This window comes from Somniosus microcephalus, chromosome 12, assembly GCF_052327205.1.
Source record: "Somniosus microcephalus isolate GS21.2 chromosome 12, FLI_Smic_1.0, whole genome shotgun sequence".
In the NCBI taxonomy this organism is placed as follows: Eukaryota; Metazoa; Chordata; class Chondrichthyes; order Squaliformes; family Somniosidae; genus Somniosus; species Somniosus microcephalus.
The window spans coordinates 95,306,654-95,378,742 of NC_140998.1; positions in this window are offsets into that span (position 1 = coordinate 95,306,654).

Here is a 72,089-nt window from a genome sequence, read left to right on the forward strand (position 1 = left end):
GCAGCACGAGTGTGCATGTAGCTTTGCCAGGATAGCGGGCTTCCCCATGGTGCAGGGTGCCATTGACTGCACCCATGTCACTTTGCGGGCACCGCATCACAATCCAGAGGTATTCCCTAACTGCAGAGGCTACCACTCACTTAATGTGCAGTTGGTGTGTGACCACACGCAGTGAATCCTCACCGACAATGCCCACTAGCCTGGCAGCGGCCACGATGCCTTCATCCTGCGCCAGACTGGTGTGCCAGCTCTGTTCTAGCCACCTGTTCAAGCTCACGGCTGGCTGCTAGGAGAGAAGGGCTATCCACTCGCCACCTGGCTCATGGTTCCCCTCCACAACCCCAACACTCATGCCCAGCACCCAGCACTCATACAGTGAGAGCCATGCTGCCAGGAGGAACATCATTGAGCAGACTATCGGAGTGCTCAAGCAACGGTTCCACTGCCTTGACCGCTCGGGAGGAGCCCTCCAGTACTTGGCTGAGTATGTGTCCCTTTTCGTCATTGTCTGCTGCATGCTGCACAACTTGGCCATTATGAGGGTGCAGCCATTGCCACCAGGCATAGCCGCACCACCTCAGGAGGAGCTGAAGGGAGACGAGGAGGACGAGCAGGAGGAGGATGGAGGAGGAGGAGGAACAGGAACATGAGCAGCAGCGATGGAGAATGCCGCCAGTCAATCGGCCTTGTGGAAGAGCAGTCCGTGTCTGCCTCATCAGACTTCGGTTCCAATGAATTCGAGGCCACTTCCAGGTTGCTCAGCTTATCCCCATCATTCCATCAATTTTTCATTCCATACCCCACCCCAAAGCTGAAATGAGACACAGCTCCAAATCTGCAACATTCAAATAATTTTTTTTTCAAATTCAGCAACCACATATATACAACAACAATACTGTATTAACTAATTACCCTTGTGCAAACCCTTACTTCCCTTCTTTACAATGCTTTTCCCGAATCTACTGCTCCTACATAATGTCTCCCCAGTGGCTGCACCTTAGCATCCCTACCAGTCTGCTGGAGCACTGATTGCTGGCCTGCTGCGACACCGTGAGATCCCTGGTGAACCATGTACACTACTGGCTGAGACCTCCTGAGCCACTTCCTTCCACATTGCCCTGAAGACCTGGGGCAATGGCCTTTTTCCAGTGTCCGGGAACAGCACTGCCCTCCTTCGCTGCACTCCCGCGACCAATGCCTCCAATGCCTCGTTCATGAAACGACGAGCTCGCTCCCTGGGAGTGGGATCAGCCATCACGAACAGTTGTTAGCAGGTCGCCTTCACAGCCAGCAATGCTGATAATGAGGATCTGCACAATGATGCAACCTCCCCTTTAAGAGCTGGAAGGGGCCAGTGTGAAGGAACATTTCTGATTGCACAGCACCTGAAATTCATTCTTGCTCTGCTGGTGGTGCCCCTGTAGCACCCTACTTAGGTCATTAGCTCTTGATTTAGTGCTCCAGTTCTTTCCAGGAGTGCTAACAGGCAATTTTAGGGAAACTCAGAATCATTGGCGCCTGGCGCTAATTTTTCATGATTTCAAAAATTAGCGCCCCAAATGGGGCAATACTGAATTTCTCCCACTATGGCCCAGAAATTTGGGAGCGCTCATTTTTGGGACCTGGAAAGCCATCTCTTTGATTGGCTTTCTGACACTGTCCTTGTGCACCCAGATATCACTCCTGTGATGATAAGGAAGCTGATGAAATGGAATTTTCCAGCTTGATATTTTCTATGATGAGAACAGCATATCACCCGAGAGGTAAAATTCCAGATCCTGGCTTGTTTTCAGCTTCCACGATTAATATCCATCACGGGCTGGGAGAACCCAATTGGGTTAAAGTTCAACTTCTGCTGGGGTGCTAAATGGCTAAAATCAATGGTGCCAATGGAAAAGAAAATTGGGCGTGGTGTATAACAGGCAGCCAATCCACTACCGCCTGTTTTGCAGCCACGCTGAAGTTGAACTTCACCCCCAATTTTACAATACACACTCACAAAGCACGTCAGAAACAGATGCACTGGATATTTTTTTACCCCTGGTTCCTAAAAAGCTAGCTTGCACTGACACATTGTTGACGTCTTTAGTTACTGTCCCTATTCCTTCTCTTCACAGAATGCATGAATAAGAAAAAAATGTGAAGAGTGAGGCAGTGACTTGTCACCAAACTTCAAAGCAGTGGTGAAAATCTTAAGCTGCTACCTGGCTACTCGTATCTCATCCTCTGACAGGTCTGCCGTAGATAGAATTAGAACAGGAACAATATGAAGTGCACAGCATGTGAAAAAGATATGGCAGCTCTTCAAACTATCATACTTAGTCTGCCAGCCAAGAAACTAGTTCATCTGAAATGGATTTTGATCATTCCAAAGGTTGATTCATTAATTACCGTTGTCGCTCAAAACCCCATCAGTACTTTTCTCCTCTCCAGGAATTGTGAATTCTGAATTTTGGAGGTGGGGAGAAGATATCAGCCAGGACATGAGCCCATAACATGCTGTTGCTAAAAGCAAGTGGAAAATACCTTTAGCTGTGCCAGAAATATTGCCCACAGTGAGGGTAATTTAAATACTGCCACTGACAACAAATATCCTGCACCTTTGGACAGGAATGAATTGGAATTTGGTACAGATTTGATCTTGCCAGTTTTACATATAAATATTGTTTGCAAAAAACAGTCTAAAAAGTAAAATGGGTAATTAATCTTAATGGGCAAATGCTTAATGCATTTGTATGACATTCCTTTATCCACTAATTTATTAGCGTCATTATTCCATTCAAAGTAAACAGGTTAATGCCTGCATTAATGTAATAGAACGTTAGAGGAATGTCATGCAAGTACATCAAGTGTTCATCCACTAATATTGCCAACAGTAATTTTGGGACATCCATCTCTTCTACATATATTTTGCTTTAATCTCATGTAATATATCTTCAGATGTAACACAGAGGAGATGATCTTCAACTTCCACCTGAAATAGGCATGAAGTTGGTGATGCTGCCATGCTGCCCGCTCGTTGGTGCCGGTGTGAGGCCCAAGCCATTTTGAAGCCTGGGCATCATTAACATGCCGCCATTGTGCTGCAGGCGCTAAGCGGACACCCTGCTCTAGCTTGTTAGTTACGGAAGAGCTGGCCGGCAGGTCGGATTTGGGGATTGGAAGTGATCCTGGGGCACGAGGCTGGAGGGGCGGGCATTGAGTGGCCTCCCACGGTCCTTTAAGGGCCATTGGTTAGGCTGTACAATACCTGGTACAAATGGGCAGAATCTGCATAACACATGCTCCACCCATTTGTAGCCGAAAATTGCAGTGGGGGTCCTATAATCGGCATAGTTAAGCAGCTTCCTACTTGTCTCGGGGGAGGCTTGGAAGTCAATGGGCCAGTCGAGGTGCCCCTCCCGATTTTCAATTGTTGGTCGCCCGTTTTTCAGGTGAGAAACGGGCAGCCGGTAGCTGAAAATCACCCACAAGCTCTCCTTGAATTAAATAAATCCTCAGAAATGTCACTACTTTAGAAATGTATTCAGAAATCAGTATCAGAGTCTCTCAGCAACATATATATAGGCCTGGATTTTTCGGTAAAAATAAAGATGAGGCTATCAGTGCTCACTGTTATTAAATAGTAAATTGGACAGCAATATCCAGAGACCACACATCTGCAGCTAAACGTTGAAATCAGGAAGTTGCAGTCCAAGTTGCCCTGCTCCTCCAGAAGCTTCTATTTACTGGTATCTCACCGAGAGATTTGGCATTCAAACACTTGGAAGGGTATGGTAGATACCCACTAAACATGCCAGAAAAAGTTAGGGCTTGTCTATTCCAGCATAAGTACATTTTCAACGGAGTGATCAGTCTTAATTATTGCAAAACAACCTCTCAAATATTGAAAATTCACTTTTGCAAGTGTGGAATCTCATTCATTCAGATTTTACTTAATTTTTTTTAAATGAAAATTTTAAAAACGTTTTCTCTGTCACTCTTAATCTCTCACTCTTAATCCCATCTTTCTTTCCCTCTCTTTCAGTTAACTGAATAAATCTGGAATAAAAAGCTAGTATCAGTAATGGTCACCATGAAACTATCGGATTGCCATAAAACCCATCTGGTTCACTAATGTTCTTTGAGGAAGGACATCTGCTGTCCTTACCCGATCTAGCTGTATGTGACTCCAGAACCACAACACTGTGGTTGACTCTCAGCTGCCCTATGAAGTGGCCTAGCAAGCCACTCAGTTGTAACAAACCACTACGAGAAACAATAATACACGGCATCGACTTCAGCACCAACTTCGGACACGGCAAAAGTACACCCAGCCCAGTCGACCCTGCAAAGTCCTCCTCACTAACATCTGAGGAATTGTGTCAAAATTGGGAGAGTTGTCCCACAGACTAGTCAAGCAATAGCCTGACATAGTCACAGAATCATACCTTTCAGCCAATGTCCCAGACTCCTCCATCAACATCCCTGGGTTAGGACAGGCCCACCTGAGGTAGCAGTACAGTGGTATACAGTCAGGAAGGAGTGGCCTTGGGAGTCCTCAACATTGACTCCAGACCCCATGAAATCTCATGGCTTCAGGTCAAGCATGGGCAAGGAAACCTTCTGCTGATTACCACCTACCACCCTCCCTCAGCTGATGTTGAACACCAATTGGAAGAAGCACTGAGAGTAGCAAGGACGCAGAATGTACTCTGGGTGGGGGACTTCAATGTCCATCAACAAGAGTGGCTCAGTAGTGTAGTGTATGTAACTATTCTACCTTTAAGAGAACTACTGTATGTAACCGTCCACCTTTAAGAGAACTATTTTATGTGTGGCACTACTTTGCCTTGGCTGCTGTATACTGTAATACCAACGGTGACCACACCAGTGTATAAGTGCGGTGTCAGGATTTATTGGGCAGATTCGCCCTGACCTTCGAATAGTAAAGTCCTGTTAAAGTTACTCTTTTAGTCTGTGTATTACTTCGCTATACAACCCACAGACTTTACAGTGGCGATGAGTTCGATCTTACCCTGCATGCAGCAATACGTCCGAAGCAGTTAACGAGGCGTCGAGAAGAGGCAACCGCCCTCGTCGTTCTGCTGAGAGAAAACTCGAGTCTGCACAGCAAGAAAGAAGGAAGACTTCAGACACGCAGCCTTCCATCAGCAACAGGCACGGATTGTCCCTTCTGCCACGGTGGTGCTTGAGCCGAGCAGCACGAGAAGCAAGTCGGCCATGGTGACTGTGAGTAAAGGGAAAATAAATAAAATCAACGAAGGAGAAGGGCGGTGAACTCAACCACGGTCGGGGGGGAAAGGAGCCGGACAGAAGTCGGGCCCAGAGGCGCTGAGACAGGGGCAGCGTGGAGCACGGAAGCCGCGGTACAAGTGGGCTGGGAGATGCAACGGCGTCGTGAGACAGCTAGACCGCGACCGGCGAAAAAGGCCAGCAGCGACCGGAGCCACGAAAAGCGGCGACCGGGATCGTAGGGCGCGGGAAGAGATAAAATAAATAAACCGCGGAGAACTCAGCCGCAGCTGGGGAGGGAAGCACCGGACTGCGAGAGGGCTGGGAGGCGCGATTGGGAGCCCGAGCGAGCGGGAGAGACAGAGCCCGAGCAAGGAAGGCCGAGCGAGAACCAGCCCAGCGGCTGAAACTGTTCGCCGCCAACGGGTTGTATCCAGCGCCGGTTGCCCTGCCGAGAGAAGGGAACGCGCTGAAGCCGACGCACAGGCTGCGAACCGCGAAAGCCAGCGGCCGTCGCCCGAGGGAAAGCTTACCCCTCCCGCCAGGGGAAGAAACGCGGGAAGCCGCCAGTAGGCGGGGAAGAAGACAGAAGCGGGAACCGCCATTTTGAAATTGGGCAGGGAAAGAAGATAAGCGCGGGAAACCGCCATCTTGGAAAAATAACAGAGAAAAAGTTAAAGAATATTGTTGTTGTTTCTCAGGAAGAGGTGAAGATGCCTAAGCGTAGTAACATCAACGGGTTTGATGCCGAGGTGGAAGATTGGCCCACGTATGTAGAACGCATCGAGATATATTGTACGGCCAATAAGTTGGCAAATTATGAAAAAGCTCTAACCTTACTAAACTTAATGGGTGCGAGAACATACGGGTTATTGAAGCATCTTCTATCACCAGCTAAACCGGCAGATCAGTCTTTCAATAATATTGTTGCTGTCCTGAAGGATCATTTTAACCCCGCACCGCTGATGTTAGCGGAACGATCTAAATTTTACGTGAGAATGCAACGAAAAGAGGAAAGCAACGCGGAGTACCTGGTTGAACTGCGGAGGCTAGCAAGATACTGCCAGTTTGGGGTAAATCTGCCAGAGGCACTGAGAGACAAGTTCGTGTGCGGAATGTCGAAGGAAGGAACACAAAAATGACTGCTCGAAGAGAACGATCTTACACTTGATAAGGCTGTCCTTATTGCAGCATCGCACGAAGCCGCAGCGAGAGGCACGGCGGAAATGCAGCGGAAGACAGCGGTACTCAGAGTGGATCAAATGACTTCGAGTACAATGAAATGTTATCGTTGTGGGAAGACAACACACGACCAGAACCAATGCTGGGTTAAAAACCAGGAATGTAGGAAATGTGGCAAGCTTGGCCACATAGCTAAGGTATGCCGGGCAGGAAAGATGACCAGCAATAATAAGTCACCGCAGAAGAAGTACAGAAAGGTACATGAGGTGACTGGGAAGAGTCCAGATAAACAGAATTCAGACGCAGACTCCAACAACAAGGAACTGGGTAGTCTGAGGATTCACAATGTGAGTAAAGAAGCTGACCGACAAACTATCTGGATCACACTACAGATTGCAAAAGTCCAAGTGAAGATGGAAGTGGACACCGGATCGGCGCTGACGGTCATGAATAAGCACGATTACAAAAAGTTATTCAAACATATTCCCCTACGGGATACGGAGATGGTATTGCAGACATACACGGGGCACGAAGTATAACCCATCGGAAAGATAGAAGTCAAGGTGAGATACAAGGACAAAGATCACCAAAGGATGGACATGTATGTGCTGCCTGAGGGAGGTCCACCGCTTCTGGGACGGGAATGGATCAGGAAAATAAAGATAGACTGGCATTCGCTAAACACAATGACGGTAGATTCCGGAAAGGAAGAGGTCAAACCTGAACGGTTGTCCAGAATATTGGACGAAGCTAAAGAGGTATTCCAGCAAGGACTGGGAACACTGAGAGGAATTAAAGCAAAAATCAAGATTGCAGAACATGCAAGCCCAAAATTTTTCAAAGCCAGATTGGTACCTTACGCGATACGACCTGCTGTGGAGGCAGAACTGGAAGAGCTTGAACATTCAGGGGTACTGTCTAAGGTGGACTGGAGTGAGTGGGCCACGCCCATTGTTCCCGTCATGAAGTCTTCATCAAGTAACAAGCCAGGGGGACTGGGAAAGGTCCGCATCTGCGGAGACTTCAAGATCACAGTTAATCCGGTGCTTCACACGGTACAATGCCCGCTTCCGTGGATTGAGGATATCTTTGCTTCATTGTCTGGCAGGCAACACTTCACCAAGATAGACCTGGCACAAACACACTTACAAATGGAAGTCGAGGAAGAGTCGCGCCAGTATCTCACAATCAACACGCACAGAGGCTTGTATCGTTATAATAGACTGGTTTTTGGAGTAGCTTCGGCTCCAGCAATTTGGCAGAGGGCAATGGAGCAGGTCTTACAAGGTATTCCAAGCATGCTGTGTTACTTGGACGATATCCTGATTACGGGAGAAGACGAAGAGGAACACCTCACAAATTTGAAATGGGTGCTCACCAGGTTGAAGGAATATGGCCTTCGAATTAATCGCCAGAAATGTGAGATCTTCCAGAAACGGATCTCGTACTGTGGTCATGTCATTGACCAAGAGGGGCTACACAAGTCACCTGACAAAATAGAAGCTGTCGTGAAGGCCCCCGCTCCGGAAAACGTATCACAGTTGAGATCGTTTCTGGGGTTGATTAATTATTATCACAAGTTTCTGCCAAATTTATCCACGGTGTTGCATCCGCTGAATACTCTGTTGCGGAAAGAAGTGCCATGGAAGTGGAGCGAGGACTGTAAAAAGGCCTTTCGCAGAAGCAAGGCGTTGATTACCTCTGAGGAAGTGTTGGCTCATTTCAACCCAACGTTACCTCTTCGGCTAGCTTGTGATGCTTCCCCTTATGGAATTGGAGCAGTACTTTCACACAGGTTCCCAAATGGCTCGGAAAGGCCAGTCGCATTTGCGTCCCGATCATTGACCTCCGCTGAGCGAAATTACGCCCAGATAGATAGGGAGGCCCTCAGCCTTGTGTGGGGAGTAAAGAAATTCAATCATTACCTGCAGGGCAAGAAGTTCACATTACTGACAGACCACCAGCTGTTGGTGTCCATATTCAACCCTAACAAGGCCATTTCCACTATGACAGCGCAAAGGTTACAGAGGTGGTCCGTGTTACTTGGGGCACACCAATATGACATTGAATACAAAAGCTCCAAACAGCATGGAAATGCTGATGGGTTATCGCGCCTACCGTTGCCGGTAGTTGAAGAGGCGGCTGCAGTGGACCCGGTAGAGATGTTCCACTCGTCCATAGTAGAATGTCTACCAGTGACAAATTCGATGATCGAGAATGAAACAAGGAATGACCCGACTCTCTCACGAGTCTACAATTTAACAGTGGAGGGATGGCCAGCACATGGTGAACCAACGCTGCCAGCATTTTCGCAAAGAAAAGAACAGCTGTCAGTGTGCCGAGGAACCTTGATGTGTGGATCGAGAGTGGTGATTCCACCCAAACTTCAGCATAAGGTGCTAAAGGAGCTTCACGAGGGGCATCTGGGTGGAGTGAAAATGAAGAACCTAGCAAGAGCGTTTGTGTGGTGGCCAAGTATTGATGGAGACATCGAAGAAATAACCAAGAGCTGTCTAGGATGCCAGAAGGTCCAAAACGCGCCACCACAAGCTCCTCTGCGTCCATGGGAGTGGCCCTCATCTCCTTGGCAAAGGGTACACATCGACTTTGCTGGTCCATTTATGGACTCAATGTTTCTAATAGCGGTGGATGCACACTCCAAGTGGCCGGAGGTAATAAAGATGTCCTCCACCACCACGGAAAAAACCATCACAGTATTAAGGACCATGTTTGCCAGGAATGGGCTGCCAGAACAGGTCTGTTCTGATAATGGACCGCAATTTGTGTCCGAAGAATTCAGGAAATTCTTAAAAAGCAATGGGGTCAAGCACTACCATCCCGCCACCAATGGATTAGCTGAGAGGTTTGTCCAGACCTTCAAGAAGGCCATAAAGGCCATGGGTAATGAAAACATGAACTTACAACATAAAGTAGATAACTTCTTGTTGGCGTACAGGAATGCAACACATGCGGTCACAAATCAAACTCCCGCCATGATGTTTTTCAATAGAAGACTGAGATGCCGGCTGGATTTGATTAAGCCAAATGTCAGAAGGGACGTAGACAACCGGCAATTCCAGGGCATGAATGAAAGGCCAACTAGATCTTTTCAGATAGGTCAACAAGTTTTGGCCCGGGACTACCGTACCGAGAAATGGCAGCCTGGAACTATTGTAAAAAGGCTAGGGCCGCTGCTGTATACCGTGGACATTGGTGACAGCATAATAAGGCGCCATGTTGACCAGATCATAGGGTCATCCACAAAGAGCCAACCTACTCCACAACCTTACACTGCTAATGTTGAAGCAGAGATACCCAGAATGCCTACCTCCGATCTGGTGATACTGGAATCAGATGAACCTGACACTGTCCTTCAAGCCGACTCGACCTTACCAGAAGAACCTACTACCCCGCCGAAAACTATTACACCACTGAGGCGTTATCCGGATAGAGTCAGGAAACCTCCAGAGAGACTGAATCTGTGAACTGTTTTGCATAAAGTTGTATATATGTTATGATGTTATGTTAATGGGGAATAAGTATGTTGTAAGCTAAAAAGGGAGGATTGTAGTGTATGTAACTATTCTACCTTTAAGAGAACTACTGTATGTAACCGTCCACCTTTAAGAGAACTATTTTATGTGTGGCACTACTTTGCCTTGGCTGCTGTATACTGTAATACCAACGGTGACCACACCGGTATATAAGTGCGGTGTCAGGATTTATTGGGCAGATTCGCCCTGACCTTCGAATAGTAAAGTCCTGTTAAAGTTACTCTTGTAGTCTGTGTATTACTTCGCTATACAACCCACAGACTTTACAAGTAGCATCACTACTGACCGAGCTGGCCGAGTCCTGAAGGAAAAGCTGCCAGTCTGGGCCTGCGACAGGTGGTGAGAGAACCAACACGAGGGAAAAACTTACATGACCTCTTGTTCACCAATCTACTTGTCACAGATGCATCTGTCCATGGCATTGGTAGCAGTGACCACCGCACAGTCCTTGTGGAGACGAAGATCCGTCTTCACACTGAGGACACCCTCCATCATGTTCTTTGGCACTACCACCGTGCTAAATGGGATAGATTCAGAACAGATCTAGCAGCTCAAAACTGGGCATCCATGAGGCACTGAGGGCCATCAGTAGCAGCAGAATTGTACGCCACTACAATCTGTAACCTCATGGCCCAGCATATCCCTCACTCTACCATTACCATCAAGCCAAGGGACCAACCCTGGTTCAATGAGGAGTGCAGAAAAGTATGCCAGGAGCAGCACCAGGTGTACCTAAAAATGTGGTGCCAACCTGGAGAAGCTGCAACACAGAAGTACATGCATGCTAGAGAGCGATAGCAACATGTTATAGACAGAACTAAGCGATCCCACAATCAATGGATTAGATCAAATCTCTGCAGTCCTGCCATATACAGTCGGGAATGATGGTGGGCAATTAAACAATTAATGGGAGGAGGAGGCTCCATGAATATCCGCATCCTCAATGATGGAGAAGCCCAGCATGCAAATGCAAAAGACAAGGCTAAAGCGTTTGCAACCATCTTCAGCCAGAAGTGCCAAGTTGATTCATATCAGCCTCCTCCTGACATCCCCACCATCAGCAGTTTTCAGCCAATTCGATTCACTCCACATGATATCAAGAAATGGCTGAGCGCACTGGATACTGCAAAGAATATAGGCCCCGACAACATCCCAGCTGTCGTGCTGCAGACTTGTGCTCCAGAACTAGCTGCGGCTCTAACCAAGCTGTTCCAGTACAGCTACTCCCCAGATAATGAGGCAGTCCATGCCCGCATGCACCAAGACCTGGACAACACTCAGGCTTGGGCTGATAACTGGCAAGTAACATTCGTGCTACACAAGTGCCAGGCAATGACTATCTCCAACAAGTGAGAGTCTAACCACCGCCCCTTGACAGTCAACGGCATTACCATCGCCGAATACCCCAACAACAACATCCTGGAGGTCACCATTGACCAGAAACTTAACTGGACCAGCCACATAAATACTGTGGCAACAAGAACAGGTCAGAGGCTGGCTATTCTATGGCGAGTGTCTCACCTCCTTACTCCCCAAAGCCTTTCCACCATCTACAAGGTACAAATAAGGAGAGTGATGGAATACTCTCCACTTGCCTGGATGAGTGCAGCTCCAACAACACTCAAAAGGCTCGACACCATCCAGGACAAAACAGCCCGCTTGATCGGCACCCCATCCACCACCTTAAACATTCACTCCCTCCACCACTGGCGCACCGTGGCTGCAGTGTGTACCATCTACAAGATGCACTGCAGCAACTCGCCAAGGCTTCTTTAACAGCACCTTCCAAACCCGCGACATGTACCACCTAAAAGGACAAGGGCAGCAGGCGCATGGGATCATCATCACCTGCAAGTTCCCTTCCAAGTTTTGCATCATCCTGACTTGGAAATATATCGCCGTTCCTTCATCATCGCTGGATCAAATTCCTGGAACTCCCTTCCTAACAGCACTGTGGGAGCACCTTCACCACACGGACTGCAGTGGTTCAAGAAGGTGGCTCACCACCACCTTTCCAAGGGCAATTAGGGATGGGCAATAAATGCTGGCCTTGCCAGCGATGCCCACGTCCCAGTAATTAATCTAAAGGAAAATGTTGCTTTCTGTACATGATTTGACATTGAATTAACTATTCTAACTTTCACTTCCTGGTTCAGACTCTGTGTGGCCCTTTAAAAATTCTTCAATCTGATTGGTTAAGGAGATGCACAGTTGCTTGCTCTGTTCACACAGATCCAAGATCGCCTGGATTTCTAATCGCCACAAGTTCCATAGAAAGTCTGTGGAAAATAAGTATAATAAATGGGATGGCGCTGTTCGTTCACTGCTGAGAGCAAAAGCCAGTTTAATGTGACTCTTTTTGTTTTAATGTCTTTTTACTGTAGCTCCAAGAGATTGACTCAATACATTTATTATATACGTGATGTCATTTCCTCTTGTCTACAACAACATTCCTCTGTGCCAGAAATATATGCAAATAAACTAATTAACTATTGATTTAGTGCTGCAAAATGTTAATTTGCACATTAAAAAAAATTTCTCCCCACCTTACTGCTGAAATATGTAAGATTCGCAACATTTCTACATTTCCCCAAAGGTTATTAATAAGAAAAGGGACCCTGCATGAACATTTTAATGAAAAAGGGTACCCAAAATGGCATCCGCGCCTCGTGGCAGAAAGCGTGTGAGATTTTAAAACTTAGACTCTGTGACGCAGGCAGCTTGTGGAGAAATCGAAACCAAAGCTGCAGTTTCTGTGAAGAGAGACTTTGGGCTGGATTTTGCTACGGGGGCGGGTTGGAGGTGGGAAACCCACATTCGGGCTTGTTGTCCCGCCTCCATGGAGATGTGGCCAACCCACTGGATTTTCCTCTGATTGACCTTGTTGAGCCCGCCCTGTGGGCTCAGCAGGCCAATTAAGGGCCACCCGGCAACAGGTGACGTCAGAGATTGACATTTCATCTGTCAAAAGCTTTTGGCAGATGAAATATCAGTGTTTAACAGCTGTTTGAAGCTGTCAAGCACTGAGAAACTGCTAATTCAGCCTCAGTCCTTTCTCAGGATAACTTTAAAATCATTTTGCTGCAGAAACCAAGAAGCTGATTTTTTTTTTTAAATCGGTGCTTCTGTGGTTCTTGCAGCCGACTCCTGACATCGGAATGCAGGACTCCTGTAAAGGTAAGTAAAAGTAAGTTAAACTTATTTAAACACTTTAAACACTTGCAAAACACTTACCTTTGCACTTCTGCACCCCTCACTCACCTGAACACTGGGCATCTCGACCCCTCCAAGACCTCAGACCCACATCCCGCCTCGAAAACTTTTTGTGGTTTGGAGCTGTCGGGAAGCCCACAAACCAGCAATAAAAATCGCGAATAGGCAAAAAACTACCTGTTAACTACCTGTTAACAGGCAGTTTAATTGCCTTTAATCCCTTCCCGCCTCTGGGAGTCGGGTTCCAGCACTTGTCGGCAACCCGACTCCTATGAAATTGACATGGAGGCGGGTTGGAGGCGGGATGGGGTCGGGACCCCCGGATCTCCGATTTTTATCGCCCGCACGCCTCCAACCCGACTCCAGGGGCTTAGGAAAATCCAGCCTTTTGTATTTGGAAAGCAGACAGGACTTTGAATTATGTATTAGGTCAAATTGGAGACAAATCTAAACCCAGTTAGGCCTATAGTTAAGGCCATCAAGCAGTCTTCATATATAATCGGCAACAGATTAAGGAAGCCATCGAGGCCGGACAGGCCCATCAAGTTGCATTCATGACAAAACAAGTCAATTATCGGGCCGGTAGATGCGATTACTGGCCATCTAAAAACAATTAGAGTAGATTGCCACCATTATTTAAAATAGCCCGCCAAAATTAAGACAAAGAACTAACCTGATTTGGTGCGCAGATATGGGCCATCCAAAGAAGTATAATTGTAGGTTCACCGGCAACCTTCTCGTGCTCTGCTCTCAGCCTTGCTCCAGCTACGGCCCCTCACCCTTGTGGCTGCTGCTCTTTCCCCATCCCACGCTTACCCCCTGGCCTTTGCCCGTGCCTTTTCCCCACTCCATCCGGACTCGCCCAGGCACTGCATTAGGCGGACACGGACAATTCAAGCCAGGCGAGGCGGGACGCGATGAGGCGAGGCGAGGGGGAGATGAAGTGAAGAAGATGATGGAGAAGACGAACTGAGGAAGACGACTGAAGACAGGCTTCGAATCATCGGGCCTTCAGCCTCAGCTGACCTGCGACTATCTTCATGCAAACTCAAACTGTCAGCCAAGGAAGAAAAATCGCCATCCCTGCAAGGTAAAGCACCCAAGCAGAGTCTTTAACTTTGGGGTACTTGTACCTGGACAACGCCCTTGCAGCACTCGGAGACCACGTGACGATGGCAGGCTCCAGAGAGCACCAGTAGCGAACCCCGAACCCCACTGCTGTTTCAAGTTCAGCCGACCCCTTTTGATTGGTGAGCATGAAGTTCTGACCCCTCATAGCTTAAACTAGTTAGGTATAGGGGGTGGGATAAGGATAAGGGGATTGTTAAGATAGTTGTTTTCCCTCGATGTGCCGTGTGTTCCCCATTCCCTGTATAAGTATAGTTATTATTTTGTATTTTGCCTGTAGAAGTGTACACTAGTAACTTTTCCATAAGATTGTATTAATTTCCTCTGCAATAAAAATCTTGGTTTTGTTTACATCCAAACCACCTGTCTACTCGAGTCTTTTCTGTACCGCCGCCTTGTACCTAAGTCCGATGTCTAGAACCCAGGGGTGTGGGAGCAATTCAAACCGCTCATAAACAGTCAGAGGCATAACTGACTGGGCGTATGCGCCACCCCACAGCCACCCCCTACATAATGGCGACCACAGCAGGACACCGGCAATAAGGTTGCAATGCAGTGGACAGTGGTTCGGATGAGCGAACCATGATAGAGGAAAGGATTTCTGATTACGTGTTTAGCAAGGTGAATATCACTAAGACGTGGATCACCACTCTGTTAATGGCTGGGCATCTGATAGATGCAGCAGCTAAGTGGACAGAGGGAAAGGAACACAAGAAGTCATTAGAGAAGGCAGTTTGGCTGATGTGCTTTAAAAAGCAGGTCCAGCTCTTGGACGGCTCGTTGCAGCACAGGCAGTCGAGTTAAGCGAGTCAGCCCTGGAGATCCAGGATAAGGCTCTTTCAGGGGAAAAGTTATTAGTAGCTTTGCAGGCTTTGAATCAGGAGAGAGTGCATTTAGTGGGAGAACACAAGGCCCAGTTGGAATACCTATGGTGGCAAGTCACCGAGGCCAAGGGAAGTGAGTTAAGGTTGCGGGAGAAAAACACCCGCTTCGCAAGGCAGATCAGGTAACAGGAAGAGAAAGTACAGGAGGTAAAGGCAGCGTATAAGCTAGCGAGAGAACAGGGGTTTGAGGAGGCAGACCACGGTGGCATAGTGGTTAGCACTGTTGCCTCACAGCGTCAGGGACCCGGGTTCAAATCCGGCCTCGGGTGACTGTCTGTGTGGAGTTTGCACATTCTCCCCGTGTTTGCGTGGGTTTTCTCCGGGTGCTCTGGTTTCCTCCCACAGTCCAAAGATGTGCGGGTTAGGTTGATTTGCCATGATAAAAATTGACCCTTAGTGTTAGTGGGGATTAAATACGTGGGGTTACGGGGTTACAGGGATAGGGCTTGGGTGGGATGGCTGTCGGTGTAGGGACTGGGTGCTAGGGTTTGGATGATCAGCCATGATCTCGTTGAATGGCGGAGCAGGCTCGAAGGGCCGAATGGCCTACTCCTGCTCCTATCTTCTATGTTTCTATGTAAAGAGAGGATAGAAAATCTGAGCCAGGCCCTCTGGACGGCAAAAGGCATGGTATGACTCATAAGCCCAAAGGCAGGTCAGGCGGATTTTATGGGGAACGAGGGGAGGACAGTTCCACCGTCACCGGTAGTAGCTAGGGATGACCCGGTTGAGAAAGAAGAGACCTCACGGCCGCCACTCGTAGCGCCAAGCTTCAGCGAGGTTTGGCAGCAAGGGGTGGTGGAACCCGGGGTGGATCCCGGAGGGGAGCCAGGGGTGGAGGCGGAGGTAGAGCAACCCCCGCCAGAGAGATTGGAGCCGGGACCGATGTGCCCAGCATGGCATCGGAGGTTCGGCCCACCTGCCAATGGCGACATTGAGGGACCCCTCCAAAACCAGTTCGTATTACCCTTTAACACCCAACAGCTTAGGGCGATGGTCAGCCATCTCCCGAGGCTCTCCGAAAAGGGAGACCCCCGAACAACTTCAGGGAAGTAGAGCAAACCACTGTAGGATTCGCAAAATTGAACTTTATATTATAATGGGTCGAATGGCAGAAGAGGCCATGATTTTAAAGACTATTTTAAAAGAAGCTTAGGAAAAAGGGGCATTCAAAATGGCCACCAGACCCCGTGACCAACTTATTGGGACACTTTAAAATGGTTCCTGCAGTCCTCAGACAGCTTTGTGGATTCAGCCCACAATAAGTTCTGGAAGCCGTTTCTGAGAGAACGAAACCAAACACCCACATATACATATAGATTGGATGCAGATCCAGTCAAGATCGGCCTGCAGATAAAGGCCATCTAAATGTTTACCCAGACAAAAGGGAACAGTTTCATGTTCATGAGAAGAGCATCAAGGACCCTTAAGGACATCACCAGGACATTAAAAACAATGAAGGTCATTCCAGACCAGAGATGGCCCTTTACCGGCCATCCCAAAGTATATTAAAATATAATAACTACCCCGCTGTGCGGTAAGCCCGCCAAAAGTTAAACAAAGACTAACCTGATTTGGGCGGGAGAAAAAGGCTTCTCCTGAGAAGTATATCTGGAGAACCCGGGGGTAGCTAAAAACGCAGTCATCGTGGTGCTACCATCGTATCGGTGGCGTCATCGCTAGAAGAAGGAGAAGAAGATGGTTTGAGCTGGCGTCCCGCCCCGGGGTAAAACATCGGGAGATCATCGACCAACCCCGGGCCGTTGACGAAACGGGAGGCCATCGACCCACCCCGGCTCGGGAGAAGCGACAACGAAAAACTGAAGGAACTTTGGGGGCCAGCCCGAGGCTCCTCTGACCGGGGTCGAGCAGACGATCCCCGCCCCCGCCGACATCCAGGCCAGCCAGTGTCCAGCCGTCCCCGACCCCCACCTCAGGAGAGAGGTGTGGCGCAGCTCGCTGGGGCTCCACTAACCATGTGGAGACAGGACGCCTGAAAGGATCAAACGCAGACCTGTTTCAAAACCTTACACTTCCTAGTTGGATTGGTGAGCATGTTTCTGGCCCTTCATAATCAGATCTAGATAGGTTTATGGGGGTGGACATTTAAGGGTATAATTAACATGAGTTGCTGTCCCTCGATGTTCCGTGTGTTTTCCCCATTTCATGATGATCTTTGTAGAGTATAATATGCCTGTATTAGCCTTAGTTAGTATTGTGTCGGTATGATTTGTTTGTGTTTTTCCCTCCCATGTACCCTCTTATTTGCTTGCATTTGATTTGTTTTACATTATGCAATAAAATTCCATTTCTTTTCATCAAACTTGACCTGTAAGAGTTTTCTCTACATTGTAGTTCCTGCCCCAAAGACCAGAGTACAGAATCTAAGGGGTGAGTGGGTCGAACCACTCACGGTTTTACTGTGCAAGAGAGAGAGGCCTCTAGAGAGAGAAACCTCTGCGATCTAACACCCCTTACAGAAAATGGCGACCGCGGCAGGACTCAGGCAGCAGGATTGCAATGTACTAGATCCAAGTTTGAATGGACGAAATGGTATGGTGAGAAGATAGCGGATTATGTCTTTGTCAAGGTAAATCTCACTAAGCAGTGGATTTCCGATCTCTTACTAGATGGACGCAGCTATCAGGTGGACAGAGAGCACAGAGCATAAGAAGTCAGTGGAGAAGGCAGAGTGGCTGATGGGTTACAAGAAGCAAGTCCAGATCTTGGACCGGGTCGTTGCAGCACAGGCAGCCAGGATCACAACACAGGCAGCAGAGATAGAGGAAAAGGCCATGGGTGGGGAAAAACTCATCACAGCGCTTCACGCACTGAATCAGGAACGCAAAGTGGTAGCTAGTCAACATCAGGCTAGGATAGAGTACCTGGAGTGCCAGGTTACTGAGGCAAAGATCCATGAAACGAAGACCCGGGAGAAAAACGCCCGCCTCGCACAACAGCTAAGAGCGCAGGAGGAGAGAGTAGTGGAGGTTAATGCAGCTTACAAGCTAGCCCTCGAGCACGGGTTTGAGAGCGCAGACCATGGCCCCTGCCAAAAGACCATAGAGGACCTAAGAACGGCCCTGGTTAAGGCAAAAAGCATGGTGTGTCTCGTCAGCCCCAAAGCCAGTCACATGGACTTTTTAAAGGAAGCGAAACAGCCGATTCCAGCCAAAGTAGTTGTGGCACCAGCCACCGAGCCCTCAGCACTGCCGAGCTACAGTGTGGCTTGGCCGGAAAAACAGTGGGTGGTAAAAGAGAAGGTAGCCGAGGTGGAATGTGAGGAAGAACAGCCAGTGGTAGCAAAGCCGGGACCGGCACCAATGTGTCCCGCTCGGCACCAGAGGTTTGGTCCCAACGCCGCAAATGGCGATGACGGACCCCACCTGAACCAACTCGTGGTGCCCTACAGTGCCTAACAAATAAGATCCATGGTGACCCACCTCCCAAGACTCACAGTAAAGGGAGATCCCTCAGTTCATTTCAGGGAGATAGAGGAGACAGCCGCCATTAATGATTGTGATGATCAGGAACAGGCAAAAATGTTGTTCTTCTCCCTGGATTGCACAATCCTTCAGTGCCTCTCAGATGAGAGTAAGAGGGGACGGAAAGGGTATGTGGATCTCAGGGAGGAAGTTTTAGAAGTAATGGGAGTGGACGACGGTAGTCCGTTCGACCATGTGGAAGGGACCATGCAGCTATCTGGAGAACCCCCACGGGTTTTCGCAGAAAGGCTGTGGCCAGTGTATCGACGCAGATGTCCGGGGGTGCCTAAACGGGTTGCAATGAGCACCGAACGGGTTCATTGGCTCCGTTGCTTGGTTACCAACAGCTTGCCACAGATACAGGCCCTAGCCAGATCTTGGTTTGATCCCCAAGGTCCCGGTGTCACGGAGGAGATGGTGCTCCGCCAGCTCAACGTTGCGTATAAGAATTGTAGAGGTCAGGAAACACCTCCCCAGAAGGGAAAGGTGCATGAGGCAAAACCCGCAGCGCCAAGCAAGAAGGAGTGGCGTCAGGGGGGGAATCGCCCTGCCCAAGCCAAGCTCAATTGCTACGGGTGTGGGAAGGATGGACATTGGCGCAAGGACTGTAGAAATCCGTGGAAGGATAATAAGGGAAAATTTCCCGCAGCCCAAGCCCAAGCCCAGACCGCCGCCCCAGCTCCAGCCCAAACCCAAGCCGTAGCTCCTGCCCCAGCACAAGGAGTTGGTGCAGCTATGGATCCCGCTGCGATAGAATCAATCATAGAGACAATGCGGTCTCTGATGATCGTGCAGGGGAAGATAGCCGTCGCTGCTGGTCTTGTCATTCCCGAGACCCCGACTGCTGTGCCCAAATGACTAGAGCCAGTGCAGCCTGTCTACCTGTGCGCGCTGTGATATGACATCTGGAGGCGACCCCTCGTGGAATTGGAGTTGGGGGAGGTAAAGGGGCTCTATCTGTTGGATACGGGGGCATCGTGCACCGTGATCCATACAGATGAACCTTTCACCTCACCTCTGTCCACCGGGGTTCCCTATCTTCTATTGGGCTTCACAGGCGAAGAACAGGCTGGCGCATATTCCATTCCCCTCTCCATTCTTTTAGGACCACTTCGCACCATGTGGAAGTGTACGCTAATGAAGTGGGAGGTGGGAGGTGGAACAGGGGTCCTTGGGGCAGATTTCTTGGTAGCACATGGGATTCTCGTGGATCTGAGTAATCAATGTCTCTGGGGAGCGGGTACGGGGGAACAAGGAGTAGGGGAAGTCAAGGCGAACCCATCGAAAGCACGGGTCAGCCAGCGAGAAGTAAAATTCTTGGGTCTGACCATCCGCGCTGGAGAGGGAGCTATAGACCAGGGTGGACAGGAATCAGCGCAAGGCTCACTGGTCCCCGCCACTCGCACAGTAAAAACACCCCAGCGCACTAAATGGTTTCACATCAATCAGTGCAATCTGTTTAGGCCGGGTGCAAAAGAGCCAGCAACTGAAGCAAGGTCTGAGGGTGAAAATCCTCAGCCTGAGGCATGCAAAAAGTCACAGACCCCACAGGCTGGAACTGCAGCCTGCTTGGAGGGAGAAACTGTCCCGCCCACCTGGGAGGTTTCCCCAATGGCCTGGGACTCGGACGAGGAGGAGCCCGAAGATCAAGGCCCTCTCCCTGATCCGAACGCTATCGGAGCCGAGGAACCCGAACAGCTGGGCCACACCCTTGATACGATTCTGGAGGAGGTGGAGTCGGAGGATGGAGATCCCGCCCTCGACTCAAGTTTGGGGGAGGTAGAAATTGGGGGCGGAGATCCTCCACCTGTAGGGACAGGTGAGGAGGAGTTGTCTGCCACAGACCCAAATCCCAAAGGGGCAGAGCCTGAGGGAAGGGAGCCAAAGCCGGCAGTCGTGGAGGAGCCATGGGCTGTGAGAGCCAAGGTCCCGCCCAGAGGTTCACTCGCTGCAGGAGCCTCACCAAAGGCACCCCTTCGCACGTCGCCTCAGGCGCCTCAGCCAAGGAAACCCTGGCCCGATTCCCCCACCTTCAGTAAACACAGACTTGGGGAACCCTGGCAGAACACAGTCCCCAGTTGACAGCAAAAGGCTGCGAGGCACCCAAGCCACAGGTCACTGCAGCCCCACCACAGGGAGCGGCAAGCTGCGGCCCAAACAGGGATACGGCAAGCCGACCGGGGATGGGCGGTGCTGTACATAAGTTTAAATTTTAAGTTTAAGGTGTGTAAATATTAAAGTGTTTAGAGTCATAAGTAGTTTTGAGATCTGCTCAGTATGCGTATTCGTTTGGATCAAGGTCGAAAGACCCGATCATGCCTTCACCCAAGCCAGAATCTCTCGGGAGCCTGGCTATATTGTTTAATTTTGTTACAGGAACCAAGAGGATGATGAACAGAATCCTCCTTATGGTCGTGGTAATTGGGTGGAGCTGTGCCTATCGGGGCCACACCAAGGACTCCACGATCTATGGGTGCTCTGGCAACAGAGGCCCCATCGCGACTGACGGAACCAGCCCACGAGAGGCTGAAGAGACTGCCGTATATTTCCACAAAGGGAGGTGGCCAGGATGGCTGGGGTCGAACTCTACGGAATACTCCAGCCAGTCCGGCTTTGTGTACCAAGAGACTTCCTTGATGTGCCCCCGAGTGAGTGTCATAGCACCCAGAGTCAGCGTTACCGTCAGGAAGAAGATTTGCCTGGTATGTTTTGGACATGTTCCTTTGGACCGATGGTGGTGGCTGCGCAAGTTGAGCAGAACCATGAAGAACTCTGCGGTCGAGTGGGAGAGACTGGGTAACAATATCCATCAGGTTATTACGGGGCCTCTGTAATGTATGTACCTTTAAGGGGGAGAACTACTTTTTACAGCTCCTGTATCCTGTAGTACCGGCAGTGACCACACCTGTATATAAATCCTGAGTAGTGATCTGTACAGTCAGTTGCAGTTTGAACCACGTTGAGTAAACACCTGTTGATCATTCCCTGCAATCTGTTGTCTGATTATTGAAGGACACAACATTAAGATACACGGATATAACATTGGCGACGACGCGGATTCGAACCTACCTGCAACTCTGCATCACCTCCCAGGGATTCGCTCCTGGAGAGCAGTGGAAGGAGGTCGAGTCCAGAAGCACGGGCGTCGACCACGGGCAACCGCCTAGTCATCTAGCAGAGATCTGAGCATCGCAGGGGAGGCTGTCGAGAGCCAGGCTTGGCTTTCCAGTCACGGTGGTCCAGCGAAACGGGCTGGCAACAGGTACTGCACAGACCCTTCCCGGACAGCGGCGGCTAGAGCCGACCGAGCGGCACAGAAAAAGGCCGAGCAGCGACGACGGGGGAGAGAGAGAGGGCAGAGCGCACAGGATGCAGCCGGTGTTCAGGACCGGTGGCGTCAATGGGGGAGAGAGACGAGAGAGAGCAGAGCGCAGCCGGTGTTCAAGGGCCGAGCAGCGTCGACGGGGGAGAGAGGCGTGCAGGAAAACACCACGAGGCGCTGCCAGTGCCATGAGGACCGCAGAGAGCCCCATTGGCAGCAGCGCAGGAGCAGCGCACAAAACCCACAGGGCATCGCCATTTGCCACGAGGACCGCCGAGAGCGGCGTTGGCAGCAGCGCGGGAAACGCCATTTTAAGCCACAGCGGGGAAGAAAGGAAAGCGCGGGAGATGCCATTTTAAGCCAGTCTAACCACACCCAAAAATGCCGAAGAGTGGCAGTATCACAGCGTTCGACAATGAAGTCGAAGATTGGGCGACATATGTCGAAAGCATAGAAGTATACTGCAAGGCGAATGAAGTGTCAGATGACAAGAAAGCGCTGGTATTGTTGAATTCAATGGGTGCAAAAACGTATGGCTTACTACGAAACCTAGTAACCCCAGAGAAGCCAGTAGAAAAGGATTTGGAAAACATAGTGTCAATCCTACAGGACCACTTAAATCCCACACCCCTGCTGATAGCAGAAAGATTTAAGTTTCACAAAAGGAACCAGAATAAAGATGAAAGTAATGCTGAGTATTTAACGGAACTGCGCAAGCTATCAAAACACTGCCAGTTTGGAATGGGACTAGCAGATACTTTAAGGGACAAGTTTGTGTGTGGGCTTCAAAGTGAAGGAACCCAGAAACGGCTTCTATCAGAAAAGGATCTTAAGCTGGACAAGGCTTTCAGCATTGCAGTATCACACAAAGCAGCAGCACGGGGCACTGCAGAGATACAACGGAGACCGCAAGAATATGGCACAAATGAAATGTCATATGGAATAGTGAAGTGCTATCCCTGCGGCAGAACAACACACGACCATAATGATTGCTGGTTCAAGGACAAAGTGTGCAGACTGTGTGGAAAAGTAGGACACAAAACAAGAGTCTGCAGGTCGGGAAAGAAAACCAGCAGCAAGAAATCTCCACAGGAGAAGTACAAGAAGGTACATAAGGTGACGGAGAGTAGTTCAGACGAACAGAAGGGTGATACAGACTCCGGAAGCAAGGAGCTGGGTTGCCTGAAACTACATAATGTGATCAAAACAGAGGATCACCAAACTATCTGGGTCACGCTCAAGATAGCAGGAGACCAAGTGAAAATGGAATTGGACACAGGATCAGCCGTAACTGTCATAAACCGAAGGGACTACAAGCGGCTATTCTCACATATACCCTTGAGGGATACAAAGATTGTCTTGAAGACGTACACGGGGCAAAAAGTCTACCCCAAAGGAAAAATAAGGGTGAACGTTATATACAACGGCAAGGAAACACCAAAAATGGACCTATATGTATTGCCAGATGGAGGACCACCACTACTAGGACGTGAATGGATCCGGAAGATACAGCTAGATTGGCATTCCATACAAGCACTGACTGTAGATGCCAAAAAGGATGATGACGTCACACCTGGACGACTGTCAAAAATGCTAACTGACGCACAAGAAGTGTTCCAGCAGGGACTCAGAACACTAAAAGGCATAACAGCGACGATCAAAATAGAGGAAAATGCAAGCCGAAAGTTTTTTAAGGCCAGACCGTTACCTTATGCGATCCGCCCAGCCGTCGAAGCAGAGCTGGAAGGTTTGGAACGTTCAAGAGTACTGTCCAAAGTGGACTGGAGCGAGTGGGCTACACCCATCGTTCCTGTAATGAAGAGGTCGTTGAGTAATACGCCTGGGGAACCAAAGAAGGTTCGCATCTGTGGGGATTTAAGGTGACAGTGAACCCAATCCTTCACACTGTACAATATCCGCTTCCGCGGATTGAAGATATTTTCGCCTCGCTATCTGGAGGGAAACGCTTCACTAAGATTGATCTGGCCCAGGCGTACCTGCAAATGGAGGTAGAAGAAGCCTCGAAAGAGTACCTCACGATCAACACTCATAAAGGTCGCTACCAATACAACCGGCTGGTGTTTGGGGTAGCATCAGCTCCGGCTATTTGGCAAAGGGCAATGGAACAAGTCCTGCAAGGGTATCAAGGGACCCAGTGTTATTTGGACGACATCCTGGTCACGGGCGAAAATGACAGTGATCACCTCGCCAACCTGGAGCAGGTGCTCACTAGATTGAAGCAATATGGGCTCCGAGCTAATCGGCACAAATGCGAGATTTTCCAGAAGCAGATCTCGTATTGTGGCCACGTTATTGATAAAGAGGGGTTACACAAGTCCCCTGAAAAGATTGAGGCAGTAGTCAAGGCTCCAGCACCGGAAAATGTGTCACAACTGAGGTTGTTCCTCGGGTTGGTGAACTACTACCATAAGTTCTTGCCGAATTTGTCTACCGTACTACACCCACTGAACACCCTACTGCAAACGGGGGTACCATGGAAGTGGAGTGACGAATGTAAACGAGCTTTCCAGAAGAGCAAAGCATTGATCACATCAAAAGAGGTGTTGGCTCATTTCAACCCAGCACTACCAATTCGGTTGGCGTGTGATGCATCACCCTATGGCATTGGAGCGGTGCTGTCGCACAAATTCCCGGACGGCTCGGAGAGGCCAGTATCCTTTGCGTCTCGGTCACTAACCTCAGCCGAGCGTAACTATGCCCAGATTGACAGGGAGGCCCTCAGCCTAGTGTGGGGAGTGAAAAAGTTCAATCACTATCTGCACGGGCAGAAGTTTACCTTGCTGACTGACCACCAACCACTTGTCTCCATCTTTAATCCAAAGAAGGGCGTTCCGGTGATGACTGCGCAAAGGCTACAAAGATGGTCCCGTTTTCTAGGGGCGCACCAATATGAACTCGAGTATAAAGGCACGAAACAGCATGGAAACGCTGATGGGCTATCACACCTGCCGCTGCCTACTGCGGAGGAAGCACCAGCAGTGGATCCTGCCTAAATATTTCATTTGACTATAATTGAATGCTTGCCAGTAACTAACGCTGTTATAGAGAAGGAGACCCAAAATGACCCGAAACTGTCTCGGGTATATGATTTGACGGTGAAGGGATGGCCAACACATGGCGACTCACTGTTGCCAGCATTCTCATCCAGAAGAGAACAGCTGTCAGTATGCCAGGGGACCTTGATGTGTGGATCCCGAGTGGTAATTCCACCCAATTTAAGGGAGAGAGTGCTCAATGAGCTTCACGAAGGCCATCTGGGAGGGGTGAAAATGAAAAGCGTTGCTAGGGCTTATGTGTGGTGGCCGGGGATCGATCAGCAAATCGAGGACCTGACAAAGAGCTGCTCAGGATGCCAGAAGGTCCAAAATGCACCACCACATGCCCCTCTACACCCATGGGAGTGGCCCTCATCTCCATGGCAATGGGCGCATATTGATTTTGCTGGTCCATTCATGGACTCAATGTTTTTAATAGCCGTGGATGCGCACTCGAAATGGCCTGAGGTGATCAAAATGTCCTCCACCACCACGGAGAAAACTATTGCAGTCCTACGGACCATTTTTGCCAGGAACGGCTTGCCAGAGCAGATTTGCTCTGATAACAGACCACAGTTTGTGTCCAAAGAGTTTTGAAGATTTATGAAAAGGAATGAGGTAAGGCATTACACATCCGCCCCGTATCATCCAGCCACAAATGGATTGGCTGAGAGGTTCGTACAAACCTTTATAAAAGCAGTAAAGGCCATGTGCGATGACAACATTCCACTGCAGCATAAGGTGGACAATTTCCTGTTAGCCTACAGAAATGCGACACATGCAGTCACCAACCAGGCCCCCGCCATGATGTTCTTTAACTGAAGGTTGAGATCTCGTCTGGATTTACTCAGACCAAATGTACGAAGAGATGTTGAGAGTAAGCAATTCCAGCACATCAATGAGAAGCCGACGAGGAGCTTCAATGTAGGGCAACCAGTCTTGGCCTGCGACTACCGAACAGAGAAATGGCAACCAGGAATGATATGCACACGGCAGGGGTCACTAATGTACACAGTGGATGTTGGGGAGAACATTGTGAGACGCCATGCTGACCAGATCCTAGAGTCACAGGAACGAGTCAGCCCCATGTCTCGGCCATACGTACCTGGTGAGGAACCCAATGTACAGGTAGCATCTACCCCAGAAGCAGTAGCATCGGAAGCTGATGAATCAACTGACAACAGGGGGCCAGAATCACCTCCGAACCAAGAGCGAGACACTTGGGAAAGGCGTTATCCAGAAAGAATCAGGAAGCCTCCCCAAAGACTGAATTTATAAATAGACTATTTTCAGTTAATGTTGCATGTTAAAAGTGTTAATTGTAATTAGTTTGATATTTAATTGTTAAATGAGTGTGATGGTACTGTTAATTTAAAAGGGGAGGAATTGTAATGTATGTACCTTTAAAGAGGAGAACTACTTTTTACAGCTCCTGCATCCTGTAGTACCGGCAGTGACCACACCTGTATATAAACCCTGAGCAGTGATCTGTACAGTCAGTTGCAGTTTGAACCACGTTGAGTAAACACCTGTTGATCGTTCCCTGCAATCTGTTGTCTGATTATTGAAGGACACAACATTAAGATACATGGATATAACAGCCTCAAGGGGGGTTGAGTGTCTGTTGGGACAAATGATGGGAAGCAGATGAGGGGATCTACATCTGCATGTGGGGTTCAGAACGCGCTTGCCCCACAGGCGTCTCCATCTTTTTCCAAAGGGAGTGGCAGGATGCTGGACAGGGAATGAGGTGGGACGTCAGCACATGGGCGTGTGGAGTCCCATACTCCCACATCCCAGTAAACGCCACTGAGCTCATCACCCAACCCCGCAAGCCCCTGCCCACAATTCCGGTAGCTAAAGCCCTCAAGGAAGGGTGCCACACCACAACAAAGGGACCCAGGAATGGACTGGTATTGGTACCCACAGGTCAGGTGCTGTACCATGGGGTGCACTACGCGGTGGCTTCGGTGATTTTAAACCTCACCGAAGTGCGGTTGCCAGAGTGGTGCCCCAGGGAAACGGAGCAATTATACCAGGTCCTGTTAACAAACATGTTTAAACAGTTTTACAAATTCGACTTTGCCGATGTCGACAGAGCCGAATTGTACACCACACCAGATGAGGTCTTGGACAGAATAGGGAGACAAAGAAGGGGTGCAGTAAATGATATCTTTACAGCCTTTAACACAGGGACTTCTGTCATCAACACTTTGGATGATGTGGAGCTGCAAACCCAAATCAATGGTTTGAAAACACAGTTAAGAAAGATACTGACTGACGAGAATAAGGTAGTGGGTTCTGAGTTACATGAGGACCAGGCCATGACACTACACTTAAAAGAGATAATAGCTGAGCTGGAGAAACAGGCCAAAACGGTAAATGCTCTCATCAGGGAGGATCGGAATGCATCAGATCAGGCTGCGCAGAACGAAGCTTGTGTGCTGTACGGGGCATGGTTACTAGGCAAGGGCCGCATTAACCTGGAGGATTTGAAACAAGGTTTAGTCCCCTCCTGGATCAGCAACAAGCACCTCACAGCCCTCCACCCTTTTGAGAATGCATTGAGTCCGTGCCAGCACAGGCTAGCTTCAGAGGCCTACCCAGTCCCAGTGGACTGTGGACGGTCTAACTACACCATTATGGGTATAGTGGCAAGAATGCCGGTGATGGGAAAGACAGCTAAAACCGCCCCGGTATACAGGGTGGAGAACATTGGAGTCATTCAGGGTGGTGCGCACATTTGCTACACAGGGGTCCCACCTTACGTCGGGGTGCCGGAGCCGGGGAGCACACATCATCCTGTGTCCCCAGCATTTGAATGCCCGTTCAAAAGCACAGTGCGGGTTCAGAACTGCTGGCGTGGAGCCTATGAATTGCACCATGGAGGCAATGGCACAAGGCCATGTGGCCCCACAGGTGGCATATATAGGAGGTGGGACATACTGTGTCACCACTGCAGCGCCCCACTACCAACATGGACAGCACGGTTGGTGTCCGGTTAGTGACAGCAGCTTCTGTTTCAAGCCCAGGGCAGAAGTTCAAGTGGCCCAAGAGCGAATTGTCCCCATTCCTGAACCTTCCACTGTTCACATCACTGTTAAAGAGAATTTCACCAATCTGCAGTGATTCGTTGCACATTTTGGATATATCATTCCCCCTCTCCCTGAACACCTCACCAAGATATTAAAAGCCGTTATTGTTTCACAGAAACATTTCTATACATTGGAGCAGAAGACTTTAGAGATAGGGGCAGACATATTGGATATAGCGACCCCACCATGGTGGGACCTGTTCACTAATATAGAAGTCCCTTCTTGGATTAGGATAGCCTCTCCCATTCTTGTAGTGTGCCCGGTTATCTTTGTAGTTTATTTACTGTTTGTACACTGTAAAGGGGTCAAACATTCGGAAAAGTATGAGAATAGAGGGGAATGGAGGGAGTATTATGTGAGAGTAGAAGAAGAGACACCCGTTTAGTTCTGCTGCTATTGTATAAAGTTAAAGTTTTCCCTCACTCCTCTGTATTTGGTATGTATTCATGTGCATTTAATTTTCGTGTGTGTACTTTATTTTTTATTATTGAAGTTTATTAGATGTGTTGTTATTATTAAAAGATAGTGTGTATGCACCAGGTGCTGTAACGGTATTAGGCCCCCCTCCACGCCTGGAAGTGAGTATGTCAAATTTTCACATCTGAAGTATTGCCATCTACAGTTGCTTAATGTAAACTAGGTTTTCTGAAATGGGAAATGCATGTGTCGTGGGGTCATAGATAGGTAAATACTGGGGATGGTTTGATTATGGAAAGTCAGAAAATTTTGCTCACCCAGGATTAAGATACTTCAAACAAGTTACAGTATCATCAGGGGGGAGTGTAGGATTCGCAAAATTGAACTTTATATTATAATGGGTCGAATGGCAGAAGAGGCCATGATTTTAAATACTATTTTAAAAGAAGCCTAGGAAAAAGGGGCATTCAAAATGGCCACCAGACCCCGTGACCAACTTATTGGGACACTTTAAAATGGTTCCTGCAGTCCTCAGACAGCTTTGTGGATCTAGCCCACAGTAAGTTCTGGAAGCCGTTTCTGAGAGAACGAAACCAGACACCCACATATACATATAGATTGGATGCAGATCCAGTCAAGATCGGCCTGCAGATAAAGGCCATCTAAATGATTACCCAGACAAAAGGGAACAGTTTCATATTCATGAGAAGAGCATCAAGGACCCGTTAAGGACATCACCAGGACATTAAAAACAATGAAGGTCATTCCAGACCTGAGATGGCCCTTTACCAGCCATTGCAATGTATTTTAAAATATAATAACTACCCTGCTGTGCGATAAGCCCGCCAAAAGTTAAACAAAGACTAACCTGATTTGGGCGGGAGAAAAAGGCTTCTCCTGAGAAGTATATCTGGGGAACCCGGGGGTAGCAAAAAACAGAGTCATCGTGGTGCTACCATCGTATCGGTGGCGTCATCGCTAGAAGAAGGAGAAGAAGACGGTTCGAGCCGGCGTCCCGCCCCGGGGTAAAACATCGGGAGATCATCGACCAACCCCGGGCCGTTGACAAAACGGGAGGCCATCGACCCACCCCAGCTCGGGAGAAGAGACAACGAAAAACTGATGGAACTATGGGGGCCAGCCCGAGGCTCCTCTGACCGGGGTCGAGCAGACGATCCCCGACCCCGCTGACATCCAGGCCAGCCGGTGTCCAGCCGCCCCCGACCCCCACCTCAGGAGAGAGGTGTGGTGCAGCTCGCTGGGGCTCCACTAACCACGTGGAGACAGGACGCCTGAAAGGATCAAACGCAGACCTGTTTCAAAACTTTACACTTCCTAGTTGGATTGGTGAGCATGTTTCTGGCCCTTCATAATCAGATCTAGATAGGTTTAAGGGGGTGGACATTTAAGTGTATAATTAACATGAGTTGTTGTCCCTCGATGTTCCGTGTGTTTTCCCCATTTCATGATGATCTTTGTAGAGTATAATATGCCTGTATTTGCCTTAGTTAGTATTGTGTCGTTATGATTTGTTTGTGTTTTTCCCTCCCATGTACCCTCTTATTTGCTTGCATTTGATTTGTTTTACATTATGCAATAAAATTCCATTTTGTTTCATCAAACTTGGTCTATAAGAGTTTTCTCTACTTTGTAGTTCCTGCCCCAAAGTCCAGAGTAGAGAATCTAAGGGGCGAGTGGGCCGAACCACTCACAGTTTTACTGTGCAAGAGAGAGAGGCCTCTAGAGAGAGAAACCTCTGCGATCTAAAACCCCTTACACCACCAGCTTCAACGACTGCGATGACGCTGAGAAGACCAAAATGCTGCTATTCTCCCTGGAGAGTAATCTCCTCCAATCCCTCTCTGACAAGTATAAAAGGGAGCAGTGCGGTTATGAGGAGCTTAGAGATCCGGTTCTGGAGGCCATGGGGATGGATGAGGGAAATCCTTTCTCCCGTGTGGAGAAAACGATCCAGCTCTCAGGGAAACCCTGCAAGCTTTTGCGGACCGGCTGTGGCTGGTGTACCGGAGGGCCTGCCAGGGGACGCTGGATCGGGCGTTCCTGAACGGGGATTCCCTGATGCATTGGTTCCGTTGCCTGGTGGCAAACAGCTTGTCACAGGTCCGGGCCAAGGCAGAAGCCTGGTTCAATCCCAAAAATCCCCAGACCACCAAACTTACGGTAATTAGGCAGCTCACTCTGGCTTACAAAAATGGTAGGGGAGCTGATGCACACCCATCCAAGGGGAAGGTGCATGAGGTAAAACCCGGACCGGGTAGGAAAGAGTGGCACCAGGAAGAGAGTAACCCCCCCAACACAAAGACCAATTGTTATGGGTGTGGGAAGGATGGTCACTGGCAGAAGGAGTGCAAAAACCCTTGGAAAGATAACAAGGGAAAGCATCCCACAGACCCAGCCCAAAAGGCGGTGGCAGGGACCCCTTCCGCAGAGGTCGAGTCACTTTTGGACACCATGAGGTCCTTATTGACTGGCCAGGGGAGAGTAGCAGCCGCCACCGGTGCTCTCACCCCATCCGCCCCATCCAACCCACAGCCGTGACTAGAGCCAGCGCAGCCTGTTTATCTGTGTTCTCTCCGATATGATCAGTGGAAAAGACCCCTTTTGGAGATGGAGGTGGAGACGGTGACAGGGGCCTATCTGTTAGACACAGGGGCATCATGCACCGTGGTCTACACAGCTAACCCCATCACCTCACTTCTCTCCAGCGGGGTCCCATACAGTCTATCGGGGTTCATGGGTAGGGAACAGGCCGGCTCATTTTCCATCCCGCTCGCCATTTGGATAGGACCGCTCCGCTCCAAGTGGACATGTGTCCTGATGAAATGGGACGTGGAAGGTGGAAGAGGGGTACTGGGGGCCGATTTTATCGTAGGCCACAGGATCCTAGTGGATTTGAGGAATCATTGCCTTTGGGGGACAGGTAAAGTAAAGAACGGAGAGATGGTAGTAATCCCGGGAAAGGATGGGAAGGGGACCCTCTGCACCATGAAGCCCAAAGAGGATTATAACTTCGGGCTCATGGTCAGCAGCACCCCACCAGAGTTCCAGGCATTTGTGCAGGCCCACCTGGCCACATTTGCCACTCACAAGCACGACTGCGGGAGGGTCACAGGGTTTGAGATCAGCGTAGACGGGGACCCCATGGCCCGATCACAGAAACAGTATAACTTCCCCAGGGAAGCAGAACCGGACATGGAAGCAGCCATGTCCTCGTTAGTGCAGCAGGGAGTGCTGAGACCGATAGCTACCCACATGAATTCTCCATTATGGCCGGTCAGAAAGCCGGACAATTACTGAAGGGCCACGGTGGACTATCGGGTGCTCAATAGTAACATCCCAACCTGCGCACCCACAGTAGCAGCAGCTGCCGACCTCATCGGGAGTATTCCAGCATCTGCGACCACTTTCACGGTGCTGGATATTTCAAACGGGTTTTGGTCCATCCCCGTAAGGAGGGAGGATGAGTACAAGTTTGCCTTTACGTTTAAAGGGCAACAGTACACGTGGAACTGTTTGCCTCACAGCTTCCACAACAGCCCCAGCATTTTCCATCAGTGCATGGCCAACAGTTTAAAAGATTTTAGCCAGCCCAGACAGTTGGTTCAGTATGTGGATGACCTGCTCCTGTTCACTGATTCGAAAGAAGAGCATGGCCCACTATTGGCCGAACTGCTGGAGCTGTTAGGACAGAAGGGTTTCAAGGTAAATAACAAGAAAGCGCAGATCGGCCAGCAGGAGGTGAAATTCCTCAGTCTGACCGTGCGAGCAGGAGAAACGGCCATAGATAAGGCTAGGAGGGAGGCGGTACAAGAACTACCGGTCCCTAACACAGTAACGGGTGTGAGGTCATTTCTAGGGCTAACCGGGTACTGTAGAGATTTCATTGAGGACTATGCAGCCACCGCAGCCCCTCTGCTCCGACTCCTACACAAGGGAGTGGAGTGGCTTTGGGATGAGGGTTGCCAGGCAGCATTTGTCAGGCTCAAGAAAGACTTGCAGACCACGCCAGCTTTAGGGGCCATAGAAGGGGGGAAAGGGTTTTCCCTGGAGGTAGCAGACAGTGGGGACAGCCTGAGTGCTGTGCTGCTCCAAGAGCGGCACGGCCGGCTGCGGCAGGTGGTCTACTCCTCCAGGATACTCACTGATGTGGAAAGGAGCTATTCCAACTGTAAGCAGCACCTCTTGGCCAAACATTGGGCTGTGAAAAGGTCGCTGATCTTCACAGGCACCTCTCCCATCACCCTCCTCACCCATCACACACCCACCCAGATGCTTCTGGATGGGCGGATCAAGGATGGAACAGTGTGCAGTGCCTGCATTGCCCCCTGGACCTTGCTCCTCTCACAGGTGGATCTGAAGGTGAAGGGTCTCTGTGAGCCAAAGCTCGCAGCCAACTTGGTATATCCTGTATTGATTTCTTTGTGGGTTCAATGATGAGACATTTATGAAAGAGAATGAGTTTTAATCTAAAGTCTGTTCAACTCTTTATACAGCATTCAGGAGACACCATTATGCTAGTGATGCATCTAGAACGAAACTGAAACTAAACTCCTCTGCCTTGCTTGTCTCGGTCACATGACCTCTGCTGGTCAGGCATAAGTAATCAATACCTGCAAACATGCTATTAAGGCATCATAATCGAACAGGCAAATACCATCTCTATTGCTTTGGAGAGGGTGCAGAGAAGATTCACCAGGATGTTACCTGGGATGGAGCGCCTCAGCTATGAAGAGAGGCTGGACAGGCTGGGGTTGTTTTCCTTGGAGCAAAGAAGGCTGAGGGGGGACCTGATTGAGGTGTACAAAATGATGAGGGGCATAGATAGGGTAGATAAAGAGGAACTTTTCCCCTTAGTAGGGGGGTCAATAACAAGGGGGCATAGATTCAGGGTAAGGGGCAGGAGATTTAGAGGGGATTTGAGGAGGAACTTCTTCACCCAGAGGGTGGTTGGAATGTGGAACTCAATGCCTGAAAGGGTGGTAGAGGCAGGAACCCTCACAACATTCAAGAAGCATTTGGATGAGCACTTGAAATGCCATTGCATACAAGGCTATGGACCAAATGCTGGAAAATGGGATTAGACTGGACAGGGATGGATGGGCGGCGCAGACACGATGGGCCGAAGGGCCTCTTTCTGTGCTGTAAAACTCTATGACTCTATGACTCTATTTGCTGATATCATTACATATCCTGGAACAGCCCACCGGTTTGGGAAGTAAACATAGGTTTAAGGGCCGGGATACATCTCACAGGCTGTGAGATCTATGTAGACGGTTCCAGCACAGTATCTACTGGCGAGCATTGCCCTGGCGATTAAGCTCCCCAGCACCATGAGCGCCCAGCAGGCTGAACTGTCTGCGGTGGTTTACGTTGTTACACACCCCGAAATCTCCCCCAGCCCCTACACGATTTGCTCGGACAGCATGTTCACGTGCAATTCATGTACAGAGCACCTGGCCATCTGGTCCCGCTGTGGATACACCTCCGCTGACGGGAGACCCCTTACAGTAAAGCCCCTGCTGGAAAAGATCCTGGCAGCAGTTGGGGAGGAAGGGGAGGTTTTCATTCACAAGGTGAAAGCCCAATCCTCCACAGAACCCTGCGGCCAAGGCAACGAGCAGGCTGACTTGCTCGCCAAGGAGGGTGCCCGCACAGGCACTTTCTGGAACCCATTTGGGTCCAGACCCATGGTGGCGGTCAGAGGTAGGGACAGGACCCAAGGGAGTGTAGGGGTAGCGTTAGCCCCGGACCTTAAGACGGACCAAGCCCAAGACCCCGTCCTCAAAGCCGTCCTCGACACTGATTGAGGGAAAAAGGGTAGAGGGCCTGGACAAACAGGGGGCTCTAGGGAGGGAGGAACTAAATACGATTAAAATCACTAAGTAAGTGGTACTTAGTAAAATATTGGGACTCAAGGCGGATAAATCCCCTGGACCTGATGGCTTACATCCTAGTGTCTTGAGAGAAGTGGCGGTAGGGATTGTTGATGCATTGGTAATAATTTTCCAAAACTCCCTGGACTCAGCAAAGGTCCCGGCAGATTGGAAAACTGCTAATGTAACACCCTTATTTAAAAAGGGCAGTAGGCAGAAGGCTGGAAACTATAGACCTGTTAGCCTAACATCTGTGGTTGGTAAAATTTTAGAGTCCATTATTAAGGAGACAGTAACGGGACATTTGGATAATCATAATTTACTAGGACAAAGTCAGCATGGTTTTATGAAGGGGAAGTCATGTTTGACAAATTTGCTTGAGTTCGTTGAGGAAGTAACATACAGGGTGGATAAAGGGGAACCAGTGGACATAGTGTATTTAGAATTCCAAAAGGCATTTGACAAGGTGCCACACAAAAGATTATTGCTCAAGATAAAAAAAATCACAGGATTGGGGGTAATATTCTGGCATGGGTGGAGGATTGGCTATCTAACAGAAAGCAAAGAGTTGGGATAAATGGTTCATTCTCAGACTGGCAATCAGTAACTAGTGGTGTTCCGCAGGGGTCAGTGCTGGGTCCCCAACTCTTTACAATCTTTATTAACGATTTGGAGGAGGGGACCGAGTGTAACATATCAAAGTTTGCAGATGATACTAAGATGGGAGGGAAAGTAGTGAGTGAGGAGGACATAAAAAACCTGCAACGGGACATAGGCAGGCTAAGTAAGTGGGCAGAGATTTGGCAGATGGAATACAATACTGGAAAGTGTGAGGTTATGCACTTTGGCAGGAAAAATCATAGAGCAAGTTATTATCTTAATGGCAAGAAACTGGAAAGTACTGTCGTACAAAGGGACCTGGGGGTCCTGGTGCACGAAACTCAAAAAGTTAGTATGCAGGTGCAGCAAGTGATCAAGAAGGCCAATGGAATGTTGGCTTTTATTGCTAGGGGGATAGAATATAAAAACAGGGAGGTATTGTTGCAGTTGTACAAGGTATTGGTGAGACCGCACCTGGAATACTGCATATAGTTTTGGTGTCCATACTTAAGAAAAGACATACTTGCTCTCGAGTCAGTACAAAGAAGGTTCACTTGGTTAATCCCGGGGATGAGGGGGTGGACATATGAGGAGAGGTTGAGTAGATTGGGACTCTACTCATTGGAGTTCAGAAGAATGAGAGGCGACCTTATTGAAACATATAAGATTGTGAAGGGGTTGGATCGGGTGGATGCGGTGAGGATGTTCCCAATGATGGGTGAAACTAGAACTAGGGGGCATAATCTTAGAATAAGGGGCTGCTCTTTCAAAACTGAGATGAGGAAAAATTTCTTCACTCAGAGGGTAGTAGGTCTATGGAATTTGCTGCCTCAGAAAGCTGTGGAAGCTACATCATTAAATAAATTTAAAACAGAAATAGACAGTTTCCTAGAAGTAAAGGGAATTAGGGGTTACGGGGAGCAGGCAGGAAATTGGACATGAGTGTAGGTTCGGAACGGTCATGGCCCTGTGGGTAGCGGAGCGGGCCCAGGGGCCGTGTAGCCTGGTTCTGCTCCTACTTCTTGTGTTCTAATTCTGTGTTAGATTTCAGGAGATGGTTCTATTCCTGTTCCTGGCTGGGGTGGAGATCACCTTTTACAGAAGGTAAGTACTGTGAAAATATAGGGACAGAGTGATCTCCTGGACGAGTTTCGATCGCCTGGATGGGTCAGGGAGGAATTTCCCAGATTTTTTCTCCCAAATTGGCCATTGGGTTTTTATCTGGTTTTTCACCTCTCCCAGGAGATCACATGGGTTCGGGTGGGATGTAGAGTGTTAGTAGATTTGAGGTTAGGATCAGATCAGCCATGATCTTATTGAATGGAGGAGCTGGCTCGAGGGGCTGATTGGCCTACACCTGCTCTTATTTCTTATGTTCTTATGTTCTTATGTAGGGCCCTTATGGTGCAGCAACCCTCTCCGAAAAAGAAGGCATGCTGTTCAGGGGGGAACAGTGGTTTGTGGCGCAACAGCACCGGAGGGAATTCCTTCAACTGGCCCATGAGGGTCCAGGAGCGGGGCATCCCGGGCCTGAGACCACCTGGCAGCGTGTGGATCAGACGGGATGGTGGCCGGGACTCAGGGACGATGTCCGTGAGTTCTGTGCAGGCTGTCTTGTGTGCGCTGCGAACAACACTGACCCCCACATAAGGAAGGTCCCTATGGGACACATCAGGAGGGTCGGGGGACTATGGCAGTCGATACAAGTCGACTACATCGGGCCCTGCCCACCGCCCAGGGAGGCTATAAGTACTGCCTAGTCCTGTTGGACGTGTTTACCAAGTGAGTAGAGGCTTTTCCCTGCAAGGCAGCCACAGCTCTGGGTACTGCCAGGATCCTGGTCCGAGAAGTGTTGTCGCGGTGGGGACTACCACAGTTTCACCGGACAGGTGATGCAGAACACCCTTATGCTGTTGGGCATTGAAGGGAAATGGCACGTGGCCCACAACCCGCAGTCATCAGTGATCGTGGAGCGTATGAATCGGACCTTCAAGGAAAGGTTAAGAAAGGAGACGGTGGACTCACCCCGTAAATGGGCCGAGGTCCTTCCCTTAGTTTTGATGGGGATCCGGGCCAGCCAGTCTAAAAGCACGGGGTATTCCCCGTATGAGCTAATGACTGGCAGGGTTATGCGGACCCCCACCCATGTACTAACCCCAGTGCTCACGGAGGGTCAGCTCAGAGTGGACAACCAGGACAGGTTCGCCCAAAACCTCTTTGAGCACCTGAAGCAGGTCCATGAGCAGGCGACTGGGAACATGGGGATGCAGCATCGGAGTAACCGATTGCTGCTCGAACCGAGAAAGCACCACGTGGGAGGTAGGAGATCAGGTAATGGTAAGAAACTATGTCCGAGTAGGGAGTTTGGAGCCATTGTACATGGGGCCCTACAGTATTGTAGATAAAGCCAGCCCCATGGTTTACGCCGTGAAGATGCCCCAGCGTACAAAATGGTTCCATATCAAGCAGTGTAAGCTGTTTACGCCCGAAAGGGGAAAACAGCCAGTTGTGAAAAGGTCTGAGGATAAAGATCCTCAGCCTGCAGCAGGAGCGAGTCCACAGACTGCACAGGCAGGTGCTGTGGCTTGCTTGAAGGGAGGGGCCATCCCGCTCATCGATTGGGACACTCCCCCACTCTTCTGGGATCCAGTTGAGGGGGAGGGACCTGATGGCGAAAACCCCGCCCCTAACCCAGGTGTAGAGAGGGAGGGACCTGAGGTCGAAAACCCCGCCCCGGACCCAGCCATGGGACCTGGGGTCGGAGACTCTCAGCTCGCAGCAGCAGGCTGCGAAAAGTTACCTGCCCCCAGTCCAGGTTCGGGAGGGGTCAAGCCTGAGGGAGCAGCGGTTCGGGTTAAAGGCCCAGCGGCCAAGAAAGCCCCACCCGTCAAGGCCCCCAGAAGGTCCCCATGGACACCCCAGCCGAGAAAGCCATGGTCACCAGTATTACGTCCGTGAATGATTGAGACACAGACAGCAGGAACTGAACAAAACAAGTCTTTACTGCTGGAAGTCAATAGTGAAACTGAAACAACAGAGGATCACTAGCGCCTTTTATACAGGGGTGGTCACTGCCGGAACTGCAGTCTGAGACAAGTTATTCTCTTAAAGGTACATACACAACAATTCCTCCCCTTTTAGATAAACAGTACATAACATTCATTTAACAACTAAATGATAACTAATTACAATCACAATTACGGTTGCTACATACATTGGTTAAGTTTCAGTGATTATAAGTTCAGTCTTTGAGGAGGCTTCCTGATTCTGTCTGGATAACGCCTCTTTGGGGTATCAGGTTCTTCTGGCAATGTTGAGTCGGGATCAATGTCGTTGTTTGGTTCATCTGCTTCCAATATTACCGGTTCTGCGGTAGCTGCAATTGGTATGTTGATTTCATTACCAGGTGTATCAAATCATGGTGTGGAGTTGACGTTTTCCAGTGACTCTAGAATCTGGTCAGCATGGCATCTTACAATGCTCTCTCCAACGTCCACGGTATACATTAGAGGTCCTTGCCGTGTACAGATCGTTCCTGGCTGCCATTTCTCAGTGCGGTAGTCCCGGGCCAAAACTGGTTGACCTATCTTAAAACTCCTGGTCGGCCTTTCATTCATATTCTGAAACTGCCTGTTCTCCACATCTCGTCGGACGTTTGGCTTAACCAAATCCAAGCGGCATCGTAGTCTTCGATTGAAGAACATCATGGCTGGAGTTTGGTTGGTAACCGCATGTGTCGCATTCCGGTAGGCAAACAAGAAGTTGTCCACCTTGTGTTGTAGGGGTATATCATCATTACACATTGCCTTGATAGCCTTCTTGATTGTTTGGACAAACCTCTCGGCCAATCCATTAGTGGCTGGATGATATGGGGCAGATGTGTAATGCTTAACACCATTGTTCTTTAAGAACCTCCGGAACTCTTCAGACACAAACTGTGGTCCATTGTCAGAGCAAATCTGTTCAGGCAGCCCATTCCTGGCGAATATGGTTCGTAAAGCTGTGATAGTTTTTTCCGTGGTGGTTGAGGACATTTTTATTACCTCTGGCCACTTTGAATGTGCATCCACCGCAGTTAAAAACATCGAGTCCATGAAGGGACCAGCAAAATCAATGTGCACCCTTTGCCATGGAGATGAGGGCCACTCCCATGGATGCAGAGGAGCTTGTGGTGGGGCGTTTTGGACCTTCTGGCATCCTGCACAGCTCTTGGTCATCTCTTCGATTTCTCTATCAATTCCCGGCCACCACACAAACGCTCTGGCAAAGTTCTTCATTTTTACCCCACCCAGATGACCCTCATGAAGCTCATTGAGCACTCTATCCGTCAACTTAGGTGGAATTACTACTCTGGATCCACACATCAAGGTTCCTCTGCACACTGACAGCTGTTCTCTTCTCGGCGAGAATGCTGGCAGCAGTGGTTCGCCATGTGCTGGCCATCCCTTCACCGTTAAATCATAGACCCATGATAGTGTCGGGTCATTCCGTGCTTCCTTTTCTATGTTTGCATTCGTCACAGGGAGACATTCGACTATGGTCGAGTGGAATAACTCCATTAGATCCACTGCAAGGTCTTCTTCTTCCACCGTCGGCAACGGTAGGCGTGACAATCCATCAGCATTTCCATGCTGTTTAGTTCCTTTGTACTCGATGCCATATTGGTGTGCCCCTAGGAAAAGGGACCACCTCTGCAGCCGTTGTGCTGTCATTATCGGTACGCCCTTCTGAGGGTTGAAAATGGAGACAAGAGGTTGATGATCAGTTAGTAGAGTAAATTTTTGACCGTGCAGGTAGTGATTGAACTTCTTCACCCCCCACACTAGGCTGAGGGCCTCTCTGTCAATCTGAGCGTAGTTACGCTCGGCAGAAGTTAACGAGCGTGATGCAAAAGCTATCGGCCTCTCTAAACCATCAAGGAATTTATATGACAGTACCGCCCCAATGCTGTAGTTAGACGCATCACACGCCAGTCTGATCGGCAGTGCTGGGTTGTAGTGAGCCAATAATTCCCTTGAAGTGATTAAGTCCTTACTCTTCTGGAAAGCCCGCTTACAATCATTGCTCCATTCCCATGCTACTCCCGTTCGTAGCACGGCGTTCAGTGGGTGCAGAATTGTCGACAAATTCGGCAAAAACTTATGGTAGTAATTCACCAATCCGAGGAATGACCTCAGTTGCGACACATTTTCAGGCGCTGGGGCCTTAACAACCGTTTCAATTTTGTCAGGGGACTTATGTAACCCCTCTTCATCAATCACGTGGCCACAATACGATATCTGTTTCTTAAAAAACTCGCACTTGGGGCGGTTGGCTCGCAGCCCATGTTCCCGTAGTCTAGTGAGCACCTCTCCTAGGTTGTTAAGGTGTTCACTGTCATCTTCACCTGTCACAAGGATGTCGTCCAAGTAACACTGGGTCCCCGGAATCCCTTGCAGGACTTGTTCCATCACTCTTTGCCATGTCGCCGGAGCCGATGCTACTCCGAATACCAATCGATGATACTGGTAAAGACCTTTGTGAGTGTTTATCGTGAGATACTTCCTAGAGGACTCTTCAACCTCCATCTGCAAATATGCTTGTGCTGGGTCAATTTTTGTAAAACGCTTCCCTACAGACAGTGAGGCGAAGATGTCTTCTATCCTTGGAAGAGGATATTGTACTGTGTGAAGGACTGGGTTCACCGTCACCTTGAAATCCCTACAGATGCAAATCTTCCTTGGCTCCCCGGACTTATTACTTAACGTTTTCTTCATGACAGGAACGATGGGTGTCGCCCACTCGCTCCAGTCGACCTTAGACAACACGCCTGCCTTCTCCAGATTCTCCAGCTCTGCCTCGACGGCTGGGCGAATTGCATATGGTACCGGTCTTGCTTTGAAAAACTTGGGAACAGCATTCTCTTCTATTTTTATCGAGGCGGTTACGCCTTTAAGCGTGCCCAGTTCTTGTTGAAATACCTCTTTGGCGTTAGCTAAGATTGTTGACAATCGTCCAGGAGTGACGTCTTCATCTTTTTTACCGTCCACCGTCATTGCATGAATGGAGTGCCAATCTAAGTTTATCTTCCTGATCCATTCCCATCCCAATAACGGTGGTCCACCATTTGGCAGTATGTAGAGATACAATTTCCGTATTTTCTTGCCGTTGTATTCAACAGACACCCTTATTTTTCCTCTGGGGTATATTTTTACCCCGTATACGTCGTCAAGACGATGGATGTCTCTCTCAAGGGTATGTGTGAAAATAGCCGCTCGTAGTCTCGTCGATTCATGACGGTTAGCGCTGATCCTGTATCCAATTCCATTTTAACTTGGGACCCTACTATCGTGAGGGTGACCCAAATGGTTCAGTGATCCTCTTTTGCGATTACATTGTGAAGTTTGAGACAGCTTAGTCTCCTGTTCCCGGATTCACTATCGCTCATCTGGTCTTTGGAACTACTGTCCGTCATCTTTTGTACTTTCTTGTACGGTTCCTTAGTAGCCTTTTTGTTGTTGCTGGTCTTCTTCCCAGACCTGCAAACTCGTGCAATGTGTCCCATCTTCCCGCATTGCCTGCATATTTTGTCTTTGGACCAGCAGTCCTTCTGGTCATGGTTAGTTCTGCCGCAGCGATAACATTTTGCAAATCCCCGTGTCATTTCGTGGGTGCCGTATTCCTATGGCTTTTGTTGAATTTCTGCAGCTCCCCTGGCTGCTGCTTCATACGATACTGCCACGCTAGAAGCCTTATCTAGCGTCAGCTCTTTCTCTGATAGTAACTTCTTCTGTGTTCCTTCACTCAGGAGTCCACAGACAAATTTGTCCCGTAGGGTATCTGCCAGTCCTCCGAACTGGCAGTGCTTTGATAGCTTGCGTAGTTCCGTAAGGTACTCAGCATTGCTCTCATCTTTATGCTGAGTTCTCCTGTGGAATTTAAATCTTTCTGCTATCAACAGCGGTGCAGGGTTTAGGTGTTCCTGTAGGACAGCAACAATTTCGTTAAAACTCTTCGCCTTCGGTTTGGCTGGAGTAATCAGGTCCCGCAATAGGCTGTACGTTCTAGCACCCATTAAATTTAGCAATATCGATGCCTTTTTCTCCTCAGCTATTTCGTTTGCCTCGAAATATACCTCGACTCTTTCCACATACGTGGTCCAGTCCTCTATTGTATTATCAAACGCAGTGATACAGCCAGTCTTCGGCATCTTGCAAATCTAAAATGGTGCCTCCTGCGCTTTGCCTTCTTCCCCGATTTAACAAAATGGCACCTCCCGCGCTTTGCCTTCTTCCCCGCTGATTAAGATGGTGCCTCCTGTGCTTTGCCTTCTTCCCCGCTGTTGCTAGCACTGCTTTCCATGGTTCCCGTTGCAACCTGCAGCTTCTCGCGGTTTCTTGTGCGTTTAATATTTTTTTTAAAAATTATTTTCCCGTCGTGGAACAACCCTGTGGGACTCTTGCCTCCCTCTTCGCGGGTCTATACGCAGCCCGGCTTCGTAGCACCGGCCGCGCCCTGTGTGCTCCACCCTCTCTCTCTTCTTCCCGACAATGCTGCTCGGCCCCGTTGCAAACCACCCGCTCGAGTTCGCGACCGCCGCAGCCCAGGAAGGATCAGTGCACTACCTGCCACCAGCCCGATTAGCTGAAGCACCGTCGACAGGAACCAGGCCCCGCTTCTGACAGCTTCTCCAGCAATCTTCAACTCCGCTAACACAGGGGCGGATGCCCACGGTCGACGCCCGTTTCTACTGCTTCTTACTTTTTTTTTTCTTTCTGGCCTCGACCTCTGCTCACTTCACTGTAGGAATGGATCCCAGGAGGTGGTGCAGACTGTAGGTAGGTTCGTATCTGCTTGTCGCCAGTATTACGTGCGTGAATGATTGAGACACGGACAGCAGGAGCTGAACAAAACAAGTCTTTACTGCTGGAAGTCAATAGTGAAACTGAAACAACAGAGGCTCACTAGCGCCTTGTATACAGGGGTGGTCACTGCCGGTACTGCAGTCTGAGACCAGTTATTCTCTTAAAGGTACATACACAACAATTAGCCCTCCAGTTACCAAGTTCCGCCCCTCGAGTCAGGGAGAGGTCCAAGGACAGAGGTCCTCAGCCAGCAGCCACGGGCTGCGAGGGATCAACAGGGAAGGATGGTGCAGTCACGCTGGGGGTGGCATTGAGCCACAGTCCAACCAGGGATTAGCCTGGCCACCCGGAGACGGGTGACGGATGTATATAGTTTTAGTTTAAGTTTGTGTTTATTGTTAAGTAATTATTTAGCTTAAGTTTGGGTGTTTTTGATTTAAGTTAAATAAGGTGATGGGTAATTTTAAGTAAGTAATCTGCTAAGTCTGTGTATATTTGGGGTCGAGGTTGAGGGACCCGACCGTGATTCACCAAGCCAGAGAATCTCTTGGGGACCTGGCTGCATGTTTTTGTATCTTTTGCAGAAAGATTTTTGGGATGAAGGGGATCGTGATCCTATTCGCCCTGATTGGGATGAGTACCGGAAGACGGGGCGACGTCCAAGACTCCCACATCTACGGGTGCTCAGGAGACAAGGTGCCCACAGCGATCGATGGAAGCGGTGAATGGGATGCGGAGGAAGCCGCCGTTTACTTCCACGAGGGAAGGTGGCCAGGGTGGCTGGGGTCCAATTCGTCTCAGTACTCCAGCCAAACTGGATTCACGTACGGGGAGACCTCCCTCCTGTGCCCCAGGGTACGGGTCATTACCACGAGGGTCAGCATCACCGTTGGAAAGCGAATATGTTTGACGTGTAAAGGACACATTCCACTGGATAGGTGGTGGTGGAACGGAGAGCTGAGCAAGGACATGAGGAACCCCGAAGTCGAGTGGGAACGGGTGGGGAACAACACCCACCGGATGATCACAGGGACTCATGGAGGATTTAGCGTGTGTTGGGACAAGTGGTGGGAACTAGATCAAGGGATTTATATCTGTATGTGGGGGTCAGAGGAGGTCTGCCCCACAGGCATGTCCATCGTTTTCCACCGGCAGTGGCATGACACCGGGAAGGGGATAAGTTGGGATGACAGCCGGAAGGTGTGCGCAGTCCCATACTCCCCGATCCCAGTCAAAGTCACTGAACTGGTAACCCGCCCACGTAAAGCCCCGCCCATGGCGCAGGCGGCGAGGTTACCCAGGGGAGGTTGCCCCATCACCACCAAGGGACCAGGGAATGATGCTGTACCAGGGGGTACACTACGCGGTAGCCTCTGTGATTTTAAATCTCACCGAGGTGCATTTGCTGGAGTGGTGTCCCAAAGAAACAGAGCAGCTATACCAGGCCCTATTAAAGGACATGATCAAGAAGTTTTACGAGTTCGATTTTGCCCACGTGGACCAAACCGAACACGACACCATACACCGAGAGTTTTTGGGTAATGCAGGGAGGCAAAGAAGGGGAGTATGGAATGATGCTTTTACTGCGTTTAATACTGGGTCCTCTGTCATCAACAGTTTAGATGACATAGAGCTGCAGACCCAGATAAACGGTTTAAAAACACAGTTGAAGAAGATGTTACTGGATGAGAACAAGGTAGTGAGCTCGGAGTTGCATGAGGACCAGGCCATGACGGTCCATTTAAAAGAGATCATAGCGGAGTTGGAAAAGCACGCAAAGATGGTAAATGCGCTCATAAGGGAGGACAGAAATGCTTCTGACCAGGCTGCGCAGAATGAGGTGTGCGTGTTATATGGGGCGTGGTTACTGGGTGAGGGCTGCAGTAATCTGGAGGATTTAATACAGGGTTTGGTCCCGTCCTGGATTAGCAACAAGCACCTCGCAGCCCTCCACCCTTTTGAGAATGCATTAAGCCCGTGCCAGCTCCGGCTAGCCTCCGAAGCCTACCCAGTCCCCATGGATTGTGGGCGGTCCAACCACACAATCATGGGAGTAGTAGTTAGGATGCCGGTCGTGGGTAGGACAGCCCGACCCGCACCGGTATACAGGGTGGAGAACATTGGAGTCATTCAAGGGGCTGCACACATTCGTTTCACAGCGGTCCTGCCTTACGTCATTAAGTGGGAGCACGCTATGACAGGTACTGGCCTCTCAGGGTGCCAGAGCCGGGGAGCACACATAATCCTGTGTCCCCAGCACTTGAATGCCTTTTCAAAACCGCAGTGTGGGTTCAGAGCTGCTGGCGCGAAACCTATAAATTGTACCATGGAGGCAATGGCACAAGGCCATGTTCCCCCGCAGGTAGCATATATAGGAGGTGGGACATATTGTGTCACCACCGGCGCGTCCCACTACCAGCATGGACAGCATAGCTGGTGTCCGGTCAGTGAAAGCAGCTTCTGTTTTAAACCCGAGGCAGAGATTCAAGTGGCCCAGGAGCGAATTGTCCCCATTCCTGAACCCTCCACTGTTCACCTCACTGTGAAGGAGAATTTTACGGATTTGCAAAATTACGTAGCCCACTTTGGCTATGAAATTCCCCCTCTCCCTGAACACCTTACCAAAATACTCAAAGCCGTTATAGTTTCGCACTATCGAGCAGAAAACAGTAGAGATAGGGACTAAGATATTGGATATTGTGATTCGAACTTGGTGGGTCATTTTCAATAATATAGAGGTCCCTTCGTGGATCAGACTGGCTTCCCACATTCTCGTGGTTTGCCAGTTAGGGATAGTGTTGTATCTAGTTTGCATTCAATGTAAGGGAACAGGTCAGTGGTCAGAATTCCGAAACCAGAGGATCTGGAAGGAACATTATGTAAAGGTGGAGGGAGATACTCCCGTTTGAGTCCTTTTCCTTGTATTTTGATTAAAGATTTGTTTTGTGTTTGTTATTTTTTTTTTATTTTTGCGACGCGGTTATTAAAGATGTATGTGTACCAAGTGGTGCAGGGGTGTTGGACCCCCTCCATGCTTGGATGTGTGTAAAGTCTGTAATTTTACTCTCTGTATGCTGATGTACACTATATTTTCATGGAATGGGAAGTGCATGTGTCGTGGGTATTTTTAGATAGGTAATTGCAGGGGAAGGTTGACTATGGAGGGTCAGAAATTTTTGCTCACTTTGTAAAGGTATGATACTTCAAGCAAGTTTTAGTATCACAAGTGTTATGTTCATTAATAACTAGTCGTTTTTATTAAGAACAGCTAGCTTTTGCTAGACACTTTATTGAGCACATGTAGACTAGGTACAGTATATGTAGAGGCCTCCATTTTGACTGCTTCCTTGTGGGTAGCCTAGTGCATCGTGGGTAGCCCACTCTTATATACATACAGCACCACCTAGTGTACCATTCCAGAATGACAGGTTACTGATTATTACATCCCCATTTGTTTGAGGTTAAACAAAATCAGTATCAATCAATATCAATCAATAACAACATAAACATCTTCAACAGTCAATACATTTTCAATGTAGTTTTCTTTGTACTCAAAGATAAAGTCTATCAGGCTTTTTTACTTCACGTGTGGATCTTCTCAGCACAGGTAAGTCTGATGTGTTTTCATGAGAGCCTGCATGTGTATTTGTATTAGATTGTTCTGGTGATGAGTGACAAGATTCAGTTGCGGCATTGTCATTGATTTGCTCTTTGATAGTCTCTTGTGTTTTTAGGAGTGAACGGCGGTTCCTCCTGAGAATCTGTCCTTCCTCAGTTCTAACAGTGTATGACCTTGGTCCTACTTCCTCAAGAACTGTAGCTTTCCTGTTCCATGCATCTGGATCCTCAATCCTGACAACATCATCCCTTGTCAATGGTTTCAGAGTTTTGGATGACTTGTCATAGTATGATTTCTGTTTCAGCTTTAACAGTTGAAGTCTCTGTCTCAGTTCTTTACTCTGCTTTTCTTTTGCACAGCAGGGTAGCGTGGTACGCAACTTGTGACCCATTAGGAGTTCAGCAGGTGAAGAACCAGAGTCTAAAGGTGAGGCTCGGTAGCTCAGCAGGGCGAGATAAGGATCAGACTTGCTTTCTGTCACTTTCTTCAGTAGCTGCTTGAGAACTTGAACACCTTTCTCTGCCTTACCATTCGACTGAGCATACAAAGGACTGGATGAGATGTGTTGAAAGTCATAATGTACTGCAAACTGTTGCCACTCCTTACAGTTGAAGCATGGACCATTGTCGCTAACGGCAATCCTGGGAATTCCATGTCTGGCGAAGATGGATTTCACATGCATTATGACACTGCTTGCTGTGGTGCTTGAGAGCAGCGCCATCTCAGGATAGTTAGAATAGTAGTCAATCACTATTAGATAGTCTTTACCATTTAAATGAAAAAGGTCCATACCAACCTTTTGCCATGGTGCTGTTGGTATGTCAGCTACTGTCATTGGTTCCTTTGCTTGTTTGTTTTGGTGTTTCTGACATGTCTCACATTTGCCTATCATGTTCTCAATGTCCTTATTTATGCCAGGCCAATAAACAGTGTCTCTTGCTCTCCTTTTGCATTTTTCAATTCCGAGGTGTCCCTCATGAATCCTTTTGACCATGTCTTGACTTAGAGCCTGTGGAATGACTATTCTGTTCTGTTTTAGTAATAGTCCACTTGCGACGCTCAATTCTGACCTTATGTGAAAATATTTTGGACAGGAACCTTTTGGCCAACCATGATGAATGTTCTCTATTACTGTTTGTAATACTGTATCTTTTACTGTTTCTTCTGCTATTTGCTTTGATTTTGTGTCTGACACGGGCAGCGCAGCAGTGACCATACTCACATGAACATCCACGTCTTCTTCAGTAGAGCTCACATGACTCATTGTGGGTGCTCAGGATAGTGCATCTGCTAACACTATGTATTTGCCTGGTGTGTAGATCAGTTCAAAGTCATATCTTTGCAGCTTCATCATGAGTCGTTGAATCATTGGAGACATCTCATTCAGGTTCTTTTTTATGATGGCAACCAATGGGCTGTGGTCTGTCTCAACTGTGAAGGTGGGAAGTCCATATATGTAGCCATGAAACTTTTCTAGTCCAACTACCAAGCCTAGACATTCCTTTTCAATCTGGGTGTATCGACACTCAGTATCAGTCATAGACCTGGAGGCATAGGCAACAGGCTTCCAATCTTCACCCTCTGCTTGGAGCAAGACCGCACCTAGGCCAACTTTTGATGCATCCGTTGACACTTTGATTCTTTTTGTTGGGTCAAAGAAGGTGAGTACAGGTGTGGTTGTCAGCACTGTTTTGAGGTTTATCCACTCTTGTTCATGTCTTTCTGTCCATGCAAACTCATTTGTTTTACGCAGCAGGTCTCGCAGACAGGCTGTCTTGGCTGACAAGTTAGGAATGAACTTTCCAATGAAGTTTATCATCCCCATGATGCGTAGCACTCCTTTTTTGTCAGTGGGTCGGGGCATTTTGAGTATGGCGTTTACTTTTTCCATATCTGGCTCTATTCCTTTACCAGATAGATTATCTCCTAGGAAAGTGACTTCCTGGATGCCAAACTGACACTTGGCTTTGTTGAGCTTCAGTCCATTCCGGCATATGCTCTGTAGCACTTTAGTCAGTCTCTCATTGTGTCCTTTCAGTGTGGAGCCCCAGATGATGATGTCATCAACATAGACCCGAACTCCTTCCAGACCTTCAATTATGTGTTCCATCGCTCTATGAAAGATTTCAGATGCAGATATTATCCCGAAAGGCATTCTGAGGAAACAACACCTGCCAAATGGTGTGTTTAAGGTACAGTATTTGGTGCTCTCTTCATCCAGTTTTAGTTGCCAAAATCCTTGTGAGGCATCGAGCTTTGTAAAGTATCTGGCAACTGACATTTCACTGGTGATTTCTTCTCGCTTGGGAATCTGGTAGTGTTCACGTTTTATGTTTGCATTTAAGTCCTTTGGATCCATGCATATTCTTAGATCATTGTTCTTTTTCTTTACACATACCATGGAGTTAACCCAGTCTGTTGGCTCTTCGACTTTCCTGATGACTCCTAGTGTGGTCATTCTGTCCAGTTCATTCTTGAGCCGGTCACGCAAGGGTGCTGGAACTCTTCGTGGAGCATGTAACACTGGCTGAGCATCCTCCTTTAGCTGGATCTTGTAAGTGAATGGTAGAACTCCAAATACTTTGAACACATCCTGGAAATTATTTACTACAGAATCCACTGAGTCATCTGGTCTGCTTATGGCACAGTTTATACGGTATACTCTCTTGACCAGTTCTAAGTCCTCACAAGCTTTGTCACCTAGTAGTGAATCAAGTCCTTCAGGCACAACAGAAAACATGAGATGATGCACTTTGTCTTTGACTGTCACTTTAAGTCTACATACACCTAAGCTATCTATTTTCTGTCCATTATAGTCCTTCAGTAGTACTGACTTTTTCTGTATTTTGGGCTTTTCTTTCATGTTTTTAATGTCACTCATGCTGATTAAGTTTGCTTTTGCCCCAGTGTCCAGTTTCAATGTAACTAATGCTCCATTTATCTGCAGTGGGATCATCCATTTGTCCTCTTTTGCTGCATTAATTTTATGTTCAGCATTGTCCATATCTGAGGGCTGCACATTTTCTGTATCATTTTTGACATTGTCACATGACACCATTCGTACAAAAAATGTCTCACTTAAATCAGTGTCCTCAATTACATTAACTCGTTGCCCTTTTTTTGTTTTCACTTTTGAAAAGCATTGTTTGGCAAAGTGATTCTTTCCATTACACTTTGTGCACATTTTTCCAAACGCTGGGCATTGCCTTAACTGGTGTTTGTAACCACAGTGTTTACAATTAAAAATTTCATCCTCCGATTGCTTTTCATTTCTGTTCTGCCCACGTTTCTTCCCCTTGTAGGACACAACACCGACAGCAGCATTATCACTCATTACAATCGCATCATTATTGATTTCACTGAAAGTCTTCGCGTGCTTTCGAGCTAGCTCGCTGGCTTGGCATATTTTCACAGCAATTTCCAATGTTAGTTCGGTTTCTCTCAACAGACGTTCCCTGACTTTTTTTATCATGAATACCAAACACAATCTGGTCACGAATCATGGATGCTTTTAGCTCAGAGAAATTACATGTCTGTGCTTTCAGTTTTAGATCAGTTATAAAGCTATCAAATGTCTCATTTTGCTGCTGTGTCCAAGAACAGAAGATGTACCTCTCATAGGTTTCATTGTTTTTGGGAGAACAATGTGTATCAAACTTCTTTAGCACATTGTCTAATTTTCCTCTGTTCTCCTCTGGATTAAATACAAATGTATTAAATACATCTATCGCCTGTGGGCCTGCAACTGTGAGCAGCAACGCTATTTTCCTTGCGTCTGGCTTCGTACCATACCCGATGGCAGCAATGTAGAGTTCGAATTGTTGTTTAAAAGTCTGCCAATTGTAGTCGATATTTCTTGTGAGTTTCAAACACTCTGGTGGCTTCAAATTCTCCATGTCGCATTGTGCAATATTCAGCAGATCTTACCAATCCTGGTAACATGTTATGTTCATTAATAACTAGTCGTTTTTATTAAGAACAGCTAGCTTTTGCTAGACACTTCATTGAGCACACGTGGACTAGGTACAGTATCTGTAGAGGCCTCCATCTTGACTGCTGCCTTGTGGGTAGCCTAGTGCATCATGGGTAGCCCACTCTTATATACATACAGAACCACCTAGTGTACCATTCCAGAATGACAGGTTACTGATCATTACAACAAGGGGGAGTGTAAGTTTTGCAAAATTTCTACATTTCCCCAAAGGTTATTAATAAGGGACTCTGCATGAACATTTTAACGAAAAAGTGTACCCAAAATGGTGTCCGCGCCGCGTGGCTGAAAGCCTGTGAGATTTTAAAACTTAGACTCTGCGACGCAGGCAGCTTGTGGAGAAATTGAAACCAAAGCTGCAGTTTCTGTGAAGGGAGACTTTGTATTTTGAAAGCAGACAGGACTTTGAATTATGTATTGCATCAAATTAGAGACAAATCTAAACCAAGTTAGGCCTATAGTTAAGGCCATCAAGCAGTCTGCATATATAATTGGCAACAGATTAAGGAAGCCATCGAGGCCGGACAGGCCCATCAAGGTGCATTCATGACAAAACAAGTCAATTATCGGGCCGGTAGATGTGATTTCTGGCCATCTAAAAACAGTTAGAGTAGATTGCCAGCGTTATTTAAAATAGCCCGCCAAAATTAAGACAAAGAACTAACCTGATTTTGCGCGCAGATAGGGGCCATCCAAAGAAATATAATTGAAGGCCCACCGGCAACCTTCTTGTGCTCTGCTCTCAGCCTTGCTCTGGCTCCGGCCCCTCGCCCTTGTGGCTGCTGCTCTTTCCCCGTCCTGCGCTTACCCCCTGGCCTTTGCCCATGCCTTTTCCCCACTCCATCCGGACTCGCCCAGGCACTGCATCGGACGGACACGGACAATTCAGGCCAGGCGAGGTGGGACACGACGAGGCGAGGGGGAGACGAAGTGAAGAAGACGACGGAGAAGATGAACTGAGGAAGACGACTGAAGACAGGCTTCGAATCATCGGGCCTTCAGCCTCAGCTGACCTGCGACTATTTTCATGCAAACTCAAACTGTCGGCTGAGGAAGAGAAATCGCCATCCCTGCAAGGTAAAGCACCCAAGCAGAGACTTTAACTTTGGGGTACTTGTGCCTGGACAACGCCCTTGTAGCACTCAGAGACCACGTGACGACAGCAGGCTCCAGAGAGCACCAGGAGCGAACCCTGAACCCCACTGCTGTTTCAAGTTCATCAGACCCCTTTTGATTGGTGAGCATGAAGTTCTGACCCCTCATAGCTTAATCTAGTTAGGTATAGGGGGTGGGATAAGGATAAGGGGATTGTTAAGATAGTTGTTTTCTTTCGATGTGCCGTGTGTTCACCATTCCCTGTATAAGCATAGTTATTCTTTTGTATTTTGCCTTTAGAAGTTTACACTAGTAACTTTTCCATAAGATTGTATTAATTTCCTCGTCAATAAAAATCTTGGTTTTGTTTACATCCAACCACCTATCTACTCGAGTCTTTTCTGTACCGCCACCTTGTACCTAAGTCCGGTGTCTAGAACCCAGGGGCGTGGGAGCGACTCTAACTGCTCATAAACAGTCCGAGGCATAACTGACTGGGCGTACGCGCCACCCCACAGACACCCCCTACAAATATTCTAGTCAACTGGAAATTTGAAATGATCCTCGCAGCAGAATAAGCATCTGTACTGAGAAAATAAAGGGAACTTGCGTGAACTTGTGGCTGCCCGTTTTGTGCCCGTAAAATGGGCATTAGGCCTCCAAATTTCACTGTGCAATGTATGGCGACTGATTTGGACTGGAAGTGCACCAGATGTCATATTGGCTCAGGCAACTTTTTTGTCCAGGGCGCCTGCCCGAAACAATTATGCAAATCAGGCTCTTGCGCCCATTGTAGGACCCCAAATGCGTAATGCAGGCACAAATGGACAGAGCCTGTGCAACTCTTTAAAAGTAAAGGGAAGATCTTTTTCTATGTAGCTATTCCGCATTTAAGATTAAGCTGGAATTCTGTCTGAATGATACCAATTTATACCTAGCCAGAGTCGCCTCCAGTCCCCTAATTGCCATGGTTTCTGTATGGTTTGCCTTCCCTGCCTGACTTGAGCACTTTCTTTTCTGAAAGGAGCGAGGTAAACAGTGGTGCACAGAGAGGCATTACAGTCCCACTGTGTATCTGTTTGTTTCAGTCTACAGCTTGGAGAACAGCTGCGGCTGTGTCCTACTGAGACTGAGCGGTGTAAATGGGGTCACTCAACTAGTTGGCATGCTAAATTTTACCAGCTGATTTTGAACAGATTTCACTCTTCCATGCAGGGCCATCAGTGCTACCACCTGTGAAGAGTAGGAATGGTAACAATTACTGATGGTAGCCATGCTGCACTACGCAGCATTCGAGAATTCGAGTGAGGACAAATGTAAATGAAGGCAATGACATCTTCAGGGCTGGTTAAAATATCACCTGCCCCGAGTGGCTACCCACTTGTTCTTTGGTGTTCATTTATTTTGTTATTTCTGCAGTTGTAGTAAGTACTTTACATCATTACCATTCTATCATTACCATTCTACATGCTTTACATAATTTAAGTAATCATCGTTAAATTACCCCCCTTTGTCCTTGTTAATATATTAGGAGAGAGATTAATGCCTTTAATACTCAGGACACAAGGGACATTACATTTTGTATGGATTAACCTTTTCATTTGCATAATGAATGCGCAGATACAGGTGTGCAAAGCACACTTCGGTCCCAAATATTCCTATAATGAGTTAGATATTCATTTTCATGATTTATGATTGTGTATATTATTTAACCATTAAATATGGCTTATTCTGCATTAATTTACTTTGTCATTACTAGTACCCCTTGAACCGAATCTATGGACTCATTTAATATTCTTCATCATCTGCTTAAAGGGACATTTTCCACAGGAAAATATGCTAACCTTCATTTAAAACTGTAGCCCCCCTTTAGAAGCCTCCTTTCATAATAACCCCCGGAAATGCACAGTCCAATGATCCAGGCAGTTGCGCCAAAGTTCGCAGGGTAAGGAAGAGGTCTGTTATATGTTATACCTTTCCCTGAAAACACCCTTTCTTCCTTCAAAGCAACCCAAATTACAAATTCATTTTCTGAAGAGAACATTAAGGTTTTAACAGTGATTTGGGAAACTACTAAAAATGCTGATCTACCAAGAATTTATTTCAAAATAAGCAGTGAACACAAATATCCACTGAAGTCAATAGAAATAAAAACCAGGAGAGTTGTAAAATGGGCTGCAGATTCGTAATCATCCAATGTACACTACTGCACAAAGACAGATTTACCCTAACGAGGCCATCATTAACAGTAACTGAGCCCATCCGTTGATTTAAATTAATGGGTGACAATCGGACGGTCTCTGTTACGGGTGTACAATCCATCCTGCGTGATTTTACTCTCTGTGCTGTGCCCGGGCGGTGCTTTATGTCCAAGTACACTAATTCCATGAATTTAATAGCGCTGAGGGAATGGGTTTGGAGGTGGGTTTTTAGCGAAAATTGGAGAAATTGGGGACGGGCTGCAAACCCGCCTCCATGCGACTTTGGGAAGTGTCGGGTCGGCCGCTCCCGAACTGACCCAACACCAAACGGCGGGACAGGTTGTTAAGCCAGTTAGCAGGTCGTTAACTGCCTGGATAATCCTATTTTAAAGGGCAGATCTGATTTTGGAGATTTTTCAACATGCTGCCCGCCTTCATAAAAACACAGCAGGTGAATCAAGCCGAGTTGAGCGAGGACCTGAATTGTTGCCAGCTGCTCGATCAGCTTAAAAGCGGGCCTGCAATCTCTCATTCTTTCACATGCCACAACTTAGTGGTTTGAGGTTTGGGAGACATTTTGCAGATCAACTAATCTTGAGTGTTGAGTCTGAAATCCATCTGCCGTGTGACCTCCTTGGAAGACCCTCTGGCCACTTTGTCTGAGCGTACTCAACCTCCATTCCTTGACTGAGATATATACCAGCAGTATGGGAACCACTTATATCCTCTCATCCTGGTCGTCAGATTTGGAGGAACAGCAGCCACGGCAGCAGAACAACCAGGCACAGCAGCAGCACCAACAGCAGGAGCGCCAACCTTCTCCTCAGTCAGGAGATGCTGCAGAGGGCGTCAGCACAGGCCTGCACCTCACACAGGAGATACCCCCACCACAGGGTTTACAGGCCGAGGATGAGTTTCCTCACCATGAGTGAGCAGCAGTGCCAAAGGAGGCTGAGACTTCTGCGAGACATAGTCGCTGACATCTGCGCAATGCTGCACCAACACCTGGAGCCCAGAGGAGTGGGTGGACACTCCTTACCAGTGGCTGTCAAAGTCACCATCGCAATAAACTTCTTTGCTTCGGGCTCCTTCCAGGGATTATCTGCAGACATCAGCGGCATCTCCCAGTCGGCCGCACACGCCTGCATCACGCAGGCCACCGATGCCCTCTTTACTTCACAAGGGTTCAGGGCGTCGTAAACTGCACACATGTGGCCATTAGGGCACCTCATCACAACCCAGCTGATTTTGTCAACCGCAAGGGCTTCCACTCCCTTCACATCCAGCTGGTGTGTAACCACAGGAACATCATCATGCATGTTTGTGCCAAGTACCCTGGCAGTTGCCATGAATCCTTCATCCTGCGGCAGTCTACTGTGCCTCAGCTCTTCAATCCGCCAACCCAAATTTCCAGATGGCTACTTGGCGACAAGGGCTATCCCCTGAAAAAGTGGCTCATGTCACCGATGAGGAGGCCATCAAACGAGGCTGAGGAGCAGTACAATGTGAGCCACATTTCCACCAGAACATTCATAGAGCAAAACATCAGCTTTCTCAAAAAGCGATTCTGATGCCTCAACAGATCTGGTGGAGCCCTGCAGTATACACCAGCCACGTTGTCCAGAATCATTGTCATCGGCTGTGCCCTGCACAGCAGCGTGGCTTAGCACTTCCTGAGGAACAAGTGTTTCAGTGCAGAGCATCCTCGGAAGAAGAGGATGAGGAGGAGGAAGAGGAGGACGAGGAGGAGGCGCGCCTTGTGGGTCCAGATGTGACCAATGCAGCAGCCCTCGAGCTCATTGCTGGCCGTCATGCAAGGGATGCATTCATCCATGCCAGATTCACGTAAGCTTAGTCTTCAACCACAGGTGGCTACTATATGGCTATGAATGTGTAGGCGACCTTCCTAAAACGCCAAACATCATCTCTGCAATAAATGGTTGTTCCCTATCACTTTCACCATCATCATCATCATTGCAAATGCAAGTCGCCCTGAGCCCTCAATGTGCAACTTCCAATTCCCAGAACACATAGGCCAGACCTTCAACTGTTTGCCATCACTTTTGTTTACTACATTTACAAAAGCATGACAATGCAAAATATTAAACAGAACCAAAGACAACAGAACAAAACACCCAAGTGTGTCCCCTTGTGATTATTTGTGCTTTATCTTCCTCTTACACGTGCTTCTACGTGGTGCTTCCCCTGTGGTTTCAGCAGATGTAGAGGCACCTTGCTCACTTTGATGCTGCGCCTGCTTAGACGCCTTTGGTGGGCGTCCTCTTGGTTTGGGAGCCTGGGAGGGCTCTGCAACCACCTGCTCTTCCTGCGGCTGTAACGGCCATCTCAGTTGGGTGTGCAATGTGGGTCTCTGAGCGAGGGCTCCGCAGTGGCATGGCCGTGTGAGCGCTTGGAGAGGAGCCCACACTTCCTTGTTGCCTGCCACCAACATCCGTCTCATGGGTTAGTCGCACTTCAGCGCTAGCAAGTGGCTGGAGAGCACCTTGCTGCACATCAGGGGGTCATGAGGACCCGTATCTGTACTGGCAGTCCTCATAACAAGGACGTCCATGAAGCTCTGGTGTCTCTCCTCAATAGATGCCAATCGCTCCTCCATAGCAGGCAATCTATCTTGAAGAGTTACCATGTCTTTGTTAGTCTGGCGACTTACGTCTTCCATGGCAGTTGCCACCCTCTCGCTGGCAGAACGTTCATGCACCATTGCCTCCACAAAGGCAGTGCTCATGTTAGAGATGGACTCCTCCATTTTCTGCACACTCGCAGTTACCCTGGATAAAAACCCTGTCAGAGACTCCTGCACTTGTTCCTGAAGTTCCAGCACCGCTCTCTTTCTGGATGGCCCCAGAGGCACAGCTTCTGCATGCAGCTGAGCAGAGCTAGGAGAGGCCTGTGACCTCCAATGAGGATTCTCCACTGCTGTCGCTGTCTCCACCATCTGCTGATGCTCACTTGTGAGCTGTGATACACCAGGTGACAACACTACTCTATCTCCCGAAGGTCCCACCGAGGTGTGAGTGTCTGCGCTGGTGCTGGGTGCACTGAGTAATGGTGACGCTGCTCCCTCAGAGGCTGCAGGTTCCCCTGCGGAGTCGTCCGGCTTGTCGTCCTGGACAGTGGAGGCACTCGATGGTCCTGTGGGAGAGCAAAGGCATGAGTTAGACATCTGATTTTGAGGCAGCAGACACATGCTTTTGTGCAGATGATACAAAGCGAATCTCTATGAACATTATATGCCATTGCAGTCAATCATTAAATCTTAATGAGAGGGATGAAACTCTATTGTTACTAGCTTCGTCTAGTGCACCCGTCTCTGCATACCTCACTTCCAGCTCCTCGCCACCTCCAAAAATCTCGTGCGCAGCCTCCTCAGCACTTGTCAATGTAGCAAGGGATGGTGTGCCTCCTCCTGTCTTTGCTCTCTCCCTCTTATCTTTTCCTGCAAGGAGGGACACAAGTGGAGTTTCAGCGAGAGTGATGGAGTGACTGTGAAGAATCCATAACATAGAAGGTTAGAGGGAGACGAGGATGGAGTGAGGTGCCAAGAGGAAGCTAGCTCCCTGTGCATTGTTAGTTGTTGTCAATGCATAACAGTGAGAGCGAGTGTGAGAGGTGCATAGTAGGATGGTGAAATGATTCAGTACAGAGAGAGAGATGGATAGGTAAGGGTGCAAGGGAAGTAAGGGTAAGGTGGGATGTGGAGGAGCAGGCTTACAAAGCAAAGTGCTGGTGATGAAAAGAGAAGGGAAGCAGATTGGAGGTAAGTGTGATGTGATACTCACTTTTGCTGATTGCAGGAGATCATTAAACCGTTTCCGGCACTGGATCCAGGTGTGTGAACAAATGGACCTTACGCTGACCTCCTCAGCAATGTGCAGCCAGGCTGCCTTGGTTTGCTGAGGAGGCTTCCTCTGGCCATCGGGAGGGAACAGAATCTCCCTGCACCCTCTTACTCTCTCCACAAGAGCTTGGAGGGAGTCCTCATTGAAAAGTGGAGCAGCCTTCGGTTTGGAAACACTCATTGTGGCCATTCAGACACCAGCAGAAACAAGAAATGAAAGGCTGAGGCTGCATGGGACCCTTAAAAACATCTGCACCAATGACATCATCAGAGGCGACTAACAGACCCGATCCCAGGCATTGGACCGGCCAGCGCGCACCTTGGCATTTAAGGGGCCAATTAAATTAAAATTTCAACTCGGGAGTGGCTGCAGCCGGCAACGGGTCCAGACCCCACCCACCAGGCAACCCGACTCCAAGCCACCTCCTCAATTAAATTTGCGGCCTAAGGAAAGTTTGTCCTGACATTTCTGTTGAAAAGGAATACTTTCTTTTGTGAACATCAAGTATAAATTTATGAAGAGAGCACTTACTAGTTTTTAGTATTTTTTTCCTGAGGGTGGAGGGAATGCTAGTTATTTTTTGCAGGCAAAACATATTTTAACAGGAGCCTGGGCCCTGTAGAACAAGTAAAATCCAATACTTTAGGGTAGGTTAATACAACTTTAATTAAAAGAAAAGGCAGGTCTATTGCCCTTCTTCCAATTGTAGTGTATGTACCTTTAAGAGAGAACTACTTTTACAGCTCCTGTATACTGTAGTACCGGCAGTGACCACACCTGTATATAAGCCTTGAGCATACCTCTGTACCCCAGTCTTGAGACTACCCTACTCCAGTAAATACCTGTTGATTGTTAAGTTACAGCATCCGTGTGGTTATTGAAAAACATCATACTCTCAGAATCATGGATTTAACAGTGGCGACGAGTGTCGATTCGAATCTACCTGCAACTCTGCATTTCCCTTCGAGGATTCGCTCCGGGAGGGCGGTGGAAGAAAGTCGAGGCCAGAAACACGGGCGTCGACCACGAGCAACCGCCCAGTTGTCCAGCAGAGAGTGAACATCGCAGGGGAGGCTGTGGAGAGCCAGGCTCGGTTCCCCAGCCACGATGATCAGCAATAGACTGACGACAGGTACAGCGCAGACCCTTCCCGGACGGTGGCGGCTGGAGCCGACCGACGGCGGAGAGAAAGCCGAGCAGCATCGATGGGGTAAGACAGAGGGTGAAGCGCACAGGGCGCAGCCGGGGGTTGAAAACCGAGTGGCGTCGAGGAAAAACAAAACGGAGAGAGAGAGGGTAAAGCAACAGCCGCGTTCAGGACCGAGCGGCGGAAACGGGAAAGGCGCATAAAAACAAAAAGAAGAACGCGCAGAGCACAGCCAGGGTTCAAGGGCTGAACAGTGTCCACGGGGAGAAGAAGGGAGAGCGCGGAAGACGCCATTGAGCCGCGGAGAAGGAGGAAGAGCGCGGGAGACGACATTTTTAGAAGCCGCAGCAGAGAAGAAGGGCGCGTGCAGGAAGGAAGGAAAGCGCGGGAGACACCATTTTATGCCAGCGGAGAAGAAGGGGAAGCACGGGAGATGCCATTTTTGACAGTTAAATCACACCCAGGGATGCCGAAGTGTTGCAGTATCTCTACGTTCGACAAAGAAGTCGAAGATTGGGCGACATATGTGGAACGTATTGAGGTGTACTGCAGGGCGAATGAAGTGCCAGATGCAAGGAAAGCACTGGTTTTGTTAAATTCTATGGGTGCAAAAACTTATGGGTTACTGCGAAAACTAATAACCCCAGAGAAGCCTGTGAACAAGAATTTCGAAAGCATAGTAGAAATCCTACAGGACCACTTAAACCCCACACCACTGCTGATAGCAGAACGATTTAAGTTCCATAAAAGGAACCAACACAAAGACGAAAGCAATGCTGAGTACCTAACGGAACTGCACAAGCTATCGAAACACTGCCAGTTTGGAGCGGGACTAGCAGATACGTTAAGGGACAAGTATGTGTGTGGGCTGCAAAGTGAAGGAACCCAGAAACGGCTTCTATCAGAAAAGGATCTTACGCTGGACAAGGCTTTCAGTATGGCAGTATCACACGAAGCAGCCGCAAGGGGCGCTGCAGAGATACAATGGAGACCGCAAGAATATGGCACCAATGAAATGTCCTATGGAACAGGGAAGTGCTATCACTGCGGCAGAACAACACATGACCAGAAGGATTGTTGGTTCAAGGACCAAGTGTGCAGACAGTGTGGAAAAGCAGGACACATAGCAAGAGTCTGCAGGTCTGGGAAGAAAACCAACAGTAAGAAATCTCCACAGGAGAAGTACAAAAAGGTACACCAGGCTGATACCAGGAATGGCGGGAATGACCTATGAGGAGAGACTATGTAGTTTAGGGATGTACACACTGGAGTTTAGAAGATTGAGAGGGGACCTCATAGAAGTGTATAAAATTCTGACAGGTCTAGACAGACTGGATGCAGAAGGAATGTTTCCCTTGGCGGGTGAGAACAGAACAAGAGGACATAATTTAAGGATAAGGGCTAAACCATCTAGGACAGAGATGAGGGGGAATTTCTTCACTCAGAGAGTGGTGAACCTGTGGAACTCATTGCCACAGAGGGCAGTGTACGCCAGCTCATTAAATATATTTAAGAGGGAATTAGATATATTTCTACGGGCAAAAGGGGTTAAGGGTTACGGAGAGAAGGCGGGGACGGGATACTGAATTAAAGGATCAGCCATGATCTCATCGAATGGCGGAGCAGGCACGAAGGGCCGAATGGCCTACTCCTGCTCCTATCTTCTATGTATCTATGTATCTATGTAGGTGATGGACAGTAGTTCAGACGAACAGAAAAGTGACACAGACTCCGGAAGCAAGGAGCTAGGTTGTCTGAAACTACATAATGTAACCGAAATGGAGGATCACCAGACTATCTGGGTTACACTCAAGATAGACGGAGTCCAAGTGAAAATGGAATTGGACACAGGACCAGCCCTAACAGTCATAAACCAAAGGGACTACAAGCGGCTATTTTCACATATACCCTTGAAAGCTACAGAGATTGCCTTGAAAATGTACATGGGGCAAAAAGTCTACCCCAAAGGAAAAATAAGGTTGAAAGTGATATATAAAGGCCAGGAAATACCTAAAATGGAGATATATGTATTGCCAGATGGAGGACCACCACTGCTAGGACGTGAATGGATCCGGAAGGTACAATTAGATTGGCATTCCATACAGGCACTGAAGGTTGAGGCCAAAAAGGATGATGACGCCACACGGGGACAACTGTCAAAAATGCTAACTGATGCAAAAGAAGTGTTCCAGGAGGGACTCGGAACACTAAAAGGCATAACAGCAACGATTAAAATAGAGGAAAATGCAAGCCCAAAGTTTCTTAAGGCCAGACCAGTGCCTTATGCGATCAGACCAGCTGTCGAAGCAGAGCTGGAAGGGTTGGAACGTTCAGGAGTACTGTCCAAAGTAGATTGGAGCGAATGGGCTACACCCATCATTCCTGTAATGAAGCGGTCGTTGAGTAATACGCCTGGGGAACCAAAGAAGGTCCGCATCTGTGGGGATTTTAAGGTGACAGTGAACCCAGTCCTTCACACGGTACAATATCCGCTTCCACGAATTGAGGATATTTTCGCCTCGCTATCTGGAGGTAAACGCTTCACCAAAATTGACCTAGCCCAGGCGTACTTGCAAATGGAGGTAGAAGAAGCCTCGAAACAATACCTTACGATTAACACTCATAAAGGTCTTTATCAATACAACCGGCTGGCGTTCGGGGTAGTATTGGCTCCGGCTATTTGGCAAAGGGCAATGGATCAAGTCCTGCAAAGGATTCCAGGGACCCAGTGTTATTTGGACGACATCCTGGTCACGGGCGAAAATGACAGTGATCAGCTCGCCAACTTGGAGAAGGTGCTCACCAGATTAAAGGAATATGGGCTATGAGCTAATCGCCACAAGTGCGAGTTTTTCCAGAAGCAGATCTCGTATTGTGGCCACGTCATCGATGAAGAGGGGTTACATAAGTCCCCTGAAAAGATTGAGGCAGTAGTCAAGGCTCCAGCACCGGAAAATGTGTCACAACTGAGGTCGTTCCTCGGGCTGGGAAACTACTACCAGAAGTTCTTACCAAATTTGTCCACAGTATTACACCCACTGAACACCCTACTGCAAACAGGGGTACCATGGAAGTGGAATGACGAATGTAGACGAGCTTTCCAGAAGTGTAAAGAATTGATCACATCAAAAGAGGCGTTGGCCCATTTCAACCCAGCACTACCAATTCATTTGGCATGTGATGCATCACCCTATGGTATTGGAGCGGTGCTGTCGCACAAATTCCCAGATGGGTTGGAGAGGCCAGTAGCCTTTGCGTCTCGGTCACTAACCTCAGCCGAGCACAACTATGCCCAGATTGACAGGGAGGTCCTCAGCCTAGTATGCGGAGTAAAAAAATTCAACCACTATCTGCATGGGCAGAAGTTCACCTTGCTGACTGACCACCAACCACTTGTCTCCATCTTTAATCCTAAGAAGGGCGTTCCAGTAATGACGGCACAACGGTTACAAAGTTGGTCCCTGTTTCTAGGGGCGAATCAATATGAAATAGAATATAAAGGCACGAAACAGCATGGAATTGCTGATGGGCTATCGCACCTGCCACTGCCTACTGTGGAGGAAGCACCAGCAGTGGACCCTATCGAGATATTTTATTCGTCAATAATTGAACGATTGCCAGTAACGAACGCGGATACAGGGAAGGAGACCCGCAATGATCCGACGCTGTCTCGGGTATATGATTTGACGGTGAGGGGATGGCCAACACATGGCGACTCACTGTTGCCAGCATTCTCATCCAGAAGAGAACAGCTGTCAGTATGCCAGGGGACAGTGATGTGTGGATCCAGAGTGGTGATTCCACCCAAGTTAAGGGAGAGAGTGCTAAATGAGCTACATGAAGGTTATCTGAGGGGAGTGAAAATGAAAAGCCTTGCTAGGGCTTATGTGTGGTGGCCGGGAATCGATCAACAAATCGAAGACCTAACCAAGAGCTGCTCAGGGTGCCAGAAGGTCCAAAATGCACCACCACATGCCCCTCTACACCCATGGGAGTGGCCCTCCTCTCCATGGCAACGGGTGCATATTGATTTTGCTGGTCCATTCATGGACTCAATGTTCTTAATAGCAGTGGATGCTCATTCGAAGTGGCCTGAGGTGATAAAAATGTCCTCAACCACTACAGAGAAAACGATTGCAGTCCTACGGACCATATTTGCCAGAAACGGCTTGCCAGAGCAGATTTGCTCTGATAATGGACCACAGTTTGTGTCCGAAGAGTTTCAAAAATTTATGAGAAGGAATGGGGTAAGGCGTTACACATCCGCCCTGCATCATCCAGCCTCAAATGGATTGGCTGAGAGGTTCATACAAACCTTTAAGAAGGCGATAAAGGCCATGTGCGATGATGAAATTCCACTGCAGCATAAGGTGGACAATTTCTTATTAGCCTACCGAAACGCGACACATGCAGTTACCAACCAGACCCCGGCCATGATGTTCTTTAACCGAAGGTTGTGATCTCGTCTGGACTTGCTTAGACCAAATGTGCGAAGAAATGTTGAGGATAAACAATTCCAGCACATCAATGAGAAGCCGACAAGGAGCTTCAATGTAGGACAACCAGTCTTGGCCCGTGACTACCGAACATAGAAATGGCAACCCGGAACGATATGCACACGGCAGGGGCCATTAATGTACACAGTGGATGTTGGGGAGAACATTGTGAGATGCCACGTTGATCAGATCTTAGCGTCACAGGAATGAGTCAACCCCAAGACTTGCGTACCTGGGGATGAACCCGACATACTGGTAGCATCTACCTCCGAACCAGTAGCAGTGGAACCCGATGAACTAACCGATGAAAAGGGGCCAGAATCGCCTCCGCACCAAGAACAAGAACCTCAGGAAAGGCGCTATCCCGAAAGGATCAGGAAGCCGCCCCAAAGACTGAATCTATAAATGGACTATTGTTGTTTAATGTACATGCTCAAGTGTTAATTGTTATTTGAATATTATGGATACTACTAATCTAAAAGGGGAGCAATTGTAGTGTATGTACCTTTAAGAGAGAACTACTTTTACAGCTCCTGTATACTGTAATACCGGCAGTGACCACACCTATATATAAGCCTTGAGCATGCCTCTGTACCCCAGTCTTGAGACTACCCTACTCCAGTAAATACCTGTTGATTGTTAAGTTACAGCATCCGTGTGGTTATTGAAAAACATCATACTCTCAGAATCACAGACTTAACACCAATCAACTTACTTTGTAATCTCTACACATTCTACACAATCTTTGCATTTGTCAAAAAGTAAAATAAACACTGAAAAAAGTAAAGCTATCTTTAATAGGAATATTATTCAACTGTGATCTGATCTCCCCGGCAACATTGATTTTGACTGCTCCAGGTCGACTGCACTGTTATGTCTGACATTTGGTGATAGGTACTCGATTGCCTTGGCCTGAGCACATGGAGTTTGATAGTACTGTGATCATTGTATTGTGTATAGGTATTCGATTGCTTGTGCCTGGAAGTGTGTGTGTGTGTGTGTGTGTGTGGCAGCCATATTAAAAGCAGCATGAATTGAACTCACTGACGGTCTCTGGATTATCTTTGAAAACGCAACATTTAGCGACAAGGATGGCTGAAATCTCTCTTCCACCACCTCCTCCCTTCCTTGCACTACCCGGTGAGCCCCCGATCCCATGGGTTCGCTGGTTACAGTCCTTTGAAACCTACCTCATTGCTCTTGGACTAGAAACTGTGAGTACGGCTCGGAAAAAGGCACTGTTATCCCATTGCTTGGGAGCGGAAGGCCAGCATGTTCTTGGGACATTATGCACAGCAGACTCAATCCAAACATATGATGAGGCTGTGGCTCTGTTAAGCACACACTTCTCTGCCCCACAAAGTGCCCTCCTGCGGCGATTCATTTTTAGACATCGTCACCAAATCCTCGGCGAGTCAGTGCATCAATACGTGGCAAATTTGAGGGGGTTAGCTAGCTCGTGCAAGTTCGGTGCATTACAAGATGAGATGGTGCGTAATCAACTAATAGAGCACACAAACAACGTGAGAGTGCGTGAAAGACTGTTACTCGAGTCCGACGATCTGTCGTTGTCACAGGCAGTCAACATTGCCTTTCAAGTGGAGTCTGCAGCCGAATGTGCAGCAAAACTAGCACACACACCCAGTGACAGCGCCCTCGGCTGCGACAGCTCTGACACGGTAATGCTCGCGCGACGGCAGCAACGCGCGCTACCGCGGCAACAGTGTGGAAACTGCGGATCTCGTTCACATCCTACCAGAGCGCAGAATTGCCCCGTGCGTGGCCAAGCCTGTCGAAATTGTGGAAAACAAAATCACTTTGCCAAGGTCTGCCACTCTGCCCCTGTTGCTACAGATGAACCCTCTCAGTCCTCAAGCAGTTGGCCTACAATTCACAACATGAGCTCTGGGCCAGTAGTGGCTTTCAAATCATGCACAATTAACCTGAATGATGTGTGCATCCCACTGTTGTTGGATACCGGTGCCGGCGTCTCACTGCTGAATGTGGACACATTCAAACGCTTTTTCAGCTCCCTGCCACTCTCTGCGCCCTCCACTACCCTTTGCGGGTATGGTAATTCGAAAATTGGACTAGTGGGCTCAGTCAACCTCACAGTACGCTATGGAACAAAAGTTTTGCCAGATTTTTGTTTTCATGTGGCACGCCAAGGAGCTAACCTGATGGGACTGGATCTTTTCACTGACCTGGGTTTTTCTCTCTTGGACACCGGCGGGTCTGCGATTCTGCACGTCGCCTCACCGTGGCACCAAACATGGCCAGCACTCTTCGAGGGTCTGGGCTGCCTGACTGCCTTCACCCACCAGCCCATGGTTGACTCCACCGTTACCCCTGTCATTCAGCCACTGCGCCGCATCCCGCTTGCTCTCCGTGACGGGGTCACAGCTGAACTAAAGCAGCTTCTGGAAGCCGGCATCATCGAACCGGTTGATGCCTCCCCATGGGTCTCCAACCTGGTGGTCGCAATGAAAAAGTCAGGTGGTCTACGCGTCTGTGTCGATCTTCGAGCAGTGAATAAGGCCGTAATCCCTGACAAGTATCCACTGCCCACGTCAGAGGAACTCACAGCGCAGTTCTATGGTTCCATCCTGTTCTCGAAACTGGACCTTCGACAGGGCTATCTACAGGTTCCCCTCCACCCCAGCAGCAGGGACCTCACAGCTTTTGTTACACATGCTGGCGTCTTTCAGTGCACCAGGATGCCATTTGGACTTAGCTCTGTACCCAGCTGCTTCCAAAAGGTGATGGCCTCTGTGCTCGCGGGCATTCCTGGGGTGGCCATCTACCTGGATGACATTGTCGTGCATGGGCGGGTCGTTCTACAGAAATGGTGGCATTTGGAATTGCAAGATGTCTTGAAATGTATTTCATTTTACATAATCAAAACTTATTGTACAATATTAATTAACCTCTTAACTTTATCAATCCACAAAAATGAAAGCTTAATGTATTTTAATTACTTTTATACATTCACTCAAAGAATGCTTGTGCCGTCTTTTAGTCATTGGTGTTACTTATACCTTAAACAAAATTAAAGGCTTATCAGAATGCTATTTCTCAATTCAATCTGCACATATACTGAAAGACAGAGTAGGTTGATAATAATTTAAAGAAAAGTTTTGATTATTTATTTATTTATTATAATCAGGTATGTGTAAAGTTACATTGAGTGACATTTTTTCATTTGCGCCATCATGTTTTTGCTATAATATCAACAATAACTGAAGGACAGTCATCAAAATTGAATGATACTATCTGTAAACTGCTGTTAAGGAGAATTTCAGTATTAAGGACTTTGCAAAGACTGTCGGGATACTTGACATTAAAACTGGCTAACAAGGGGCCCCCGAGCTCGCACGTAGGCAGGGGTGAGGTAATTGTCAGCTGCAGTTTTATTACGGAACATTTGTGGTCACCTTGCAATGATGAACAGTCTGGAACCATTGTTTACTTCTGCTTATCTCGTCTGCAGCCAGAGGTCCCAAAAGGTTTTAACCTATGGCCATCGCTTGCTTAAGAATAGATAACCGTTTTAGATGTCACGGGGATCACTGTGATTATGTAATCAACCGTCTAAGTTGTTTTGACTCCTGTATAAAGGTAGGAGCCTTGTGTGAGTAAAACGAGAGACTTGGTGATCACACAAGGCGTGTGTAACCGTTTCTCCCAGAGCTCTGCAATAAAGCTTTCTTTTACTTTGCCATTCAACTCGTAGTCGGAGTTTTATTGACTCAGAAAGCTTCTGTTGGGTATCGCCCAAATTAGCTACAACAAATTGGCGCTGCGAGCAGGGTCACCGAATGACTGGCCGCCCTGATCAAGCGGACACACGCTCGAGTTATTCAAAAAGAACAAGAGAGAGGTGAGATGGCATATGTAAAATTGTGCTAGGATACTAACAACCGTGAGACTGCATTATTTTATGTGATTCCAGGGAACCTAGGTATAGCCTAGGAGGAGAACTGGAGGAGAGGTAAAGGAGCCGGATCAACCTTTACTTACACGTGACGGACCCCGAGAGAAAGGTATTGTATTCTCAGAATCGGGGGGGCCAAAGATAGTGACCAAGGGACATAATGTCAAGTAAGGATCTGAAGCGGGGGCCCCCGGGCTCCCTTATCGATACTTATATGACAGATAGATGCTCCCTAATTGAGAAAATGCAGAAAAACGGGTGGGATGTATCAAAAAGTTTGGACCAACAGCGGTCATGGTGGGATATGCAAAAGAAGGAGAGGACTAAGAAAGCAGGAGTACTGCTGGGTCACCAACTGACAGGGTTAATAGAACAGGCAGAAAAGGCGGCGGTGAGCCTTAAGGGAAAACAAGTCCAGATAGAGAATCTTCGCACAGAGTGCGAGGGTTGTAAGAAACAGATAGAAGTCCTTAAAGGAGTCAATGAAGAACAACAACGATGGCTGAGGGACTATAACCGACAGAATTGGGGGGAAACGGGAAGAGAAGAGGTTCCTCCCCCATATACTAACCCCAGCGCACCTCCAGAAACATATAACATGGCACCAGTAACAAGAGCAGACCCAATAGATGCCCCGGTCAGGCGGCATGCCCCGTGGACCGTTGGCGGTTGGTTCCTGCAACCCCAGCTGCTGCCAATACAGACTACCGCAACGGGAGATGGACGAACCAATGTCCAATAAAAATGAATAAAGAGGAAATGAATGGACCCTTCCAGTTATTTAAGACAGAAATACAAGGGGTGTTGGGAGAAGCCCCCACAAATTGGAATAAAATAACGTCATGTAAACAACGAAAGGGCGAGGGCTCTTCAGAGTACGGGGAACGATTGTTCACCGTCTACGGAGAGTCCTCTGGCCAGCCACAAGCGGTGAGGACAGACCCAGCCTTTATCCAAGCCTTTAAAGATGGGCTATCTGCCCCCCATCAGACAATCATAAAACTAGGAGTACTAGGTACCAGAACATATGCCGAGTTAGTCGAATGGGCATGTGGCGTTGACGGATTACAGACCAAGGAGAAAGAAGAGGTACAAGTGAAGAAGGAAAGAGTAAGTGCAGCCCAGTCCGGCAATGTCGGATCAGGGACTAAACCCAAAGGATCCTGCCACAACTGTGGCAAGGTGGGGCACTTCATTAAGGACTGTAAACAAAAGCAGTTGAAGGAGTGTAGTTATTGTGGAAAGAAGGGACATTTAGCGGCTACGTGTTATCAGAAGCAAGAAAAAGAGGTAGCAAAGACAGTGCCAACAGTTGAATGGGAGGCATACCAGAAGTGGAAAGCCAGTCAGTGATACTCGGCGGCCCCCTCTGCACTAATAGGGGGCCGACAGTGTGAGATGTTAGTGGACACTGGAGCAGCAATATCTATAACCGACCTCCCCCTTCCCACCACAAAGAAAAGTGCAGTAATAATAGGGGTAGGCGGTGAAAACTTCACCGCCTTCCGTAGTATTCCACAAATTGTAGAAATAAACGGACGATATATTCCCATGAGATTTTATGTATGTAAGAACAATGAAGGTCAGCCCCAAAAAGGCACAGATAGGAAAAACCCAGGTCTTATATTTATTTAGGGCACCTTATCTCACAAGGAGTAAAAGAAGGTGCCCGCAGATAGAAAAGGGGCAATACAAACTATGCCAAGACCTGTAACAGTAAGAGGAGTACGGAAAGTACTGGGGCTTTTTAATTACAGCCGAAACTTCATCCCGGGGTTCGCTAAAACAGCGGAACCCATACAGCGATTGGTTAAAGGGGGTAAGCCCGCCCTGGAACCCATCGAATGGGGTCCTGAGCAGGAACAAGCTTATACCCAACTTAAACGAGATCTGATATCAGCCCCAGGACTAGGACTCCCGGATATGAATAAACCCTTCCACATACACTGTGATAATGAGGAAGGATTTTATTCGGCCGTAGTCACCCAGGAGCATGGAGATAAATGTAGACCCATAGCATACTATTCCACTGCAGAAGGGCCAGTAGTATCGGGACTCTCACGCTGCATAGCCGCTCTAGATTGTGCAGCTTGGGCCGTAAAAATTAGCGAGCCCGTTGTAATGACAGGAGATATCGTTCTCCACACAAAGCATACTATAGTAGAAATGTTAAACACTAGAAAATTGCGATCAGTCTCACAGTTGAGACGAGTGAAATGGGAGGCTGTTCTCCTCCCTCCCAGTAAAGCAGATAGCGAAACAATCCGCGGAGTTAGCCTTAGAATGGGAACCCGAGGAACCTGTAGCCGCCAGTGTAGATAGCCCAGGAAATGAAATTAGTATTGCCGAGCTACACGAGGATATGTTACCTAGCGAAAGGCAAAGGTGGAAAGCACAAGGAGCCGACCAAAAGCTGACGGAGTATGGCGAATAAATAACAATAACTGAAGGACAGTCATCAAAATTGAATGATACTATCTGTAAACTGCTAACTCATGAATAAAGCAACAATCAACAAACACAAAATTATTATAAAGTCAAAAATGACACCTTTGCTATCATATCACTGAAAAAAACATGCAGTAACACCAGTGACACAATACAACACCAATGACTTGACCCCAGACTATTTCAAACAACTCAATGAATTTATTACATTTCATCTAACTAATGTGCCATTTTTTTCAGTTAACTCATTTACAGCACTGAGAGATTCATATAATTTGAGTAATAACATAAAAAAACTTAGCCAAAGCACTTTAAGACCAAAGAGGAGCACATTAAAGAGAGCACATTAAGACCAAGACCAAGAATGATTGTGTCTGAACATTGTCATCAACATCGTAGTCAACATCACCATTTTCATAGAAACTCATAAAACATGTAGCCTAGTTCTATCCTGATTGAGCCAGATATAAAACATACTCATTAGAACACAAGTAAACAAAGTAATCTGTCTTTACATCAACTTTAAGCTTCCAGCAACTGGTTTTTGACTTGTGGTCACACATCCAACTGCCCCTTCAAATATGTCCAGATCTTCTGGTCAACCTGAACTGATCGTTTGTTCACAGGAACTGGCTCTGGCATGAAACACATTATCTGGTCGTCCCCATACCAGTTTACGTCATCTCTTGGGCTTGGCCAGAAAAACCTGTTCACGCCATTCCTGTGCATGCACTTGACTTTTATGTTGTGCTCTTCCACCTCCAGTATAATGCCAGGGTATGGCTGGTGATCATACCTCACAATACACCACTGCCCGCTATGGTGAGTCTCAATGACATCAGGTCGGTGTGGTTGTTGTGGAGCAGAGTGGTCACGTCCTGTAGGCGGCACAGCTCCTACAATGATTTCTTGGAGACTGTAACATGGGCAATCCCACACACCCTCTGCTGCGTGGCAGAAACAACTGATGTCTCTGTATTTGAGGATGCCAGGTGTGATGCTCAAAACTTGATGCATTTTCATGGTCCCCTTTATTGCCACAATAGGCACCTCCAGCATTTTCTGTGCTTTAGTCTCAACATCTTCCTCGCTTACATAGAACAGTTTCACCTGCGTTCCAGAGTCCTTTAACTCCTGGAAGAAAGAGAGTGCATCTGGGATATCCCTTCCCTGACGGACCAAGATGTCGGCTGACCTCTTTAATGCACCCCCCACCCCATCCGGAGCACCCTTCCCATGGCTTGCCTCGAAGAAGTTCCAAGTGGTTTTGGGGAAGCTCTTCTGGTGAGGTTCTGAGCAAATCATGTAGAAATTGCCCTTCTGCTTGTATTGGGTGGCAGGGCCATCGCTGAAGAAATGAAGGTTCTGGACTTCAGGGCACCGACTTTTCACCATCTCCAGGATGGGGTCAAGATGAGCCCATATAGCCACTGGGTCGTGCCTTCTACTTGGGGAGATCGTACTAAAGGGCATGGGGGGCTGGTCCTGCACATAGAGAACACCAGTGTGGAGGGTCACTTGTTGATGTGACCCCCCAAAGTGCACAGACTGGATTTCATTTGCATACTTGCAAGTGTAGTTTTCACTAAAATCTATGTGTATAAGGCAGTCCTTGGAGGTCAGGTTCTCTCTTAGATTTCTGTAAGCATTGTACTGCCAACGGATGTTGAAGATGTGTCTGCGGAACTTAAAGAGCCTATCTTGAAAATGGGTAGCAAGCTCATCCTCTGTTATTGGCACATCTTTCTTGACAGTGATTGTTCTTCTCTTCTCAGACTCTTCACCTGGTTTGGAATGGTCAATCTTCTCCAGACACCACTGGGTTAAAGTTACCAGTGTATTTGATGTTGATTCGGTGAGGGGATATGTGGTGTGTTCACATTCTTGGCATTCACCATAGGCACATGACTTTGAGTTGTTGCAGACGGTGCTGTCAGCCATTTCATCCAGGTTTTTACACTCTGAGAGCCCAAGTTTGTACAGTGTATCTGCCATAAACTGAAGATTTTCATGAGTCTTGCACTGACATGTTTCTCTGTCCCGCTCATTTGGTGTCACAACCCAAAAGGGTCTCTGCCTGCAGAAGAAGGCATAAGAAATCTGTTCTCCATGCTCAACAACAAATCTCTTGTGGAGGTTGAGCAGGGAGTCACAGAGTAACCTCCTCTGTTTCTTCACCTTCTGGAGAGTGATTGTGTTCTTCTCTCCTGTGGTCAGTCTGCTGACATCATCACTGAGGTAGAACTGTCTCACAGTCTTCCTCTTGCAGGGGGTTTCTCTTGCTCTTTCTGGTCTCCTGCCAGGCTTCGTGCAATAATTACCCTTGAGTGGTTCGACCCACTCCCCCTACGGTTCTAGACCTTGGACTTAGGTGCAGAGAACAGTAGTG